This window comes from Hemibagrus wyckioides, linkage group LG26 (assembly GCF_019097595.1).
Source record: "Hemibagrus wyckioides isolate EC202008001 linkage group LG26, SWU_Hwy_1.0, whole genome shotgun sequence".
NCBI classification, from domain to species: Eukaryota; Metazoa; Chordata; class Actinopteri; order Siluriformes; family Bagridae; genus Hemibagrus; species Hemibagrus wyckioides.
Window position 1 is genome coordinate 8,422,732 of NC_080735.1, and position 72,089 is coordinate 8,494,820.

Here is a 72,089-nt window from a genome sequence, read left to right on the forward strand (position 1 = left end):
TTATGGACTCCTAAGGGATCTGTATGGTGGACATGAAGTTCTGTGTCAGGAGTCTGATGATTAGCCATCAGGACTGAGCTGATAAGATGCTCAACAGACAGTTATAGAGGTGGGTGGTGTCTTTGTGATGATTTTAGCAGCTCTGGTTCTGCATCATCTGTTGTAGTTGTCAGATGACAAACTGAGGAAAAATTTCATTGTATAACCCTTTCTAGGTCACAGATCACAGTGAAACCAGGCAAAGTGGAGAAAGTGAAAAGAATGAAATCTCAATCTCCAGTTACCATGACAACAACAACAACCAGTTCCAGCACAGTATGAATGTACACTATACTGCCAAAAGTTTCGGGACACCACTCGAAATCATTGAATTCAGATGTTGTTTTTCAGGGGTTGATCTCGGCCCCTTAGTTCCAGTGAAAGGAACTCTTAATGCTTCAGCACACCAAGACAATTTCATGCTCCCAACTTTGTGGGAACAGTTTGGCGAGTTTGTTGTTGGGGAACTTTACAGAGTCCTGACTTCAACCCGATAGAACACCTAAGGGATGAATTAGAGCGGAGACTGTGAGCCAGACCTTCTCGTCCAGCATCAGTGCCTGACCTCACAAATGCGCTTCTAGAGAAATGGTCAAAAATCCCCATAAACACACTCCTAAACCTTGTGGAAAGCCTTCCCAGAAGAGTTGAAGCTGTTATAGCTGAAAAGGGCAAAGTTGGGAGCATGAAATTGTCCAAAATGTCTTGGCATGCTGAAGCATTAAGCGTTCCTTTCACTGGAACTAAGGGGCCGAGCCCAACCCCTGAAAAACAACACCTGAATTCAATGATTTGGAGGGGCGTCCCAAAACTTTTGGCAATATAGTGTATATTGCTCAATATAATGTGCCTAGACTCATGATCGAAAGAACAGCATGAAGTTTGATCATCTATCAGAAAGCACTGGAATAACAACCTCACGGTCACAGTATGAAAGTGTTTAAAGCTTTTACACTACATTTTCTTTTACTCCCTATATAAAGTCTGCATTTGTTATAGCCAAATTGTTATACAGGAGCATTTTTACCTAAGAATTTAGCCTCCATACATTTTTAGAATGGTTTGTAGTGTTACAATCTGCACCAGAAATCACCATACCTAAACATTCAGTATCATGAAGACCAAGGATCTTTCAAAAACTATTCCAGGACAAAGTTGTGCAAAAATATCAACCAGGGTTTGGTTTAAATCATCCCAAATTTTGTACAACCTCCATGTAGAAACATGACTCCATGTAGAAGAAGCTCTCCACCAAAAGTCAGTTACTCAGAGAAGAAACTATGTATATATAGATTATATCAGATGGATTGTATAAAATCCATCCTTAGCTTCCACGGCTGGATTAACGTTATAGCCTCTAGCTTCATCAACACAGAGGCCTCACATCACTGGGTTCAGTTTGAATCTGAAACATTTTTGGCCATTTACCTCCCCCATATTCACGTCCTCCCACATGATGGAGGAGAGGGTGTAGATGAGAAAGGGTGTGCTATCGAACCTAACTTCATATTAAGCTATTTATTTGTATTATTTCTTCATATTATCTGATTTAATTTTTTTTTTTGCCTTTACTTCAGCAGCTTAAGCTAAAAAAAGCACAGACGTTGGCGATTTCAAAAGCTAGGTAATTTTTTATGCATTTTTTTATTGACAGATTGGTGGCATGGGTGGTCTGTTCTATTTTTAGTCCAAGCTTGGTGGCACGACTTCCTGTGAGGACCCTTGACATGGAATGCTTGGTTTGGGTCAGTTATTCATAAGCAGCTATACAGTTTACATACGCTTCATATTGGTAATATTGGTCATATTTTTGGGTGGCTGGAACGGATTATCTACATTTACGTTATTTTTTCTAGGAAAATTCTTTTTGCAATACAAGTTTTCGCCTTAAGAACACGCCTCCAGAACAAATTAAATTCGTGTGCCGAGGTTCCACTCTACAAATTTCAGTGTGGGAGTCCCTGGAGGTCTACTAGTTCAGTGCTCTCAGCATTGCTCACTACTGACTCTGGGGTTTGATTCCCTGCCAGGGAACCATAACACGGTTCACTCCCAGTGCCAGTCCCAAGCTTAGATAAATTCTGGACGGTTGCTTCAGGAAGGAGATTCGGTGTAAAATCTGTGCCAAATTAAATGTGCAGATGAATAAAAATAGCTGCTGTGGTGACCCTTAACAGGGGACGCCGAAAGAGGAAAAAAAAATTCAGAGAGGGTCAGCTAGTTTTCAGACACTACAACAGAAAAAGGGCTACGTTTACACTATATTGCTAAAAGTTTTGGGACACCCCTCCAAATTATTGAATTCAGGTGTTGTTTTTCAGGTGTTGATCTCGGCCCCTTAGTTCCAGTGAAAGGAACTCTTAATGCTTCATCAAACGAAGACATTTTGGACAATTTCATGCTCCCAACTTTGTGGGAACAGTTTGGGGATGACCCCTTCCTGTTCCAACATGACTGTGCACAAAGCAAGGTCCATAAAGACATGGATGAGTGAGTTTGACCTCAACCTGATAGAACACCTAGAGTGGAGACTGTGAGTCAGGCCTTCAGTGCCTGACCTCACAAAAGAGTTCCTAGAGGAATGGTCAAAAATTTACAAAAACACACTCCTTGTGGAAAGCCTTCCCAGAAGAGTTGAAGCTGTTATAGCTGCAAAAGGAGGAACAACACCACAATAAATTCATGTGCATGTAAAGGCAGACGTCCCAGTCCAGTCCTTTCACTGGAACTAAGAGGCCAAGCCCAATCCCCTGAATAACAATACCTGAATTTGATTTGGATGGGTGTCCCAAAACCTTTGGCAATATAGTGTCTCATGATTTAGTAAAATCAGTTATGCATTTCTTTCTTTTTTCCATTTCTGCATTTACTAGGCAATATACTGTATGTATATAATGCCATGTTAAGGTTACCTTTATAATAACTAATATAATACACAACTTTATAATATCCCTTATAATTTCAAGACCTTGTCTTGATGTTATCTTTTTCTTTAGCTGTTATCCCTTTCCCACTGTAACTATGCGAATTTCCACACTGTGAAATCTTTTATAGCGTCTTCATTTTTAAATAGCATATCTAAAGTCTTCATTTTAGAGTAGCTCATATTTTCTTCCATAGACTAGTGCCACAACATGGCTTAAACCAGCCTTACTTCTCAGGCTTCTCCTGCAGTGTTCCACTTAATCTTTTCTCTGTTCCCATCACATCTGATCCAACTCATCAGCTGATTCTGTATTAATAGTCTGTAGTAATAATAATATAACTCCACTGCTAGTCTAGCTACACAGTTTAAATATAGCACTGTGAGAAAAGTCATCATGACACAGCAGTGTCCGAAGCTTCCATATGGTTTGCTCATACACTGAGAGTACAAGCTGAGGAAATGGAGATTGTGTGTGACTTTGGAACGCTGCCAGTGTAAATTCTCAGGACATGTGTCACACAAATAAACAGTTCACACAAGGACAATTACGCCATGGAGACTTCCACGTGTCTTTCCTTGCAAAAGCACTAAAATCCCGTTGTATATATTTCAAATATAATTTTTTAGATTCAGATTTATTGCCCAGAAATCATTTTTCTTGTCTTAACTCACTTTCTCTTATAGGTATCATGAGTGCTTTGCCTGCTGAAAGTGACCTATCGCCATGCAGGCAGGTTTAAAATAGAGGCGCAAAAATCCTCACCTGTCACCTGGAACTTAAATTATTACGGTAATAACATTTGTGTGTTTGAAGGTGAACTCATTAGAAAAAGGGCAGCATAATAGAAATACAAATACAACCATCATGAAGATAGTTTTAGGACGACAAATACCACAAACACACTCAAATCTCCATCAGTGCCAATGCCATTGATAAATTCATCAAATTAGACGGCTTGTTAAAACTTGAATGAATATTACACACTTATAGAAGTGATTAATAATCACACTCTGTCCGGTGTCACCCAGATGAGGACGAGGTTCCCTTTTGAGTCTCTCAAGGTTCCTTCCTCATATCATCTCAGGGAATTTTTCCTCACCACCGTCACCTCCGGCTTGCTCATTTGGGATGAATGTAAAAATGTATATCCTGAATCTGTATATTTCTATAGATTTCTAGAAAGTCCATTTGTCCATTGTTAAAAGTGCTATACAAATAAAATTGAATTGAAGTAAAAGTAAACACCAAGAAGTAGTTCAAAAAATCTTTCAGTCATTTGCTGAGTCTAAGGACTAATGATCATTAAAAGTAATTCCTAAATGACCTTCGCATCTTGAGCTGTGCAGAAGGATGGACAAGGATAGGACTGAGGCAGCTAAGGTGTTGGGCTACTGGTCAGAAGGTTATGAGTTCAAATCTCATGTCCACTAATCTGCCATTGTTGGGTCCTTGAGCAAAGCCATCAGTTGTATTAAAGGAGATGAAAATGTAAGTTGCTCTGGATAAAGGGGTCTACCAAATGGTCAAGCTGTTGCAATAAAACGTTTTTTTTTTTACATGCTCTACAGTCATGACCAGTGCATTTGAGCTTGTGTGATGTCTAAAAAGAACATGTGGTAGAGATGAACCAAACTGTGATGCTTCATTCGGGGTCATTACATTAGATAGTAAGAATAAAACCAAATAAGAACAAATAACATGGCTTAAACAAATACAAATATAAACAGGAGGCACACTATTCAGTTTTTTTTTCTTTTAAATAGGAAGGTTTATAGGCAGCTAATTATAGGGATAAAATAAAATAGTTTAATAATTTAATTTAATAATTTATGCTTATTTCTAGGTATTTATTTTATTTAATTTAATTTTATTTATTTATTTATTAATTTTATTTTTTTTTATCACAACCCCCCCCCCCCCCCGTTTCTCTTCTTTTGTAAAGCTGCTTTGAGACAATGTTCATTGTAAAAGGCGCTATACAAAATAAATTGAATTGAATTGAATTGGTTGAGAAATTAGAAATTAGGCTGATAGATTGCTTGTATTTTGGGAAATAAGGAAAACAAATTCTTTAGCCAGGTTAAACAAACAAAATGAATAGCTCGAGTGATGTAGGCCAGCGGTTTAGGCCACGCTTACTTTGGGTTTCATTAGCAATAAACAGACACAGATTCAGATAAAGGCAGATTCAGACTCCTGTAGAAGGTAATAAAAAGTTTCTTTTCAGACCAGTACACTTAGTGGACACCTTTATACTGCAGAAATGTATCTATCCACAATCAAGTGATCCAACATCAACAAGACATCAGGTCTTGACTTAACTTGACTTGAAAATTGAGGTATCTGAAATCCAAACCTGATATTAAAACAAACATCAGTAGCATGTTACAGCACACCCTGTTCAAAGTGTACTGAAGAAGAGATCAGGATGGTCAGCTCCAAGCCTAGAGGCACAAACAGACACACACACACACACACACACACAATGTGAAGCCTCTTCTCTTTCACTTATTCAGCTTGAGTTGGACCAGAGAAAGCTTTTCCTTGGCCTGACTCTGCAAAATCCTCCAGTGTGTAGAGAGGTGTGGGAGAGGAGATTAGGTCTCTGTGAATCAGCACTGGGGTGATGAGAAATTTATTCTCTGTTCATCCTGAAAGGATTTAGTGTCTGTGTAGAAACACATCGGATGAAAATAATCACATGCAGAGCGCCAGAAGCTCAGTTTGCAGTTGCGTGCTTGAAGATCTTTTACTGTCCTGGTTTGGGTCTCATAACATCAGGAAATGAGTCTGCGGAAGATGATTAATCGGCAAGTGACCCATAAACGCAGCTGTGGGCAAGCTGACAAACAGTACAGGGAGTGATCTTTGTCTGCTAGGTGTACATGTACCCGCATGAGATGCTGTCTCGCTAATTCTCTAAAGCATGTACATACAGATGCTCTGTGATGAGGCCAGCATGTCTCACACAAACACACCCTGCTGAGAACCCAGGCTTTTATTTCTTATGCAGTAAAAAAAAAAGAAAGAAAAAAGAGAAGCATCAGCATGGAGCACGGTTTAGAGAATTCCACGGAGAGCCGCTGCAGGTCACACGTCAGCATCCAGAGAACATTTTATAACAGGGATTATTCTCTGTTTATTTTCACACACCCAAAGACAGAACAGTTTGATTTATAAGCTTACTGCTCACTCTTCTCTGGGATGTCATTTGTACGCACTTTCAATCTGTTGATTGTTAATAATTAGTTCATTATGGATATTACATACTAGGAGAAAATGCTGACTACAAAGTATTATGCTTCTGGCTTTAACTGAAGTAAATTATATACTATATTAATAATATATATAATATATAATATAATATATTAATATATTATATATCTGTATATAATTTACTTCAATAAAAGCAATCTAAAGCAATCTCACAGATCTACACTTTATTCAAAACAGTCCTGCTGTTCTGTATTCATATCTTATATTTTCTATATATTTTCCCATTTCCTACCTGTATGATTAAATTCTATATATATATTGTAATTCTATTCTGATTCTATTTTATCATACTGACAAGGATTCCATTGCTTATCGTATGTGACCAATCTTCTTCTTCTTCTTCTTCTTCTATTGGTTTTTCCCTTCAGGGGTCGCCACAGCGAATCATCTCTCTCCACCTGTCCCTATCTTTTGCACCCTCAACACTTACACCCACTAGCTTCATATCCTCATTTATTACATCCATATACCTCCTCTTTGGCCTTCCTCTTTGCCTCCTGCCTGGCAGCTCCATGTCCAACATTCTCCTACCAATATCCTCACTCTCCCTCTGAACATGTCCAAACCATCTTAATCTGTCCTCCCTAACTCTGTCCCCCAAACGTCCAACATGAGCTGTCCCTCTGATGTACTCGTTCCTAATCCTGTCCAACCGTGTCACTCCCAAAGAGAACCTCAACATCTTCAGCTCTGCTACCTCCAGCTCTGACTCCTGTCTCTTCCTCAGTGACACTGTCTCTAAACCATACAGCATGGCCGGTCTTGTACACCTTCCCCTTGATTCTCGCTGATATTTTTCCATCACACAGAACTCCCGACACCTTTCTCCACCCATTCCAACCTGTCTGCACTTCAAACTGGCTGTAAAACAGTTCTTGGGTTTTTGGGTTTAAGCATCAGCGTGTCTCCTATTCTTAAAATGACATTAAATAGTACAAGAAAAGCAGCTTGTCTGAAACCTTAACGTTTTTTAGATGGTGGTTAAAAACTCCTGGATGAGATTCATAATCTGGTAAACTTAATACATTTTTTTATTCCAGTTCTCTGGAACATAATAATATATAATATTGTAATAATTTGAACATGCATTATAATAATAACAGTATTTTTATATTGTAAAATGATCATGAATTGAAGACATATTAATTCAATGCATTAATTCAATTTTATTTGTGTAGCACTTTATAAAAATTCTGAATAATCCATCAAATTTAAAACTAAAATTTACATTTATACCTAATGAGCAAGCCAGTTGCAAGGAAAAAACTCTCTAAGACATTTTTATGAATATAAATTTTAGAATTTTATAAAAGTCAAAAGCTCACAGGGATGACAAATATGTCTTAAATTCCCATAATCACAAAATCATATTCTGTGCAGTGTTGGATACATCGTTCTAAGGGAAGCGTGCTTGGGTCGGTTTACCAGCAGTGTGAGTTGGAGGTTAATGAGGCCCCTAGTGGGAAAGGCACGTCCATGTCACGGTGCTCCTCCCGCACTGACGGGGTTTTCCCAGCTACTTGTACATTTCAAATAATGTTTTCACGTGTTATTTCCATTTGTGAACAGTGTAATATTTGTGTTCTTTTTCCAGATCAACAGACAGCTCTTTCCTCCGATTGTGTGCACAGGACTTCTGGTGGAGAACTGTGATGATGTTGACCTCTGTTTCCCACCCATTCATATACATGTGCGCACACCCTACTGCTACACACACACTTTAAGTAAAAAAACGTCAGATTTTTACCTTTGTTCTTTCTTTCGAATATCCTTTCGAGCATGCTGAATCTTGTCAAAATCTATTCATCGTAATTTCTAAGAAGATAATGTCTCATCTTTGGACTGGAATAAAATGCTTCTAATAATAAAAAGGCTTTTTCAGGTCTTTATATTATGGCGGTTGGACATTTTATGATGTTTTGATTGATGAAGACAGCAAAAGATATCTTTATTAGAGGTGATGTTATCCCTGGAACAGCATCCCTTCAGTGTGTAATACAGTGCAACTCTCTGTACTGCTTTAGTGCTGCAGATATCTGTATTCGTATTTGAACCGTATTTGAGCTGAGTGTTTTTAATAAAAATGAATTCGACCCCTATGCTTCTGGAAACACTGGGAAACACAGAGCTGCCGGAAAAAGAAGTCATATTTCAATGAAATGCAAATGTTTTCCCCCAACATCAGTGTACTATTGTTTATACACTGATCAGGCATAACATTATGAGCAGGTGAAGTGCAGGACCGTTTTGGCAGCAAAAGGAGGACCAACACAGTATTAGGCAGGTGGTCATTATGTTATGCCTGGTTGGTGTGGTTGCATAATAATATTCAAACAGATTTCCTCTTCACTTTTGGGGTGTGTCCCAGTCAAGAAAAATCTGAAAAGTTCAACGGACATGATCAGTGTCTACTACAAGGTCTAAATAAGGTTGTTGTAGCGGCATGTGGTTATAATTCCTGTCTCATTTTGCAGGAAGAGATTCATTTAATAGTAATAAAGCATGCTCTCTCCTGTGCACAGTGCATGGTCTGTATGAGATTTATGGAACTTAATTGACTTGTGATTTTTAAACTGGTTTGTATGGAAATACTGTATAAATATACAGTAGGTGTAACATCAGACTCCTCCACAACAGCAGAGGGCCCCTCACCCCGAGTACAAACCACCACTTCCTGTTCCATGAGCACTTTCTCATCAGAGTTCACTACAACATTGTGAATTCTTCCGCATTCATTTTGTATGGTCTTTGCCATTGCTTCCTCACTGAGATCTATATCTACATCTCTGTGCAGTGATCTTTGTTCTTTTGTTTTCATTAGTCTATGGATTTCCCCTTTATTGTATTGTAGAAATTCTGTATTCTGACCCTCTGCCTGTTTTTTTTTTTTTTTAGATATATATATTTGATCTTTGGATTGTGTGCAACGATTTTTTATTCCAGGACATGGAAATCATTTCCTGAGTCTGCCGTCTTATTTATTGGTGGGTTTATTTTATAGCTCAGTGAGGCAGGGTTTAGGTCAGGCTACTGGAACAAATTACTGGCAATGGACACAAGAAAAATAGGTTTCCCTGGTTCGTATCTGTGTTTGTCTCTTTAGCAAATACTTTGTTAAACATCACTAATGACTGTGTTCTCCGCATGTTATCCAGGTCATTCTCACTAAGCCTGCAGTGCAGCTTCCATTAAAATGGAGCTGAAGGGCCACAAACATGAATTTGTCACAGAATTCCCAGCTGTAAATGCTAATAAATGCTTACTAAAATTAAGGCTGGTACTTAATAATACATTAAGTAGATTTAATTTATGGTTTTGGCCTACTGTGGACCTTTTGTATTTCCTGAGAGGATGACATTTAGTAGCTTAGACTAAACTCCAGCACCAGATCACATATAAATTTATTTGGCTAAAGAAATTAAGATATTTTTTTAATTGAGATGATGTAGTTTGGGCAGCATTGGCTTAGTGGTTGCCACTGTTGCCTCACAGCAAGAAGGTCCTGGGTTAGGGTTGCCGAATCCCGGGTTCGAACAGGTAGGGGCCTTTCTGTGTGGAGTTTGCCCACATGTTCTCCCCATGCCTGTGTGGGTTTACTCCGTGTACTCCGGTTTCCTCCCACAGTCCAAAAACAATGTGAGTGGTTGTCTGTCTATATGTGGCCCTGCGATGGACTGGCGACCTGTCCAAGGTGTACCCCTGCCTTTCACCCAGCGTGTGCTGGGATACTATCCTGTACTATAACTATCTGGATGGTCAGGTGGTAAGTTTTCAATTTGTTCTCTGCAAGGTTTTGCATCTAAATGATTGATGATCTTCACATTTTAATACATTAAGACGCTGTGCTCTGTGATGTGCTGTTAGTTTCAATCCACTAATTTGACTGGATCAGCGATGTTCCGAAAAATGCTTATATTTAGTTTAATCACACTGGGATGTTTGGCTCTTTGTATATCTCCACTTATCTGTGTTTGTCATGTAACATTCCACTTCTAGCAACAGAAACGTTTACCACAGTATGGTTAGTGACAGCATCAGTGGACATGGCAAGCGATATATATTTTTCTTCTGACTTAAAATATGAAAGCCCGTCAGAGAAAGACCGGAGTTCAACCTCACTTTACGCAACGATATTTAATAGATGTAATGGGAGCTAGCTAGCTGACAGCCTGACAATGAGTATTGACATAATGGGATCTATTTCCATTCATGGAGCAAAAGCAAACACAATTTTTTGGCATGTCATGTCAGAAATTTATAAAAATGTTGTATAAAAGCAATATCATGCATGCATGCTGTGAATAATAGAGGATATTAACACTAAGAAGAAAGTAATTCCTTCTTCAAGCAGTAATCACTGCTTCATTAATGGCTTTAAATTTAATCCAAAAATAATTCAGCAGCTAATGCTAGAATCACTTCTGATCACCCTGTTAAGCAGCTCGGTAATCAATAACAATAATGTTTATGTGTCCTTAAAGTCGTGCATTTGGAAAAAAGGCAAATGGCTGTGCGGCATTTTGTATTTTCTCAATGGAAATGCAATATTATTTTAAAAACTGCTCAGCTACCACTACACTACTCCGTTATAGGATAGGATTTATACTGATAATACTGGTAAATTGTCCTGTTTGCACACATTTGTCACTTTCCATTACACCTTACACTTTACACTGATCTTGTTTACATGTAACTTTAATATTTGCACTCACTGTCAACACTATTCTTTTGCACAGAGTCGGTCTACATGTTGTTTGTCTGCACTGTCTTGTCTTGTCATCCTGTACACTTCTGTTGTATGTCTAATTTTACTAAAGATTTCACCTTAAGTATAGTTTAGCTTTATCTCTGTGTTTAGCTCTATGTTTGTCTGCGTCACCTGTACTTTGTCTTTGTTATGTGTAGCACCTCTGGTCTAGGAGGAACGTTGTTTCACTTCACTGTGTGCTGCATCAGCTATATATGATTGAAGTGGCAATAAAGCTTCTTTGACTTTGACTTTGACTGGTCTTATCTCTTGAATCCATTTATTTATTCTTTTTGTTAAACCTTTACCTTTAACCCGGCTTGTACCGTTATTTACCCTCCATTTAACCAGGTCAGTCTCACTGAGATACAGATCACAACAACTCATATTTATACTAGACATCTGAGCGGGAATGCTTGTTTTAGTCTAAAGTCTGAGACAAGAAAATCATCAATACATAAAAACAAATAATATTAGTGGCTCACTAAAATATAAAAGAAACAACGTCTAAGGCAGCAGACTGAAGTAAAAACAAAGTATGAGGAGGGACCTTAAGACTCCATAATACAGACAATCCATCAGGGAGACAATGAGATGAAATTAGATTCGATTTAATTCTGTTTATTGTGATGATTCAGGGATTTTTTTTTTTTACTCCCAGCTTTGTTTGACCTCACTTTAATATTAGTTCACAATTAAACACTAGGCTGCTAGCAGTTAAGAGAAGCATGTTACATACACTATATTGCCAAAAGTTTTGGGACGTCTGCCTTTACATGCACATGAATGTAATATGGAGTTGTCCCGCCCTTTGCAGCTATAACAGCTTCAACTCTTCTGGGAAGGCTTTCCACAAGGTTTAGGAGTGTGTTTATGGGAATTTTTTTGTCCATTCCAATAGAAGTGCATTTGTGAGGTCAGGCACTGATGTTGGATGAGAAGGCCTGGCTCTCAGTCTCCACTCTAGTTCATACCAAAGGTGTTCTATCAGGTTGAGGTCAGGACTCTGTGCAGGCCAGTCAAGTTCCTCCACACCAAACTCAGTCATCCATGTCTTTATGGACCTTGCTTTGTCCTCTGGTGCGCAGTCATGTAGGAACAGGAAGGGGTCATCCCCAAATTAAGAGTTCCTTTCACTGGAACTAAAGGGGCCAAAAGTGTCCCAAAACATTTAGCAATATAGTGTAGATTCTCACAGATAGAAAGTTTAAAGAGAGCAGTGTCTAGCTGAACACATCTCCGGGTCTGCTCTGCCCTCTCTGTATGACATAAACACCAGGTGATCCAGAGCTGCTGGACTTCACCCACCCAGGTAACGTTCAGTCTGATCAGCGTGTGTTTCTGTAGTCCGATGGCTAAAACTAAGAGTCTCAGGAGGAACTTCATCCATCTCTCAGGCCAACTCCACTATGCAGATCATTAAGACTCTATAAAGTCTCTCTGTCACTCTGCACTGCACTGACTCTTGCACTACTGAGACTTTTACTACATTTAACACACCTACACATTAATACATCACTGTTAAGCTGTCAAGTTGTGACCATGACCTCATGTGAACAACCTGTAAAAGGAGCACTGGGGCAAGTTCGTTCTCTGGCCATACAGATGTGAAGTGTTGACACATCCACACACACACACACACACACACACACACACACACACACACAGAAGCACATCCACATGCGCACACAAACAAATACACAAAAACATGCACACATGCACAAACAAACAATCACACACACACAACGTGCACAAACACACACACACACACACACACACAACGTGCACAAACACACACACACACACAGAAGCACATCCACATGCACACACAAACAAATACACGAAAACATGCACACATGCACAAACAAACAATCACACACACACACACAACGTGCACGAACACACACACACACACAGAAGCACATCCACATGCACACACAAACAAATACACGAAAACATGCACACATGCACAAACAAACAGAAACATCACACACACACACAACGTGCACAAACACACACACACACACAGAAGCACATCCACATGCACACACAAACAAATACATGAAAACATGCACACATGCACAAACAAACAGAAACATCACACACACACATACACACACAACGTGCACAAACACACACATTCACACACACACACACACACACACCTCCAGCTAAGCTTTGATTTGTAGGACATGGTAACGATCACAGAGGAGTATTAAAACCAGGAAACGAGTGTGTTGAACAGAAACAGCGGTTCAGCTTGGTGCCAAGCAATGGCTGAGGTCTTCAAGGACAAACCACACAATATTGCGTATGATGTCTCTCGTCAATGCCATTTAGAATCAGCTTCACAGAACTGAGGTTATTTAACAATGTCCAAACTTGCACAGTGCGTTAGGGCTGAAAACTAATTAACACGAGTGAAGTCATTAAGCTGAGCTCGGTCAGTTTAGTCCAAGTAAACAATCATGCTTTGTTAGCCTGTTTGACTTAAATCATTTCAAATATGTGTGGGATCCAACTTGTGGTTATGAACTGCTGACATGGAAAACATTCTGCTAAACCGGCTGCCACAAATCATTAACAATAGGCAAGGCGCTTTCTTTCTCCGCTTCCAGTAGAAATGCTTAAACAACAGGTCAGGAGTGAAACAGATCCGCTACAGCTTCAAACATTTAGAGGTTGAAGAAATGAAGGCTGTCATGCAGTTAGAGTAGTTTCAGTGCACTAGAAAAGATATTTGACAAGTTAACTGGATGACTAAGTGGATTTTTTGGTATAAAGGGACAACCACAATGTATCCAAATGTCTATAAAAACTAACTTGGTAGAATTTCCTTTTGTCTGGCTGAGTATTACAGAGGGAGACATTGTTTTAACTCGAGAAGCCCTTTATCTTCATCAAACCCAACAGAGTGTGTTTTGGATCCAAACAAAGTCTGTGGCTGCTTATTAATGGGAAGTGTGGCTCCAGCGTAGTTTAGTTAATGAACAAACAGAGTTTCTGCACATGAGAACACAGGATGTGAAACAGGATTTGAGGTTTCTAATAAAGTAGAAGAACAAGGAACATCAGGCTACATCTACAAATTTCTGTTAAGGTTAGTTCAGATAAAAGAACCATCAACTTCAGCATTGACACAAGATAATTAACATTAGCAAAGTAACTATCACTTGTATTACAAAAACGTCATTCGAACTTCATTCATCCTTTAAAATGACACCTGAAAAGGTTTGATGTCTCTGAGGGTTGAGGTGGCTTACGCATGCAAATCTGTCGCATCCAAGATGCAGCACTAAAGTGATATTACAGGATTGTCTGTGTCACTAATTTTCAGAATGGTGCAGGAATCCTTGAGAGGAACCAGGCTCAGAAGGGAACCTCATCCTTATTTGGGTGACACTGGACAGTAAATAATGTAAATGTTTATAATGTGCATTCTACAACAGCAACCAAGCACTCTTGAGGAACTAATAGGTCAGTGCAGTTCATTGTTCATATAGAACTAATTCCTTCCTGCTGAAAGCTGACAACAGTTCAAAGACAGCGTGATAGTCTCCAAGTGGTTCTATCCACAGCAGTCCCCTGGGTCACAGGCTGTCCACTCAGATCTATCGCCAGCAGCAGTGAGCACCACCAAGCTACAAGACTCCAACCAGGGGTAGAGCATCTGGATGGATCAGGCAGGTCCGGAAAGATGATGTGGTCACACTGTAAACTCAGAACACTGGGAGCTCAGGAGTGTGAGGTATAGCTTGACAGAATCTATTTACAATACATGATTTACAGTCATTCCCATAGATTTACAGTCAATTAACATAATTTAGTTTACTTATTTAGTATGTCATTAATATGTTGTCATCAAAATCTTACTAACCTTCTATTCTTTTGAATGTAAAACTTAGAGATTTTGTACTGACCTATCACATTTATATACCCCGATCAGGCATAACATTATGAGCAGTGACCGGTGAAGTGAATAAAACTGATTATCTCCTCATCATGGGACCTGTTAGTGGGTGGGATATATTAGGCAGCAAGTGAACATTTTGTCCTCAAAGTTAATGTTAGAAGCAGGAAAAATGGACAAGCGTGAGGATTTGAGTGACTTTGACCAAAAGGGCCAAATTGTGATGGCTAGACGACTGGATCAGAGCATCTCAAAAACTGCAGCTCTTGTGGGGTGTTCCCGGTCTGCAGTGGTCAGTATCTATCAAAAGTGGTCCAAGGAAGGAACAGTGGTGAACCGGCGACAGGGTCATGGGGGGTCAGGGCTCATTGATGCATGTGGGGAGAGAAGGCTGGCCCGTGTGATCCGATCCAACAGACGAGCTACTGTTGCTCAAATTGCTGAAGAAGTTAATGCTGGACACAGCAACCTACAGTATGTATCTCATGATTCAGAGAAAAATAAGCATTAATTAAATAATTAGCAGACAATCACTATTACCACACTTTACCTTGAAATATAAATCATCAAACATCTTCATGGTGGCTTAGTGGTTAGTGTGTTTGCCTCATAGCTCTGGGATTGAGGTTTCGGTTCCTGCCTCTGCTCCTGTGTGTGTGGAGTTCCTGTGCTCTGGGGGTTTCCTCCTGGTACTTGGGTTTCCTCTCCCAGTCCAGATGCATGTTGTAGACTGATTGGCACCTCTAAATCATCTGTAGTGTGTGTGAATGTGTGTGCCCTGTGATGTGTTGGCACCCTCTCCAGCCTGACCCCCCACCTTGTGCCTGGAGTATAATTGGTGCAGAAAATGGATGTATGGAAAATCCTTAAAACATCTTATTGTTCTTGCATTAACAGATGAATCCATTTAATCTCATGATTTTTCCTTTAGTCATCCTTTATATAAGTTTACATGTTTGTTTAGTGTCCCACAACATTCCTTCAGTTCTGCCACCTCATCACATTCACCCCTACGAAATATCCGGAATATTCCATGAGTTCACATTTCCAAACGGAAGCTGCATAAATCCTTATAACACGATGGATTACAAACGGATAAGTGCCTTTTGTGCAGCATACAACATTTTGGATGACTTTATTTATTTATGTTTTTTTTTTAATTAAATGTGAATCAAGGACTAATTATTTGAATATCGTAGTTTTATGGAACAGGGATGAACAGAAAGATTCATCGCATCACCCCTGACAGATGGCCCTGGAGGCATTTATGAGACAAAATACAAGACAGAAATACAAAACAGAACTAAATTCTTAAGTTAAGCTTTTTGGGAAGGGACCTAGAAAGGGTCCTTTGCGAGGCTTTGTATAAAACCATGATGCTGGTGAAAGAATACTGAAGGATGTGGTAAGAGTAATAGTAATAGTGTAATGTAATAGTGAACACTTACTTCATTTATCATGTACAAATCTCGACAGGGTTCAGTGCAGCAACAGATTAAAGGAGGAAACCATTCAAAATCCCATAATGGGGGGAAACTGAGTACAGATTTAAGGTATCTCTGGATTTTTTGAGTCATGTGACCTGATGGAATAGAAAAATGTAGTGGAAGAAACAGATGAATGATGATTACATTTAGGAAACACAAAACAGTTTATAATTCCTGGATATTCTTTATCTCTTCAACAACTTATCAGTCTACTAAAACAATTAGTTTTGACTAATATCTAATCCTTGCTTGATGGTGTCCTGTTTATTTTGTCCATCAGACTGAAAGAACATTTCATACTCAGGAACAGAGTATTTCTGTATTTCTTCCTCATGCCCAGTGTTATCAGGATAGACTTTGGATCCACTGCCAAGAATAAAGCAATTACTGAAGTGAATAAACGAATGGATGAACTGATTAATTGCAGTTTTTGGAAACAGGTCCATGGTTTGAAAACTTTAAATCTCAGCAGTGATGAGAGTATTTGTGGTTTTCATATTCATGGATTCATGGATCCATGATGAGTCATTGGGTCACAAGATTCTTTATGGCTTTTGTGTTCGGGGGCAGCTTACATAATGCCTTGGGGAATTGTCATTTTCCAGTTATTATTGTAAATGTTTCAGGACTGGATGCTAAGTCAGAGTCAGAAATGCTAGCATGCTTTCCTATGGTCTGAAACTCAATGGCAACATAATTCTGCTGTTATGACATACTGTATATTCAGTTTAGATATTCGAGATCAAGGCAGATGGTCCACAATAGCAATAATCTTAATGCTGAAGTAACCATGTAGCCAAGCATTATGAAATTTACAGTCCATCATAGCCCGTTACCCAAGACTCTAAAGTTTCACCACTCAAGTTTAGGAATTTTGTTTTTGCTATGGTGAGATTCCAAACAATCCTTCACTATAGTCACTACATGAGATTTCTAATCATAACATCTTAAAAAATGACTTCAAATCAAATTATCTTCAGGTAGAGGATGTTGCCCTGAGTTTGAAAGTAAAATTGGATTTATTTTGGATGGAAGGATTGTGGACAAGAACGTATGAGAAGATCAGATTTAGTTCACAAAACTACATTAGTAGTTCATTTTAATTTTCAGCTGAAATGTTTTGTTGTAAACAGAATGTACTCACATGTGAAAAGTAATCAGGTCTGTACTGTGAACAACAACCTAACCGACTTCACATGATGCTTCTAGGTTTTGCTCTAGTCATCTTATTTAGCATTTCATTTCTTCGACTGTATTTGGCACCGAGTTCCTTGGGCTGTCATCAGTGACCTGCTCCATGCTGAAGGAAAACAACTGTTAAGCAGAGAAATGAGTCAGATTTGGCATCTAGGCTGAATATGACTGAATGGTGCAAAGTGACCTTAAATATTGAATTATAAATAATGCATGAAAACCTATTAGGGTTTTTTTTAGCAGTTATTTTCACTGGCCGTTCTGTTACTTTGTTGATTTATTTCCTTGTAATGTGTGTATTTTGTGCCCAGCACTCCCTCCAACTCTCATGTTAACAGACATATCTCTCTCTCTCTCTCTCTCTCTCTCTCTCTCTCTCTCTGTCTGTCTGTCTGTCTTTTTGTGTGTTTAGTTATGGATCTTCATAAACTATCCTGAGATTTTGCTTAGGCTTTATCTCTAAAATAGAAATGTAAACATAAATCTCAGTTGTCAGGATGGTGTAAGACGAAGTGTGTTTGCAGTGCGGTTTTGTGGATACAGTTCTTGGTGCTTGGTTACAGGGAGAATGGACCGAGGCTCAGTGCCAGAACATCTGGACACAGGAACCGAATCCGGCCAAGTGTTACAGGCCAGTAAATGTGGGATTTCAATTTGATTTGGTGCCCTGGGAAAGTGGAACTCCCATTTATCTCCTCTGCTGTATCTAGCCCTTGATCAGTCTTTAAACATGTGTGTGTGTGTGTGTACACGTGTGTCATGTGTCTATGTTCTAGCAATGTTAATGAGTTTGAGTGTTTCCCCCCAACTCTTATTCCCTTGGTGTCTGTGAGTAGGAGTTACTTCAGGATATTTCTCAGACAGAGATTGCACGTGAATTTTCTCTGAAGACACGAATTTTATTGCCAAAGGCATATGGCCCTGTAAGAATGCACTAAACAGTGTAACTGTAATGTACTAAGAATACAGAAAATCTAGTTCATCCAGTATGATCCTTTACTAATAACAATCCCGTATCAACTGACCTCAAGTTAATGCAATACCTACACTTGCTGTATTCTGTATTTTTAATATTATTGTATGGTGTACTATAAAATGTTATTTTGGGTGAACCTTTGGTCTGTTTGGCAAATTGTACACATTTAGTACCTCAGACAAATAAAAAAAAATAAAAAAAATACATTGCCAAATCTTTTCTGGTTAAAGTAACTGGTCAGGATGAGAAATGGGAGTTCAGCGCCTTCTAGTCACAGCCACCATTCCTCCAAGGTAGGCTTTATGGATAGCAGCTCCTACATAATCATAATTTCTTTCTGTAGGAGGTTCGATTTTGTGAGTAAAAGGCACAACCTTGACATTATGAGAAAACAGCCATCCTTCATCTTTCAGATGCGTCAGCTGTGATTATGAATGGTAGCAAGACAAAGACAAAGTCTGAATGACAAAGAATAGGGAGCTGGTCAATTGTTCCAGTTCAGGTGGCTTCATTGAACCACATCATGGTTCTGGGTTTCCCTTTCAGAAGGGATTTTAGCAATGGAGCTTAAACCTTTTGAGGAAGTGACAATAGTAATTCATTGATTTAACCCTAATCCTATACTCTGCTATTGTAAGATGTAGCCTAAAACCTTGAAAGGAGGTTGGTGAAATTGTAAAGACGTTTTCCAGCTTGACAAACAATTTGTTTTCCAAGAGCATTTTGAGGATATGCTGTACATCCTGAATACGTTCTTTTACTTATGAAAAGATCAGTACACAATGTGCACCACAATGGAAATCTATTCAAGCACTCTCTCCGAATTTTTTTTTATGAACAAAACCTGAGAATTTCTAAGGCAAAATGACACCACAAGAAATGAGAGAGGTGGTGATGAACTACTTACATATGATATAAATGATGGTTATATCCATGGTAAAGTTCTAATTTGGTAATTTCTTTTTACCAAGAAAGGACAGAGTAGTTGTCAGCAAACGGCAATGAGGCCTTGGTAATCAACACAAGGTCTTAGCTTGCCATCTTTCTTTTCCACAAACAAGAATCCTACGTACCGCTGGCTGGCTGGCTGGCTGGATGGATGGATGGATGGTCTTATTTATTGCCTTGGCTCACGGCTTCCTTAAAGTACGGTAACAAAAAGCTTGCACACCTCTATCAAAATTGCAGCAATGAAAACAAAACAGAAGATAAGTCATGTCAGATCGTTTAATGTCATTATAGCAACCAATGACATTCAAGTGAAACCAATAGCAATGTTTAAGGAGAAAAAATAAATAAAATGGACATTGAATATGTATACATACCCTTTTATCATTCGGCATGGGACTGCTTAATCTAAAATAAGAGAAATCAAAAGACTAGGCAAGGCCATACATGGGACAGTTGTTAAAAACAAAAGGGTCAGAACTTACTCAAGAGTAAACTATCACTATTATGTCCATGTGGTTTAAATACTTAGGAAATTGAACGAACAAATGATGAAGAGTTATAGAACTTGGAGGAGATTTCCCTCTGGTGGCGTGGTGGAGAACTGCCTGTGACAGATGGGACAAAAATTCTTGTATTTATTTTTCTTTGTTTGTTTATTTATTTTAGATTCTTCTATAGACTGAGTACAGACCATTTTAATGATCGTGTGCAATGCGTATTTTATACATCTATACTTTTTCTATGAAGGGTGTCAATAATTATACAGAGCACAATGGAATAAAATTGAACATTCATAAAACATTCAATTAGATAACTTTTAATTACACATTTAATGATGGTGCAAGAAAGAATATAATAACTGCCCTTGTAGGGGCAACAATGGCATAATTTGAGTGGTACACATAAAGAACCATTTTCTGATTGCTAAATAATTAAATATGTAATTATATATATTGTCACTGTTCTATATAGAACTGTTGCCTTTAAGCTTAAAGAATCCTTAAAGAAGCATTTTTTTCCTAAGAGTTTAGATTTATGGAACCATTTAGCCGTTTTGGAGGTTAAGGTAGGTGTGCAGAGAGGGTTTTTGGGGGGAAGATTATGAGGTGTGGAGGGAGCTATGAAAAATGAGAAAATCGTGACATGTTCTGGGGTGTAACGCCATCTGGTCCTCATTTTTCCAGCGCCCCTATTCACTGTCCAGGAATCAGAAGGTACTTTTCATAAAGAGTTTACATTGGACCCAAATCTTCAATAAACTTTACTAATTATTTTGGATTTGTCAACAAAATATCCTTGTGAATGCGCTCAACCTTTAAAAAATGTTCTTTCCCAACTTCTAGCACCAAGTGAGACATTATATCCAGCATTATATCCAGTACTAGCTTTATTACTAATCACTGTAAAAGGGTGTTTAACACGCAATAAACAACAAATTGTCACTTTAGATTAGAACCGATCACATTAAAGTGAAATTTCTGTAAGAAGCGGGACAAGCAAAACTGCGACTACTTGCAAAAACATCAACAATCAACTGTTCATGCTTCTAACAAGTCGAAGAACACAGCAGTGATCTAAAATGTACAAAAGGCACTTTTGCATATAATTTTGGAGCATTATAAAAGCCCAATGCTAATGTACAACAGCACATAAGCTAACAACCTGGTCCAGTTCAGCAGAAACTGTGGTAGCTTTGTCAAGTTTTATTTAATGCCGAATACTAACTAAGACTAGACTAATACTGATCAGGGCCTCATTTCCTAAAACATTTTAAAGCTATGTTTTTATTAACTTATATAATTGTATATTATAACCAATATTGTATATTGTTTATGTTAACTTTTTAGCACTTTGTAGCACTCCTTTGGTTATTGAACCAAGTATTAAACTTTCACCTATTTTAAAACTGTAGCTGAGCTCCAATTCAATTCAATAACCTGGTCCATGGACATTATCTCAAAGCAGCCTTTATTTGTCACATATACATTACTGCACAGAGAAATTCTTTCTTCGCATATCCCATCCTTGGAGGTTGGGGTCAGAGCGCAGGATCAGCCGTGATACAGTGCCCCTGGAGCAGAGAGGGTTAAGGGCCTTACTCAAGGGCCCAACAGTGGCAATTTGGTGGTGCTGGGGCTTGAACCCCTGATCTTCCTGTCAACAGCCCAGAGCCTTAACCACTTGAGCCACCACCACCCCAGGAATATATCACACATTGCTCAAGAACAAATACAGGCTGTGAGGAGCCAAGTGCAGGAGTTTCTTCTTTATTAAACAAAACAAAATAAATACTATAAATGTTGCAAGAAGCAGATCAAGAACAGAACAGGCTCAGGAACTACAATAAACAATGTTTCAGGCATAATGAGAGGTATAAAATACTATACCAGGGAGGATCTGTGCTGAGGTGAAAAAGACACACTAAAAATGTAGCAAAGACACACTACACTTCACAATAAAGACGAGACACACAAGGGTTTAAACAAGGATATTAATAAGAGAACAAACTACAACTAAGGGAGTTTTTCCTTGCCAGAGTCACCTCAGGCTTCCTCATTAAGGATGAATACAAACAAATTAATATTATAAGTCTTGTTCTATATGTCTTATGTTCTGTAAAGCTGCTTCGTGACAGTGCACATGGTTAAAAGTGCTATACAAGTAAAATTGAATTGAATTGAACAACCAGGAGGGAACAATAAGGATATATGCAGATGCCAAGGAAACTGAAATGAACTGACATGACAGGAGCGGGGTAAGGCAGGAAACAAAACAAAGGCACGTGGCAGTGTAAATAAACTACGGACATGGTGGAACATAAATCAAACACAAGAGGAAGTGAACTCGGGTTAATGTTTTGCCGTGAGCTGCACACTCAGCACCGAAAAGCAGGGCAGAGATTCATGAAAAAAGTAATGTACATTACAAATTTATCAGTTTGTCCATAATGATCAAGCCAGAGGCGATGGTGGTCACATGAAACAATGAGAACTTTCCATTTTCTGACTCTTTTATCTGTCTTCACTGTCCAGAATGTAAACTGATTATTCCTGGTACATAATATATAGGAATATTTAATATTTACAGGGTTGTAGGTTTGGTAACACAAGCTGTCATTCCTTACGGATTTGCTCATGATGATTTCAGAGATGTTTAAACCATTACAAATTATTTACTATTTATTTTTTGCAGCAAGCCTGACCAACGGGTCAACACTGACCTCTGGAATGCACTGAGTGACAATATTTATTGTTCTCCCTGATGATGGACCTTCAGGACAGTTTGCTCAGGATAATCCACTTATATATAACTACACATATCATTCACACACTCTCTCTCATTAGGTTTTAACTCACTAGCACGCTCTTGCTGTCTCTGCCTCACACACACACACACACACTAAAATATAATGCAGGCAGACCTACAAACTGTATATCATCATGTTAAAATAAACATCCAGCAATGTTGTTGCTGTTAATCACTGATTAGAGGAGAAGAAACACATTCAGTACCCTCTCTTCTCTCCCAAGCATGCAGATAAAGCACAAGAATTTGCAAACACAAACACACACGATAAGGGCTTGTGCATTCCAGAACAATTTATGCCTGTGCTGTGTAAGCACCAAATAAACACTGCATGTGTGCATGTCCGTGCCAGTTCCTGCTTTCTGTCTGCCATCTCACATCTCCCAGACCGCCTCTCTCTTTTACACTGTATAATATGTCTTTCTATGCTGTAGCTTTACAATTTCCCTTCACTGGAACTAAGAGACTCATATAGACGCCATATTTGAGCATGGCGATGCCCCTGTGCACAAAGCAAGCTTCATAAAGACATACTTTGTCAAAGATATAGTGGAAGGACTTTAGTGTCCTGCACAGAACCCTGACCTCAACCCCACTGAATATCTTTAAGATGAACTGGAACCCTGACTGCACCCCAGACCAGTCAGTGCCTGATTGATCACCCCAACATCAGTGCTTGATCTCCCTATTGCTCTTTTATCTGAATGCACACTATAATCCAAACAGCCACGCTACAACATCTGGTGTAAAGCCTTTCCAGAAGTGTGGAAGGTATTATAACAGTAAAGGGGGAATCAAATTTTGAATAAAGAGTTTAAAAAATCACATACGGGTGTTCAGGTGTCCACATACCTTTGGCCATAGATAAGTATTCATATATTGCCAGAAGTTTTGGGATGTTTCAGATGTTGTTTTTCAGGGGTTGGGCTTGGCCAAGCAAGGTCCATAAAGACATGGTTAACCGTATTTGGTGTGGAGGAACTTGATTGGCCTGACCTCAACCTTTGGGATGAATTAGAGTGTGGGCCAGACCTTCTCGTCCAACATCAGTGCCTGACCTCACAAATGTGCTTCTAGAGGAATGGTCAAAGTATTCCCATAAACACACTCCTAAACCTTGTGGAAAGAAGCTGCTATAGCTGCAAAGGGAGGGCCAACTCCATATTACATTCATGTGCATGTAAAGGCAGATGTCCCTGTTTTAGCCTGGCTCGCAGTCTCCACTCTAATTCATCCCAAAGGTGTTCTGAACACACCTGAATTCAATGATTTGGAGGGGTGTCCCAAAACCTTTGGCAATATAGGGTAATAAAATATATGCCTTTGTCAGACAGAGGTTACAAAGAGTTGTATGGTAGAAAATAGGTGTGAAAATTGGCTTCCTATGATGCGCTGTGCTTCTGCTCAGGACCTTGGGCACAGCTCCAACCCCGGCCATACCAAGATTGAAACTCCGTCCAAGTCTCATCTACTGTCAACAAAGTCTGCCAGACGGACATTACTCCCACTGTTACTGATTCTACACAGGCCGTACAATCTCGCACCCAAACCTCGTAGTGTTAAACCCTTCATTGTTAAAAATGTAAATAGAGGTGACGAATAAATTAAGGTGGTGCCTGACAACCTAACCATGCTGTCCTCTGATTATTTTATACAAACACAAACAAGAATGCATTCAAAAACACTTTAAACACTCAAAAACACTTTAAACACTCTAAACCACTTTAAACACTCTAAACCACTTTAAACACTCTAAACCACTTTAAACACTCTAAACCACTTTAAACACTCTAAACCATTCAAAAATTAATCCCACAAAATGTCATTACATGATGCAGAAGAACTAGGGTATGATTTTGTTACCTCCAGGATGGACTTCTAATGCCTTGATGTCTGGATGTTCCACTAGGAGCATAAAGCTTTACTTAGTCCAGAATGCAACAGCTGGAGTCTGAGGTTTTGTTCATATCACTCCAAATCTTTTTGCATTCTAAGGGCTGTGGTAGATCATTGGTTAAGATGTTGGCTGTCTGCTGTGAAGCTCGTTCAAATCTAAGCATTGCTGAGCTGCTACTGCTGGGGCCTTGAGCAAGCCCTTAACTCTGAACTGCTCATTGGTATAAATCAGATAAATGCAAGTTGCTCTGGAGAATTGTGTCTGCCAAAAGGCATAAATGTGAAGCACTGAATGGTTCAAACCTCAATACCTGAACAAAGTGCACTTTATCAGCACCTAAAATATTACAGACTACAGGTAATTTAACTAATCCACACTTAAGGAACAGGTGTGGAACGTGTGTTTAAGGACATAGACACAGTTCAACATTAAAGTCTAGGTTGAAAAGCACTATGTTGAGTCTAACACCATGTTCGCGTCACATGTTTGTTGACAGTGGAGTGGTGGGCTGCTTTAAGTCCCTTCATGCCCGTGTTACCTTCACTTTTTCAGTCATAGCTAGGAGTCTTCCTGATGCTTTTCTTCTGCTGCATCTGAGAATCGTTCACTACTGGAAATGATGACCCTAGACTAAAGTTTGCTGTGAGATTGCGGTGGTCAGTAATGTTTGACTTTACAGCATACAATTGTGGAAGAGTATTGACTCATAACCTGGTGTCACTCGGATGAGGATGGGTTCCTTCTTCAGTCTGGTTCCTCTCAAGCTTTCTTCCTCATATCACTTCAGGAAGCTTTACACTGCCACTGTCATCTCTTGCTCATTAGGAAGCTAAATACACATCTGGATTTCTGTTAAGCTGAATCACATTAAAAGTGAAGAATAAAACCTGATATTGTACAAAATTTATAAACACCAGAGTGGTGTATGATCTGACCTGAAGTGGAGTTGCTGTTACCTTGAAGTAATTTATTCACCTTAAACTACAGCAATTTTCCAGGTTTAACTATATTTCATGTATGATACTGACTTTGTTAATTAACTATTAGTATTATTAACAGCTAGTCCTTAATGACTCAAAGGTATACGAAGTATAATATATAACATACTGTATTATGCGTCATTATTTCCTAATGCTCCAAAAATTAGCTCACGTATTAATTAAAGCTTGAATTGATTATTAATAAATGTTCATTTGTGGTACTTCTACTGCAAAATATTTCACAGGTTTTTCTTTGGGACTTTTTATTTTAGGCCATTAAAAGAATGACACATGTAGCCAGAAGGACATTTGTACCTTTATGACTTTTAGTGTAAAGAAATCACTCAGCAGAGGTTTCAGCATCCATGCCAGATACCAAACAGATATCAGTCTTTCCAGGAATTTTTCAATCACAGAAATTAACGCAAAATCAAAAGTAATTACGTGTGTCTTCACTGGTGGGAGAATCACAGAAGGAGAAGGATCCTGTGATGGCAATTTTACCAGTTGTTGTAGTTTTCTTCAAATAGATACCACCACATTCAATTGTACTAGAACTTCAAGTATTTGAGTTGATTCTAGAGTAGAGTAGAGTAGAGTAGAGTAGAGTAGAGTAGAGTAGAGTAGAGTAGAGTAGAGTAGAGTAGAGTAGAGGAGGCTACACCATCAGACGAGAGCCGGGGATGTAGTGTGACTCCTTCCAGATGTTGCTCTCACCACAGTTGGTGGTTTTTCTCTTGCACTGGAAACAGCGGCGGTACTGTTCACACTGATCCATCAGCAGCCTGCCACCAGACCTGCACATACAAACATAAGCAAATAAAACCATAATGACACAAGTGACACTGACTCCATGTGTACACTCAGAAGAGGCATTTGTTCAGAAGCAGCTTTTTGAGAAATGTACAATATAATCTTATATGAAATCATCTTACAGTATTTCTTTGTTGTCTCATACATTTGTAGTAAAAACAGAACACATTATAGCAACCATTAACTCCTGAAAGTCTCAGAATATTGCTCAGATATTTATATTACTATTAGTAACCCCAGCCTCTGGAATAGAAAATGATGTACTGTATGTTGTTACATAACTGAGTAAAGTCTTAGCCCGATAAATGATCCCTTGAGTTTAAGAAAATTCTTTAAAAAAATTCAACACCTCCTGACCAATCAAGTCTGAGAATTCAAGAGCTGTTGTATAAAGTTACAAAGAAGTAAAGTGCTCTTGTTCACAACAATAACTAATATTGTAATTTAAAAAATAAAACATAACAATTGAAGTAAATATACACCGATCAGGCATAACATTATGACCACCTGCCTAATAATGTGTTGGTATATTTATGCTGCCCTGGCATCTACTAGTTCCCTGAAGGTGTGTTGTGACAACTGGCACCAAGATGTTAGCAGCAGATGCTTTAAGTCCTGGAGGCCCAACCTCGCAACTTACAGAACTTAAAGGATACTTTTGATAGATACTGACCACTGCAGACCGGGAACACCCCACAAGAGCTGGAGTTTTGGAGACGCTCTGATCCAGTCGTCTAGCCATCACAATTTGGTCCTTGTCAAACTCGCTCAAATCCTTACTCTTGCCCATTTTTTCCTGCTTCTAACATCAACTTTGAGGGCAAAATGTTCACTTGCTGCCTAATATATCCCACCCACTAACAGGTGCCATGATGAGGAGATCATCAGTGTTATTCACTTCACCTCTCAGTGCTCATAATGTTGTGCCTGATCGGTGTAAAAACTATATAATGTCAAGCACTGCTACTTTATTTATGACTTTATGACTACTGTGCATTTATTTATACCCACACTAGCAGAATGCTCATGATACACATACAGTTTTGTGAGTATTTTGTGAACTTATTGTGCTGTTCTTGTGTTAAGTGCTAGTCTTCTCTGTTGTTCTTCTGTTGTGACACCAAATTTGGATTGGGGAATACAAAATACTCATTTATGGTTAGGTTAGGTTCATTTTTACTCTTCAGCTTTTAGTTTTGTGTTTTATTATGTAGCTCTGTGTCTTTATGTAGCACCATGGTCCTAGAAGAACGTTGTCTCATATCATTATGTACTATATCAGCTATATATAGTCGAAATGACAATAAAAGCTTCTTGAATTCACTCTACTGTAAAAAGGAATATAAAATAATCAATGTGGTTGCTTGTGAAAACCTATTTAATCCCATTCGTCCTTTTAATTACAACATTCAAGGTTCTTTGTCGTTCTTCGTTGCCGTCTTTTTGTCTCACCTAATGAAAGCTCTCTCCTCCAAGTCTCGGCAGTGTTTCAGGTCAGCGCTGCGAGACCATGCGTCTTCTAGCACAGTCTTCAGTTTCCTCAGCCTCTCATAACGGTTGATCCGATCTGCATTTAATCTGCCAAGCAGTGAAATGAGAGATCGACACAGTCTCATTAAAAAATTTGTAGAACACCGGGGGGAAGTCAGTTCTCATGAAAAAGTACAAATGGTTCTAGACTTTTTTCTTGCAAAATATTAACTCAAAAACGTCCTGCTGAATAATACCTCATTTTTAAGACTGCACAGAAAAAGCACAGTCCTCAGTAAGGAACAGTTTTGACATCTGGTTTAAAAAAATATCCAGAAACACTGCATTTCCTCTGACATCTGGAACTTTATATGCATGTCATATATTACACTGCCTGATGTATTGATCTCTGACATTAAACAGTGCATGTGCACTGGCAGCTCAACGATTTCTTATGTTTATAAGAAAGATCCCTTTCCAATAATATATCAACACTATCATTTAATATATTCACTGAGAATTCAATGAACTCGGTGTGAAGGAATCTTATTTTCACTGAGATCATATCTGAATCGATCTGGATATAATGGAAACTAAGCCATACATAATTTTAAAGGAATGACCTGATATACAGGTGTTGGACAAAATAATAAGAACACTTATTGTTATATTTAATTAATTTATTATTTAATTAATTAATTGGTTAATATTATGTGTGTAGGCTAAATGTTGTGATTATCATTTATTTATTTTCCGTTACTGTCTAGTGTATAGGTGGCATGCCAGTATAAAACAGGTTGTGTTCAACAGTGGTTAGTTTAAGACACTGTAGAAATAGGTGACTTGTCAGATTTCCAAAGGGGACAGATCGTGGGAGCCCTTTTAGCAGGATTATCTGTAACCTTCACAGCCCAACTCTTTAGTGTTTCAAAAGCAACAGCCTCCATGATTATGACTGCTTATACAAAGCATGGCAGGACTTTATCAGCGAAGAACAATAGTGGATGAAAATCCAAAGATAATGATAGGGACCGTCAACCACAAGGAAGGACTGTGTCCAAACACCACAGAGCTATTGCAGCAAAAGTGAAAGCAGAACTTAATATCCACCTTAAAGACCCTGTTTACACAAAAACAGTCCACAGAGAGCTTCACAAAGCCAACATCCACGAAAGAGCTGCAACTGCTAAACCATTAATCATAGAAAAAACGAAAAAAGATGGTGTCATAAAACCTGGACAGCTGAAGTGAGTGATATGGTCTGATGAATCACCATTTACATTATTCCCAACAGAAGGTTGAGTTTATGTTTGGAGAACATTGTCTGATTCCATTTGTCAAACATGGGTGTGGATCTGTGAAGATTTGGATGACCATATCTTAGTATTCTGCTGGTCTGCTACATGGTCATGTTACTGCCAGCAAGTATTTAGAAAATCTAAGTGAACATTGCATCCTATGGTCCATAGGTTGTTTTCAAACAGTGAAGCCCATACGCACAGCAAGGAGCACCTGTATGAAATTCAACATCTGCCCTGGCCAGACTTGAACATCATCAAACCAGTGAGGGAAATTTTGGAGAGAAGAGTGAGAAGTTCTCTGCTCCAACCTTTCTGAACCAACTAGCAGATATTCTGGTAGAGGAATGGTTAAAAATTCCATTAGAAGGTATTCAGAAATTGTATTAATCGAAATGCTGGTCCAACATCTTATTAATAAAGAGATATTACATATTTCATTGGTGTTCACATTATTTTGTCCAACCCCTTTATCAGTGCACTGGGTCTCCACTCCTGTCCTAGTAACATAATTCCCTGCAACCTTTTAGTCTTAACCCTTCTTAATATATATTTATTTAACCCTAGTTTGATCGTAAGAAAGTTACATGACTTATAACGTATGAATGTCAACTTTTCCACTTGTGCTCTCTGTAGCCCTTACACATGTGTGGATGTCATGTTTGCTTTAAATGCTCGAACTGAAGGATGTGGGATTCTTATTCTGGTGGGATAGAACTAAGGAGAACATGCTCTGGAGATGAGAAGGCTGAGGAAACTTCTCAGGATCTTTGAAAACACATCACACCCCCTGCATGCAACACAGCCGTCCTACCGGAGCACATTCAGCTGGCTGAGACCACTGATGACAACCACAGGAGGACTTTCTAGTGACCATCAAACTCTATAACCCTTCTCCTTTCACTACGGAGCAGAGCCGACTCAATGAACACTGAGTATCACTGTTATTATGTGCACTATCCAAATCACAATATTTACAATATTTACATTAATATCATACTATGTGCAATATCATGTTCAGTATGGTCTTAATCTTATCTTATCTGATCTCATCTTATGTGCTGTTCACTCACTCCTGGTGGTTGCGCTGCAGCATTTCTCTTTCCTTCCTCTGCTCACTCAGTCGGCTACACAGCGCATCCTTCCTCTTCATGCTCGCTGCATTTTGCTGCTCTTCACAAACTCTTTGTGCTCTCAGTTTTTGTTCAGCTAGCAAATCTGGAGCACCGTCCCACACCCCAAACACAGGGCCGTCCGAGTCAGGCTGACGTGCAGGGAGGCCTGGACTCCGGTGTTCCAGCTGAATGAGGAAAGACACGATCACAGAGATCTTATTGCACCGTTTCTGTATGAATAGCATCTTAATATTTTTTGCTTGTGATCCTGGACACTTGTTATTTCATCTTGCTGTGTATGGATTGAATGTCAATACAAATCACATGACGTGTGTACACTTGGCTTTTGACTGATATAGTAGACTGTAGATCAGGTCTAAAGATTATTAAGTAACTGCATTGAAGTCACAGCATGTACCCTTATATCAACACCTTCCCTTGAACTCTACTACTACTTACCTTCAATTTTTGCTAATCAAACATATTCAAAGCTTTACATGAATTTAAGAACATGATGCAAGAACTACATCTTTCTACCATTATGTTCATTCCCTTACTTGGGTATCCAGGGCCTTCTGGAGCCTCTTCATGTTCTCCTTTTTCTGGAGACGTTCCTGAGATTTCATTTTAGCAAACCTGAGAAACACAACACCTCAGTTACTAACCACATATCCTCTTACACGATCTTAGAGCTTTTTCAACAGTGTGGCACAGAATAGTACTTTTGCCAACCTCATCCCATAATAGTACCTTTGAAAGCATGAGTTCTCTGGAAGTTGTGAGATTATTTCCAAAATCACAACAATGCAATATGGTACGATGATACGATACTAAGAGTAAACACTAATCAGTAAACAGTGATGATAAAGGAGGAGACGAGAAGGTGCTGAGTGGCATGAAAACTGAGCAGCAAGAGCTGAGCTGTGTATGTGTATGTGTGTCTTGGTGTGAGACGTAAAAGTGAAATCTACAATAGCATTGAAAAATGTTTGGAAAAATAAAGAAAAGAATAAAAAAAAAACAATGAAGAGGTATTCCAAGTCTTCCTCCTCTTTACTCATACCCTTCCAGACCAATAAAAGTGTTACACTGGTGCTGAAACTCAGGGCATGAGGAAGTAAGAAGTGTCCTGGCTCTCTGCTTACAGTATTAAGACCACATTTAATGTACTCTATGGCTGAAGCCCATGTGGCCTCTTAGATATCATGCAGGAAAAATGAGAGGAAAGACCATCAGAGAACAAGAATGAAATGAAATAAATTCCTGACCGGAGTGTAAAACAAAACACAGTGAGGAAATGAACACAGGAGAATTTGCTCTAATGTTTAGAACTGCAATTCCGGCTGATTGGGGTGTTCACAATTATGTACGTTTTCCCAGGGAGATAAAGTGCTCGTATTATTACCCCATGTTAAGCTCTAAATTACTTCCAAACTGGCATGGGCCGTTTGAGGTCTCATGGCAAGAGGGAGATGAAGTAAGGCAGACAGAAAGCGGTAAGTCATCTCATAAAACTATAGCAGAAGTTGGTCACTTTGGTGGTGATAGTTCCTGAGAGAGAGAGAGAGGAGCTGGGACCAGAGGTGAATCTCAAAGGACAGAGATTGCTGAGTTGCAAAGTAAGTTTTCTGGTGTGTTTTTGCATCTACCTGGTTGCATTTATCTCATAGAACATCACACTGAGACTTTAGGGAAAATTCAGGAGTCCCACAGTGATGGGTCTAGTCACATCTTCCTGGTTCCTAAGGCCACTGATTTGGTCTAGATCTGTGTGGACTTTAGACACTGACTCCAAAGTCTGAAGATAGAACTGCCTTTAACACTCCATTTGTTTTACACCAATTTCTCTTTTCAGGGCTTCAGCCAAGTTTCAATAACTCATGTACAGAATCCTACAACACATGCTGCCAATGCCACATCTGAGGTTCTTAAGATGGGTGGGACACAGCAAGCCCAAAGAAGCTCTTTGGTATGCGGGCAGTTGCTAAGACAGAAGCAACTGAGGAGACCAAAAAGGGTGTGAGCTACTTTCTGGGGTTTGTTGGCTATTATTTTGTACCTAATAATTTGGATGTGGTAAAATAAAAATAATCTATGACTATGTGGAGCGATATTCTAAAATTGATTATATCTTCATATACCTTGCATATTCCACTAGCCTACATAAAAGTGACCCACCTATTTAGATTTCTGGAACAAGTCATTGTTTTGGTGTCATTGTCTGGTGTCTCTGTTTCTCTATTCAGGCCAGTCTATATAATGAACAGTGAATGAGTGAGAGAGGGAGTAATCTCAGACACAGCAACAGACATTTATCGTCTTACTCATCAGCTAGCTGGATTTGATGGAGCCGCTCAGTGAGCTCCTGGTCTTGGCATCTCTGTGTGTGGTTCAGCCTCCTGTGAGTCAGCTGCTCTGTCAATTCCTGCATGTAGCACCTCTGTTTCAGAAGCTTGGGAGGAGTGGCAGGCCGTCTACCAAAGATGTACGAGCCCTGGACAGTAACAAAAAGTACTAAACATGTTATTGGCAAAATGACACAAAGGCAAAGTCTTTAAATATTATAGAATGCTACAGAGAGAAGACCTTCTATACACTGTTGGATGAAGTTCCTGAAAGTGAAGCACAGAGTTAGGGTTATTGCGCTGTGGCTTCTTAGGATGTATGATAGATTGATAACACATTGCAATTGCAGGGGCAGCAGACTTTGTTCATTTGATTTCTCTTGTTTACTGCTGACTACACCTGCAAATGAGTATACCTGGCTACAGACAAAAAGCACAAAGTTAACAGAGAGTGGAGATTATTATGGAGACAAGAATACGCTTTTATCAAATGCCAGAGTAAATAGGTACACCCTGTATGTCAAGAGACTGTTCTGGTAATTGAAGGATTTAATATGATGAGACATTATGAAACTATTCATGGGCGAGGTTTAGTGGGAAGAGAAACTGAGGCAGCTGGAATCTTTTATCAGGCTGATCGCATTAAGCATGGAAATCTTTTTGTGAATTCCCGGAAACCTCCTTGAAATACTAGTGCACGTGCAGCCAAATTAATTTGTTAGTTAGTCCAATTATTTTTGGTCCCTTGAATAGTGAGACCACATACACTGATCAGGCATAACATTATGACCACTGACAGGTAAGGTGAATAAGACTGATGATCTCCTCATCATGGGACCTGTTAGTGGGTGGGATATATTAGGCAGCAGGTGAACATTTTGTCCTCAAAGTTGATGTTAGAAGCAGGAAAAATGGACAAGCGTAAGGATTTGAGCGAGTTTGACGAAGGGCCAAATTGTGATGGCTAGACCACTGGATCAGAGCATCTCCAAAACTGCAGCTCTTGTGGGGTGGTCAGTATCTTTCAAAAGAATCCTTTAAGTTCTGTAAGTCCTTTAAGTCCTGTAAGTTGTGAGGTGGGGCCCATGGGGCAATTCTTACATTGTTCACTTGACTTGCATGTAAACACTCTAAAGAAACCTAAAACTCTGCATCTGGACTTTTTTGTAGCTTCTGAAATACTCAAACCAGCCAATTCTGGTGCCAATATCAATGCCATGATCAAACCAGCAGAGTTCACACATTTGTTTCATCCTGAAAATATTAACTGAAGCTCTTGATCTGTTTCTGCATGATTTTATCCTTTGTGCTGCTGCCACACGAATGGCTCATCAGATAACTGCATGAATGTGCAGGTTAGAGGTGAACATGCATGTGTGTGATTTTGCATTTAGTCCGCTTTGAAGAATGCTTGGATAACCCTGCAACATGCATCACATTATTTACCTTCATGCTCAAAGCAATGGGAAAGCCCCTTAACGATAGCAATCTCAGTGTGAATGTGTTTACATTGCTAAAGACACACCTCAAACTTGGACGACCTTGCTGACTTCGTTGCCCGCAGTGTTTCAGCAACCCCGAGATTAAATGCTGCCATCTTCTTATTGTTCTGCCGTTTCTGCTCTTGCTTGGCCTTAAAGCATCACAAAAAAGGAACTGTATGGCTTGTTGTCTTTTTCCAATCATATAACTATTTACAGCGAAGTTAGGAATACTCTGTGTGTGTGTGTGTGTGGTGGGGTGTTGATGTGGCTAATCCTTACTTGTTCTCTCTGAAAGAATTGCTCATCTCTGTGTTTCTGAGCGAGCAGCAGCAGTTTCTCCTCTTCCTTGTCCTTTCTGCTTCTCTCCTCTGCTAGATACAGTGGCACATTACGCTGGGCTCGCTGCATACACAGGTAGCAGAGCTCCTACACACACACACACACACACACACGGATGTATGTGATCACATGCAGTGATTGCCTTAGAATATGAGCTTCACAAGAATAAGTTAAAACTCAGATATACACTGAAATCCACAACAGCTGTTGGTTTAGATAGACTTACATGATCTAAATCCATAGAAAATGGGGTGTGCAGGGAGCTTTAATCTTTAATCTTTATTAAAGTTATAATATTTATTTATTAACTTCCATATATCTTCTGTACCACTTAGCCTACACAGGGTGGTAGGGAGCCTGTATATCGGAAATCTATAGTAGGGTTGGGGGACACGCTGGACTGCCAACCCATCATGGGACATTTATTCATTTCTAGTAATTATTTATGTATATAATATATGTAGATAACAGTTTAATCAAAATCTCAACAACTCAACAATTAGGCATATAAATGGAGTTAATAATAATAAAAATAATATCCAACATTTGAAACAAAATTAAAAATAAAAATAATAAAAACTCTACTGTTTAGTAAATCCACTTAAGCAGTAAATGTAATAGTTGTAAAATTTTCTTAAAATAAGTCTGTACAAAGAGGACCCATGGAATTTTTTCCCCCAACTTAAAAACATTTGAGAACCTCTGCTCTATTCTGAGCTTTTAAGATCCCTCACATGGGTTTCATAGCTCAAGAAAATGAATAAATACGCTCTCTCACCTGTCCAGCTCGGGTGTGGTCCAGGCATGACAGACCGGGGCATTCAGCTTCTTGCTTCTCTTCTACTTTTTCAGCAGTGCCATCTGGTGGCTGTGGGGCTCTAGCCTGTCTAAAATGGAACAGGGTTTCTGTCTATTAAAAAGATAAATAAATTTCTCTGTCTTGAAGTCTTTCCCATGTCTGAAAATTTAATGACTGTTATAAAATGCTGGCACTGGAGACTCCTTCAATCTGCCTTCAAATGTCATCATGACGAATGATTGAATGAATGATTATTCAAGTATCACCTTGTGTTTTTTAATAAATGACAATTTTAAAAAAACAGCTCTTGATGCTGGCTCGATATCACAAACACAAACCTATGAATATTCCATGAGTTCCATGAAGCAGTGAATTAAAACTCGGTCTGTCAGCACGGCCCCCCACTGAGTGGTAATCTAAATCCGTTCAATCAGCACAGTCTGAGAGAACAGGTCACTAAAGGCCAGCGTGTAGACTGTTCTGCTTCCTACTGTGATATGGAACAGTGCTGACAGATGGCAGCGTCCTCCGCAAGGTCTTGGGTTTCAGGGCTTGTAGAGGTTGTGCTTTTGACACTGCTCTTGGTTCAGAGGTTCGGTTTCTGTTATATTGCTTTCTATTAGGATCTGGCAGTAGGTAAGCTGGTGCTTGGTCAGAATACGAGTAACTTTTACAGAGGGCTTCAGTTACACCGGACCTGCAGGACGCATGCAGAGGCTAGCCATCATGATATTTAGTAGTTAGTACTGACATCTCATTTAATGAAATCAGTTTTGATGTGCAATCTTTGTTTTTATATACAGAAGGGTAGAAATTAAAGTTAAAATGGCCGTGCCTGATCATCTTTATCCTATTATAAAATATTTCTATCCTGGAATTTGTCTCTTTCAGAATAACTTGAACGGAACAGCTCACTGAATGGAGTCTAAAAATTATGTAAAGCGTATGCTTTGGCTTTATAGTCACTGGATCTCCACCAAACTGGACAACTACACTGTTTGGAAAACTGTAGTTTAAGAGATGTGCAGAATCTATGGCAAGGTTCAGTAATGGACACAACAGTGCAGGGAGATGATCCTGGTGGCAGTTGTGTGTGTGCATGATGGGGGGGAGTGTACATGAGAGACACAGAACACAAGAGCACTGGGACCAGTCATATTTATCACTTTTAATTCACTCGAAGCTCAGTCTTACTGGTAAATAAATCCGCCGTAGTGTTTCATTTTATTTCATTTCTAGCAATGGATCATTTTGACCGAACAGCTGAACACCAAGCTCACACTCAGACTCAATATGACTTTTAATAAAAAAATCTTTAACTCATTCGAGGTTTAGCCTGTTTACATTGTGGACTTAGAAATAGAAGTATATGCTCAGAAGTATATGCTTTATACTGACTCGAATGATAACATATTCAATCTGACGTACCTTTCCATAGTTTCTAATGGAATTTCAGTCTCTTGGTTATCACTTGAGATGTTTCCATATACTTTGGCTGGGGGCGGCCTGGACTCTGTAACACACACACACACACACACGATTGATGTTTTTCATGCTTTGACTCCTAAATGTATAAATGAATAATTAATAATGATGATGATGATGATGATGGTCAATTTAATCCTAAGAATATAAAACTCCCCTGTATTAGTTTCTCACAGATGATTTATGAAAGTGAACATTTATGTAATAATTTAACATTATTTAACTGAATTCTACTGGAAATAACTCACCATTCCTATTCTCCTCTTGTCTATCATACAGCTCAGAGGCAGAACCTTCATCCTCCACTTCCTTCACCTCTCTCAGTGCATTTCCGGATGAGATTTTGGGGAAGGTCATGGCATTGCAGCTCCCAGGGCGCTGGAGGCTTGAGTGTTTCCCAGAGATTACGGAGATGCTTGTTCCAGGTCTCTAAAAAATAAGCTTGTGGCTTTACTCCAGGTTGCTTCAGAGCCCTGTGTCCATTATAATACACCAGTTTAGACTTGTTACATATTTGAATGGACCTGAAACCATACACACTGAAGTAAAGTATTGCAGCACATGAGCTCAAAAAGGTAAATAATTTTTTCGTTATTGTTTATCGGTTTGTTGTACTTTAAAATATTTACTTTTCTGTCATTTGGCAGACTCTTATCCAGAGTGACTTACAGTTATCTCATTTACACAACTGAGCAACTGAAGGTTAAGGGCCTTGCTCAGGGGCCCCAGGAGTGGTAGCTTGGTGTCCTGGGATTTGAACTCAAAATATGATAAAGTGTGGGCGGTGTGAAACGTGAAAGAAGATAACCCAGTATTCTGTTTCCCTGAAGTTTACAATGAGCCAGGGTTAAAGTCCTTAAAGCGCTCAGGCTAAATGACAGTGGGAAGATTTCAGAGATTCATAGGATGAGGATAATGTTAAATGACAAAAAAAAAAGTATACTAAGAACATGATTTTGTTAAAGAATCAAATTTCATGATGGTGTTCTGAATAATCAGGATATATATATAAATAATTTAGTTTCCACAGTAAATGGGAGGTAGCAGCATTCAGTAGGTCACCAGGGCAGGGTTCTCTATTATGTGAAGATGACCTTTTAACCTTCAGGACAAAAGTAACCAGGTATAAACACTACAATGCTCAGAGAAAACATGACAACCGTGGCAGCTGCAAGGTCGGCTACTGTTTAGTTTTGGGCAAAACAGCTTAAGAGCAGCTCGTAAAAATGAAAAAAAAAAAAAAAAAATAGACATCGTTTCAGAGAACACTGAGATAAAAGATAAAAATGCCATGCAATGGAAAATGTTCTGTGTAAATCGATGTGATGCAAATACAAGAATATATGTTGAGTTTACTTGCAGCTCTTCACTGCAAATTGTCTATATACTATATATCATTATTGCAGATTTATCGTAAAAATGGAAGCACTACTTAAAGAATACTACTTCTACTTCAACTACTAAGAAGAAGAAGAAGAAAAAGAAGAAGAAGAAGAAGAGGCTAGACCAGTGTCCACAAGACAATTTCTTCTGTATTTGTGGCAGAAGGTCAACATATTCTGAAGAAAATAACCTCAAGGCAGTGTCTGATTTTGTTTAGCTGTTTTATTGGCTGATCTCTTTCTGTTTAATTACATTTTGCGGTCTCATGAATGCCTGAGGCCTGTGCTTAAAACCACCTCTGCAGCTTGACCGCTGTTAGACTGCATGAGAAGTATCGTAACTAACCACTTTAACAAAGTCAGTTTAATAGCTTTGTGCTGATCTAGAGCCCTCATTAGATCCCTCACCATTTATAATCTCCACAAGAGATAACTGTATATTTTAAAGATTTAGTAAGAACCATCAGTTTAATCCCATTAACACAGCAAACTGATATATGTGACTCACGTTGGTCAGAGCCCAGAGGAGTGTGCCTGAGCCATCCATGCTCGAGATGAAGTCACGGTAGAACTTCATCTTGACGATGCTGTGCCGGAATGAGAGGACGCCAATGCCCCTGAAGATAAGGAAGATGCTGCGCTGGGCAGCCACAGCACGCAGCAACAGGAGGAGCATCTCCCTCACACAGCCCTCCACCACGTCGCGCTCGAACGGGCTGTCCACACTCAGGGCGCTGAAATTGAGCTGCACCACCGGAATGTCCCCTGCTGTGTGCCATTAATGTTAGAAAGTTCATTGAAAGCACCACTGGCTCCACTCAGTCTGTTTCTTAAACACTGTTGTCCTGTTCAGGTCAAAATGTTTACTAAAATATGTTTTTGCGCAGAAAACTTTGCAGAACTCTATAGTATTAACACAAAACATGTAGTACAGCAAGTAAAACACTAACACTGAGGAACAGGGAATGAACCATTGCCTTCGGCTTGCTCGTTAGGGCTAATTTTATCTTTAAAATATATAATTTAAATATAATGTATTATACTATTTATCCTAATTTTATATATTCCTGTAAAGTGTCTATACAAATTAAATTGAATTGAATTGAATCACCCCTTGATCCTAGATATGTTATTTCATTGCTGGAAATATTGAATTTGTATAGAGCTTTTAACCGCAGACAATGTCTCAAAGCATATTTACTCAAATCCAGATGTAGATGAGATCTCTATTGAAGAAAACAGATGTGCCAATGCCAAGCACAGTGGCTGATGAAGTGCCACCATATAAATGTGTGTAAGCTTTTAAAGAGCATTGTCTCATGATTGCACAATGTCGAGAAAACTTGGAGAGCAAATCGCTGAATAGTGTTTTCATCTCATCCAAAAGTATCGGAACACCAAACACAATTCTCTTGTTTCCGCTTGTCACTGAAGACATGTACGTGTCTTGAGTGAGATTAACAATGAGATTTAATGATGAGAAACGGACTAAATATGAGGACTATGAATACGATTTACATCTAGATGTGTTAGGACATGGCAACTTAGCTCTTCCTGTTTCATTTTTGCTTGATTTCACCATCAGTACATTTACGTACTCTGAATTTCTTTACATTATTGTTAACGCTCTACATTAAGGTTCCCTACACTAATATCATTTACCACAACAGTGGCACCACTATACACAACATACCACCAATGAGGAAAATAAACCCCAGTGAACAACATGTACAGCACCTTAATGAACGTGTTTGTGGTTGTTAATTGGCAAAATTTCCGAACTGAAGCTGAAATGAATTCCAGTGTTTACACCTGGAGACCACAGATCTGAAAGTTATTAACATTTATGATAACATACTGTAACTTAATTTATGGAAAGTTACCATTTAGTGTTAGCTTACTTGCATTGCTAACATAGTTGTTAGGTTTTTTACTGCTGAAGATAAATGAAAAAGGTTCATGAATGTTAACTAAAATGGTAAATAATACAGTAAATACTTGTGCAATAGCCTTGAGTCTAGGCCAGGGGTTTCCAACATGTTGCCTGCCACCTACCAGTAGCTCGTGAGTAGTAGCTCATCTAATTTCTGGAGTTGTACTGAGATCAGGTCTCTGTTTTCAGTCTTGCTGAGGACATCAGGGTATGTACCGGGGGGACTTGTAAGTAACAATTTGCTGATAAATAACAGACTCGGGGGCAGCATGGTGGTTTAGTGGTTAGCACTGTTGCATCGCAGCAAGAAGGTCCTGGGTTTGAACAGGCAGGGGCCTTTCTGTGTGGAGTGGGCATGTTCTCCCCGTACTTGCGTGGGTTTACTCCGGTTTCCTCCCACAGTCCAAAAACATGTACATTAGGTTGATTGGTATTTCTAAATTGCCCATAGAAGTGAGTGTGAGTGTGTGTGGTTGTCTGTCTATATGTGTGGCCCTGTGATGGACTGGTGACCTGTCCAGGGTGTACCCCTGCCTTTTGCCTAATGTGTACAGGGATACAAGTGTGTAAGTCACACAAAAATTGCTCATTCAGCTGGTTTGGTTTATGGCAATAAGCTATGTAAATAAATGTTACTAATAATATAACATGAGTAGCTCTTGGCCACATAAATTTTGTCAAAGAAGGTTGGAGCCCCCTGGTCTAGGCTGTTATGAGACAATAATATGTATGTATAACTTTCTATTGATTTTCTATGGATTATCTATGAACAGAAAAGAAAAGGTCTGATGAAGGTAGATTTAAATAAATTATTGAGGTAGCAGTTGGCCAGTGTGATGATGCATGTTCTCACCTGCAGCAAGAGGTTTGCTCTGTTTAAGGCCATGAGACTGGCAGAGTTTCTCAGTTAAGATGAAGACTGGCCTCTGATAAAGGACATACTTGCTGCCTACGTCCAGCTTCTGCTGCGAGAAGGTGAAGACTCCGAGGCCAGCGATGCACACTCCCTAAAGAATATCCATTTGACCACTTACATCCTGACACTTTGTGCACTGTACTCTGAAGAACATTAAGACACTCACAGAGATGATATTCAAAACTGACATTTTAAGTACACGGTTGTCTAGACCACAGCTTCCCTTCCCTTGGTCTTGATGTACCCCATGCCAGGCAGATTATAGTGTTTTTCCTACTATAACATACCCACACAAATCAACTGATTATTTGAATCAGATGTTTAAGAAAACATGATATGAAGAAGACTTGGGGTAATACAGAAGCCTGGTTGGGAACCAGTGGTGTCGAAGTTGTCAAATCTATGCATCTGTTCAGTGTAGAGGAAAGATCTAGATTATTCCAATTATGAAAAATGGACTACAGACAATGGACACTACATTTTCTAAATTGATCTAATTTGCAGGATAATACACACACAACACAAACACACACATTTTCTATACATACACAAGATTCAAGATGGTGCCAGTGATGTCAGGTGCCGATACGACTGCTCCAACCACTCTTTCTTTTTGTTTCTTTTTTCTAATTTCACTACATGTTGTATTGTCATGGTGATGAACATACTGCGCATCAGTGCACAAAGCTCTAATTCATCCCAAAGGTGTTCTATCAGGTTGAGGTCAGGAATCTGTCAAAACTCGCTTATCCATGACCTTACTTTGTGCACTGGTGTACAGTCATGTTGGAACAGGAAGGGGTCATAACCAAACTGTTCCCAGAAATTTGCGAGCATAAAATTGTCCAAATTGTCTGGTATGCTGAAGCATTAAGAGTTCCTTTCACTGGAATTAAGGGGCCGAGTCCAACCCCTGAATTCAATGGTTTGGAGGGGTGTCCCAAAACTTTTGGCAATATAGTGTATGTGACAAATAAAATTTGTATTTGATTGTGCTTTATTCTTTAGCTGGAGATTAGATATGTACTCTCACCTCATATGGATGGAATAAAGATAAATTTTTGACTATTTTAGTGATCCTTAATTCAATAAAATTACTTCCAGCAGAGCTTTAATTTTTTTTTTTAACACAGAGTATCATTTATTCCATTCAAGTTTGCTTATGCTAGCAGGCTCTTTTTACTTTACCTTGCGTCACTTACCTTTTGCATAGACATGTGCCGTTCGATGAAAGCTGACACATTTGCCCAAATATTGTCCACATCTATGCAGGAATAAAACACACGATGTATTTGTTTGGAATTATTTTCCTTCCTGATTCACATATCATCACCATCATAATTCACTTACATTCGACATTCAAGAAATGTCTTTATTGTAGCATTCATGTGTAAAAACATTGTAATTTGTCATAGTGCTAATAATACCAGTAAAGATGAGAACAATGGAAAATATTAGACTGGAGACCTTACAAAATATTTATTCATTGTTTAGTCAAACATCTGACGGTAAAGCATCTAGTTTCTCTAATCAATGTAATAATTGGCATCATAATGAAAGCATATTATACATACAGTATTATAAAATGTTTACACAACCCTGATAAATAGTAGATTGCTGTCATGTTATTTAAAAAAAAAAAATCCAGATAAATCAGTGCAGATCCACCTTTAATCTACTATATGAACCAACAAACACGTTCACTTCCTGTCCTTTCGGAGAGACGTCCTAATCTAAGCGATGTCCCTGTTGTGCCCCAATTTCTCCACTTGATGATAACCTTCACGGTGCTTCATGGTCCATCTAATGTTTTAAAAGCTCTTTTTCCCCCTCTCCTGATTGATACATTTGGACAATGAGATGCTGTACATACTTTATAAGCTGTTTGAGAAGAGTTGGATGAAAGCAAGTTGATGTCAAGAAAATCCTAACCAGAACAGGAACAACTAACCAGAATCTGGTTAATCAGAATCACTTCACTGATGACAGCTTGATGATAACTTTTAAACATGAGTTTGAATGTGATCGATTCATTCTGTGAACATTATACACTGACCAGGCATAACATTATGACCACCTGCCTAATACTGTGTTGGTCCCCCTTTTGCTACCCTGACCCGTCATGCACTGTGTATTCCGACACCTTTCTATCAGAACCAGAATTAACTTCTTCAGCAATTTGAGCAACAGTAGCTCGTCTGTTGGATCGGATCACACGGGCCAGCCTTCACTCCTCATGTACATCAGTGACACTTGTACGTCAATGACCCTGTCGCCGGTTCACCACTGTTCCTTCCTTGGACCACTGATAGATACTGACCACTGCAGACCAGGAACACCCCACAAGAGCTGCAGTTTTGGAGATGCTCTGATCCAGTCGTCTAGCCATCACAATTTGGCCCTTTGTCAAACTCGCTCAAATCCTTACACTTGTCCATTTTTCCTGCTTCTAACATCAACTTTGAGGACAAAATGTTTACTTGCTGCCTAATATATCCCACCCACTAACAGGTGCCATGATGAGGAGATAAATCAGTGTTATTCACTTCACCTCTCTATCTATCTATCTATCTATCTATCTATCTATCTATCTATCTATCTATCTATCTATCTATCTATCTATCTATCTATCCATCCAAACACCGAAAGACACACCCACCCACCCGTCAATTTATCTATCCAACACCCACCTACCCACCCAGCCATATCTCTCTCTCTCTCTCTCTCTCTCTCGGAATAAACTGCAAGCGAGACTCTGGATATTTACTTTGCTGTTCATTTCCCCTCTGTTGGAAATTTTATTTGCTGATCTTCCAGCTGAAACAGTACAGAACAGATTAAACCCATAATAAAGCAAACTGTCTCTACCTTTCACTTAAAGTCTAGTCTTTTACAGCTGAGAGGACATTACCGTTCTCGCTCAGCTGGGACAGAGTTGGGAAGCTGTTGCGTTCTGCCTCCGACACCACGGCAAGCAAGCCGTCTGTCATGGCGTTAAAACTGCTCCTGAAACCAACAAATCTGAACAATTTATAATAAAAATCCGTCTAAACAAGGAGCAGTCCGTGTCCGCTCCGCGCGAGCGCAGGAATCTTGGTGAGCTGAGTTCGTTGCCATGGAGAGATGACGCAACACACTGATGCGCGCTCCAACCTCCCGCATTGTGGTTTTAGACAATAGACAGGGACGGAATTGGCACATACACTACATTGCCAAAAGTTTTGGGACACCCCTTCAAATCATTGAATTCAGGTGTTCCAGTCAATGGCCTCAGGTGTATCAGGTCAAGAACCTAGGCATGGAGACTGCTTCTACAAACATTTGTGAAAGAATGGGTCTCTCTCAGGAGCTCAGTGAATTTAAGCGTGGTGCCCTGATAAGTTGCAACCAAGTCCATTCATGAAATTTCCTTACTACTAAACATTCTCTGTCCTGTGATGGACTGGCGACCTGTCCTGGGTGTACCCCTGCCTCTTGCCCAATGTGTGCTGGCATAGGTTCCAGGAGATCCCCGTGACCCTAATTAGGAATAAAGTGTGTATCAAAAATGGATGGATGGAAACATTCTCTGGTCAACTGTTAGTGGAATTATAACAAAGTGGAAGCAATTAGGAACAACAGCAGCTCGGCCACGAGGTCAGCGTATGTTGAGGCGCGCAGTGCGCAGAAGTCGCCAACTTTCTACAGAGTCAGTAGCTACACACCTCCAAACTCCTTCAGATTAGCACAAGAACAGTGAGCAAGCAGCTGCATCCCAGCCTTACATCACCAAGTGCAATGCAAAGTGACGGATGCACTGGTGTAAAACACACCGCCACTGGACTCTAGAGCAGTGGAAACGTGTTCTCTGGAGTGACCAATCACGCTTCTCTGTCTGGCAATCCGAGTCTGGGTTTGGTGGTTTCCAGGAGAATGGTACTTGCCTGACTGCATTGTGGCAAGTGTAAAGTTTGGTGGATGGGGGATTATGGTGTGGAGTTGTTTTTCAGGGGTTGGACTCGGCCCCAGTGAAAGGAACTCTTAATGCTTCAGCATACCAAGACATTTTGGACAATTTCATGCGACCAACTTTGTGGGAACAGTTTGGGGATGACCCCTTCCTGCTCCAACGTGACTGCACACCAGTGCGCAAGAGCCATAAAGACATGGATGAGTGAGTTTGGTGTGGAGGAACTTCACTGGCCTGCAGTCTCTTTAGGATGAATTAGAGCAGAGACTGCGAGTCAGAGTCTTGTCCAACATCAGTGCCTGACCTCGCAAATGAGCTTCTAGAGGAATGGTCAAAAATTCCCATAAACACACTCCTAAACCTTGTGGAAAGACTTCCCAGAAGAGTTGAAGCTGTTATAGCTGCAAGTTCATGTGCATGTAAAACCAGACATCCCAAAACTTACATAAACCACAAACCTCCTGTGCACGAATAGGCTTAGGGTCAAAAGTCTCATTTCTTTATGCACTTTTTAAGCAGGTAACTCCTAGTTCTAGTCAATCAAACTGCTTTACCTCCTCAGCACTCAGATTTTCTCCATCATCATAGTCTGTGGAAAAGTTACATAATCAACAGGGGATGGAGGAAAATTACTTTGTGGCTATTTTTAAAAACGCTGGGTTGACAACCATTCTTTTGAGAAATCTCGGTGTAATTGTTATTACACTGTAAATATTGAGCAATTCAGAAACCAATAGAATCAAAACACAAACCCTAATATAACGTAACCCTAATCCCAAATGATATATACACATGAATCATCAGAATGGGGAAACATGATCTCAGTTACTCTGAGTGGGAAATGGTCACTGGAGTCAGAAAGGGTCATTCGTGGTTCATCACAAAATGCACAATACAAGAGCTTCAACAGCAGTTGACGGGAAACACAAGGGCTCCTGTCAGAAAATGACGGGAATCACAGTGACTAAAACTTGACAACTGAATACAGAAAGAAGAGGTTTGTCTAATCTTCAGCTGTCTAGTTTGGTTGAAGCTCTTGCACCATATTATTCGTTGCAATGCTGCTACCTGATTGGATGATTCAATCATCACATTTATGAGATGAATAGTTCTTAAAATACTAATAAAGAATATACAGGATTTTCTCTTCCTTTAAGAAAGTCTTTACCAGTAAAATGCTCTATGGAGATCCAAAATTAAGTGGATGTGTTAGCTTAGTGGTTAAGGTGTTGGACTAGTGATTGAAAGGTTGTAAATTATAATCCTAGTTCCACCAAGCTGCCACTGCTGGGCCCTTGAGCAAGACCCTTAACCCCTTAATTGCTCACTTGTATAAAATGAAAGTCGCTCTGGATGAGGGCGTCTGCCAAATGCCTGAAACAAATTATTAAATTATTGTTATAAAAATGTCACATACACTATATTGCCACAAGTTATGGGACCCCCCAACAAATCCAAGCCAGTAACGTTCCTCCACACCAAACTCACTCATCCATGTCTTTATGGACCTTGCTTTGTGTGTAGTCATGTTGGAACAGGAAGGGGTCATCTCCAAACTGTTCCCACAAAGTTGGGAGCATGAAATTGTCCAAAATGTCTTAATATGCTGAAGCATTAAGAGTTCCTTTCACTGGAAATAAGGAACCCTGAATTCAATGATTTGGAGGGGTGTCCCAAAACTTTTGGCAATACAGTATAACTTATGTAGATCTTGTTGGTCAATATAAACAGATGAATAGACTACAATCAAGAAAAGAAAATTGTTCATTCACTTTTGTTACTTCACAATTAATGGTCATACATCAGATAAACAAAAGCTGTTATCAATTTTTTTCAACTACTTTTCTGATCTTTATCATAGACATGAAGCAATAAAAATAAAAACTTACAGAGGAGATAGACATATGAAGAGCTGCATTTTATAACTACATTATAAATGTCAGCCATTTTGTATGAAAAGTCTGTAAGTCGTCTTCAGCTGGCGAACCCGGAAGCAGCCGGTCGGCATCCACTGCATTAAAACTGCAAACATATTTCAGTAACACTGTATTTACTTTTCTGTTCCATAAAATTCATTCATGGGCTATACTGATATTCATCTTATTCTTAAGTAAGAGGTTTCAATCCAAATGATGATATGAATTCACAATTTTCTTCTACTCTCTTCATTTAAGAGCTTTGTTTAATAAAGCACGTCATGTCTTCCAGAAGTTCGGATTCTGCACCATTCGCCTCTGGAAGTTTTCATACCTGGACAAAGAGGACAAGGAGACAAAGAAGTAAGTCGAGGATACTGATGTTTAATAATCTACACACTAAACAACTGGAGAGGACACGCTTACTGAGCTAGTAACGTGGAGCTAAACAAAACACACTTACTCCTGTTCACACACCTGGGGTCGAGCTCAACCCCTGAATTCAATGATTTGGAGGAGTGTATAGTGTATTTATCTACTTCCACTTTAAATCCTGAAGTCAATTCTGTCAACAGATTAGCTCTGACCAGCAACAACTGTGGATCGTACCCATGACTGAGGTCGAGTTTCAGTAGTGACACCTGAGCTTTAATTCTTTTCAGTTGGAAAAACTTTGGGTGTGATGCTCAGTTTAACAGACACTCACCACTTGAGGATGGAGCTGGCCGGAACATAGGTTTCCGTGGGGTTTGGCATCATCTGAGCTTGTGTCAGAGCGAAGGAGGAGGTGAAGTTGTACAGGCTCTCCAACATCTTCTGGGTGAACTATCCAGAGACAAGCACAAGGTTAACATCACATCAAGAGATTAACCACAGCAAATAAACACACAGAAATATGTAACGGTCATTAGAGCTGTAGCTTGTGTTGGTCACCTGCGTGAAGGAATCCATGGTGGAGACGGTTGCATTGGAAACTGGAGTCTGTTGAGCGAGCTGGTCGAGAGGTTCAACTGAAACCCCGACCTGAGCCACTGAGGCGGCCTGCGGGGCAGCCATCATCCCGAACGGATGAGTTCCTCCCTCACCTTTAGAAGACAGGGATATACACTATGGATCAGGAGATTATTTTTAATCGTGATCTCATTTATTGGCTTTCACAGTTAGTTTAATAAAATTGTCAGTAAGTTAGCACACACACATGCACTCTCGCACTCACATGCACTACTCTCGTGCTCACGCTCACAGGCACTCTCACACTCACAGGCACTACTCTCGCACTCACACTCACAGGCACTACTCTCACAATCACAATCACTGGCACTACTCTCACACTCACCGGCACTCTCGCACTCACACTCACAGGCACTACTCTCACACTCACAGGCACTCTCGCACTCACACTCACATGCACTACTCTCGTGCTCACACTCACATGCACTACTCTCGTGCTCACACTCACATGCACTACTCTCGTGCTCACACTCACAGGCACTACTCTCGTGCTCACACTCACAGGCACTACTCTCGTGCTCACACTCACAGGCACTACTCTCACAATCACAATCACTGGCACTACTCTCGCTCTCACAGGCACTACTCTCGCACTCACACTCACAGGCGCACTGGCGCACATGCACTCTCACACTCGCAGGCACTCTCGCGCTCACATGCCCTACTCTCGCACTCGCAGGCACTCTAGCACTCACAGGGATTCTCCCACTCAAGCTCGCAGGCACTCTCGCACTCGTGTTCACAGGCACTCCTCTCGTGCTCACAGGCACTCTTGCGCATGTTCTAATTCGCATGCACCCCTACTTGCACACAGCCCCACTTTCACTCACTCCAAAAGTATATTCCCCACATGACCGTCACAGCCATGCTTTTGTCACAAAAGTAACGCTTTTGTGAAAGCGTTAGAGCATATGGTTCTGAGATGCTTGCAAAGATGCGCATGCAGATGTATTAATCAGCCTTGTCTGGTCAGGTGTCCAAGGTGTGTGTGTGTGTGTGTATGTGTACACTTTGGTAATGCCTTGATGTGTATTTTCTATATTTGTTTGAGATCGATTTTAATCTTTAAATAAAAGTGGATATTTATCATTATGTGATTTGTACCTTTATTATAATAATACACTGTGATGTGGGATTTCTTAACTTTAAACTTTATTATTTTTTTCCTTTATATTTCTATACTTCTGTAAAGCTGTATGAGACAATGTCCATCGTTAAAAGTGCTATACAAATAAATTGAATTGAATTTTTATAATAGTAGGTGTATCAATTCTATTAATTGCTTTGTAGGCATTTTGGAGAGTATTGAGATTCATTTAAGCCCTTACAGCTTTTAAAGCCCTTTCTTGGTATTCCCTGGCCCAAAAATGTCATTCAAAACATTCAGCTTTAAGATTTATTACTCATTTAGTCTGTAGGGTTTTAATAATATGTTAAAGAACACCTGAGTGATGCCTTTCGGAGGTTAAAAGTCGATCACAATGATCATAGTGATACTGTAGTAAACTCACCAGCTTTGAGGCCAGAGATTTTAAAGATGGCACTTGGCTTTTCGTTGGTGATGAAGCCCAGGAGCTGCCACACCTGCCCCACACTGGGGTCAGGGAAGGAGAAGTAAACAGCACCTCCCATGCCAGCAGGAAAAGGCACTGTGCCCAGCATGAAGACCACCACGTGGTTCACATTCTCATAGTCCGGCAGGTTGAAGACAAATTTATCACCAGCGACCTGCTGGGCGTCGGTCTGGACCTTCAGTGGACAAGTGACGTCATTGCAATGACGTGAGACCGCATAACAACACTGGGCTGAACTGAACAGTCCAGCTGTACTATTCACATACAGATAAATAATTATAAATAAAAATGATGCTCTGATCATCAATACTCACCAATCTGCCTGCAACTAGACACCCAAACATGACCAGCGGTCAGTCTGATGACCAGTGCAGCTCTAGTGTATTAAATTATTCTTTTCAAACTAAGAAACACATAAAAATATCTCCTGAAACCCTAAGCATGGCTCTATAAGCGCTCGTTCAGCTGCGAAGAGACCACCATTACAGCCGGTCCGGTGAGTCCAGAAACAGATCTCAGATCAGGGGGCAGATGTTTCTCCTGCTGCTAGAAACTTCCAAAAGTAGGCAGTCCTCAAGCAGGAGTTGCTAAGCTAAAACAACTGCTCCGACCTCTGACCACGGAAATAAAACACGGGAAGGGGCGTGACTGAGGATCACGTGGAGGTTTCGGTTAAAAACGAAACGGTAAGCTGCGATCCATCACTGAGAATAAAGACCTTTTAACTATAAAATAAACAGAATTCACCAGCAATAATAATAATAATAATAATAATAATAATAGTTTTTTTACATTTATGCTTGCATGTATATTAAATATAAATAATACATTAACATATAACATATCATAATATGCTTACATTTATATTAATTATTAATAATAAAACATTAACAGATAATACAACGATGATGATGATAATAATAATAATAGGTTTTCTATTTATTATATATATATATATATATATATATATATATATATTAATTAATATATTAATTAATATTATTAATATAATTAATAATATATTAACATATAGTACAATAATAATAATAATAATAATAATAATAATAATAATAATAATAATAATAAAAGCAACAATCACAATGTTTGTTAATTATACAAAATAATCAAACATTTTAATATTTGTACTCATTTACACATGCTATTCCCACTGAATTCACTTATTTCCTGATTTGTGAACACGAACGGCTGCTGAATATTTTTCTTTTTTTTTTTCAATTTAAATTTTATTTAGATTTTTTTTTTGCCATTTACAAGTGTAAAAATGTAGAATAAAAAAAAGCCCTAGAATATTTTTTATTAACGTTCTTTTTTTTTTTGGATGCATAAACAACAAAAAGCTGTTTTTTCCCCCAGTTAAAATTCTTTAGGAAAATATATAAGTAGACTTTTTTAAACAAAATATTTCAAGCTGTAACATCCTTCTTCACCACAGAATAACATCAGAATAACACACATCCCACAGTATAATTTATTGCAGCATATGGCTTTGCAGCAAGGTACAATAAATGTCCATCATGACTGATAGTCATAGGAATTCTCAGGCTATAAAAAGGTTCCGGTTCAATTAGCTCAATCATTTATCTGTAAATGTTTTCAACCAACCAAACAATTGGAACTGGTCCCAGCAGCAGAAGAAGGTGAGTGCAGAAGCTCCAAGTAAAAGCAGAGCATCGGTATAAATTAGGCAGGTCCAGAGGATGGAGAAGTCACAGCAGTAGAAGAAAGTCATGTCAGGATCTGGCCCTTGCATCACATCTTAATGGTCAAGACAAATCCATATGGCTTTTTCTTTATTCCAGGTTTCTGACTTGATTTTATTAAAATGTTTCTTTTGCTTTAAAGAGAGGTTTTAATTGTAAGCAGGACTGTGCACAGATCTCGGGTTTATTCTCTCCGAATTCTAAATGATCATCATAAACTCTAATGATCTAAACTCTCCATGTAAATTCATTACAAAAATGGTCCTCGGTTTATTCACTCGAACTTTGGTTGTTTTTTTGACTCTTGATGTGATTCTAATAGTATAATCACTGTATAAAATAACTATTAAGATAACACTGTAGATAAGAGCTCTTCAACGGTGTGATGCAAAGAAACTCGACACAACACTCAAGTTCAAAACCTCACACATTATAGGCAGTTTTAGAATCATTCAGACAGATATCCTTGTCCTAAAAAAGCAAGGTAAACAAGTAAAAACAGGTTTTTATTAAAAGACAGAAAAGGTAATAAAAGAAGAACAGAAAAAAAGCAGACACATCTGAGGTAAGCAACCTCCAAAGCTTAAGCTAATAAGCATCCATAGTCCAGGTTGCGCTGCCATTAAGAACGTGTCCTGCGACGAGCGCTCGGTTCTAGCGGTCCGGGAAAGAAAACATCAGGGTAAGAAGAGTCATCAGCGTAGCCTGTCCCAGCGCCAGATAGACGCGTCGTCACACACTGCTATAAGAATACTGCTGTCTCTGCTGAAGCTGGTCTGCCTGATGGCTGAAGTGCATTTAGGTAGCGTGAGCGTGGTGCACCTGCAGAATGAGCAAAATCACCATCATTTCTATAATCTTGTTATATTAAAAATAAGGCCTTGTGTAAAACTGAACAGTTATATAATGTGTGAAATAGGCAAAGGATTGATCTTACTTTGCTTTATGAGGATCTTCGACCTCCAGGTCCCACACATACAGTTTCCCCACCTGATTTCCCAGAGCCAGCATCTGTAGCGATAAACATCACAGCAAATAATCATTAACATGTTTCCTCACTGATCTAGTCTTTTCCTCTTTAAGTAAACAGAAAATATCTTCAGTCCTTAAGACTCTCTTGTGCTCCTGTAACAGATAACATACTGACTTTTACAAAGTGCTGACACTGGAGTCTCCTTCTAGAAATGTATAAATCATACGTCTTCCATAAATAAAATATTTGTTAAAAAATTTGCGTATTAGCCATAGATTATGCAGATCAGAAGTCTTGTAAATAAGTTGTTTCTATAGAAAAAATGTCATATTAAAATGTATATAAAGGTCTATTGAACTGTAGTCACAGCTGCTCTTATAGAGAATTAATCAACAACGCCTGACCCATCAGATTTAGACGACTTCATTAGTTTCCACAACACACATGTAGCATGAGTGGAAAGGGAATGATGTGGGACACAGAAGAGGTGAGATGCCTTACTGCTCCATATAATAGCACCAAAAAACAAAGCAACCAACCAAAACAAAACATGGTCGGTCATGTTAGTGATGACATGGATGCAGCGGGGTTTAATCGAATCAAGAGTATGGGCAACGTGAGAAATCACACCAAGTGTCCGCTGTGATAACCATCATTAAAAAAGGAGGAAAAAAAACAAAAAACAAAAACAACTCTAGCTCTGCGTTATAAAAACCTATAAGAAGATTTTTTCTTCCTGTTACATATTTAAATAAATGTTGATTAAACTCATACACAATGTTTATTCTGACTTAAACCTTCCTATACTACAGTAATAAGAATTTTCTGGAATTAAAAAAAAAAAAGGGCAGTGGTTTAGTTCAATCCCAGTTTACTCTATAGTGTTCTGCTCTACACCAATCAAGCATAACATTATGACCACCATGCACTGTGTATTCTGACACCTTTCTATCATTTAACTTCTCCAGCAATTTGAGCAACAGTAGCTCGTCTGTTGGATCGGATCACACGGGCCAGCCTTCACTCCCCACATACATCAATGAGTCTTGTCCGCCCATGACCCTGTTACCGGTTCACCACTGTTCCTTCCTTAGACCACATTTGACAGATACTGACCACTGCAGACCGGGAACACCCCACAAGAGCTGCAGTTTTGGAGATGCTCTGATCCAGTCTTCTAGCCATCACAATTTGGTCCTTGTCAAACTCACTCAAATCCTCACGCTTGTCCATTTTTCCTGCTTTTAACATCAACTTTGAGGACAAAATGTTCACTTGCTGCCTAATATATCCCACCCACTAACAGGTGCCATGATGAGGAGATAAATCAGTGTTATACACTTCACCTCTCACTGCTCATAATGTTATGGCTGATCGGTGTATATGTAGCCATTTTAGTGGTTATTTGCTTTTGCTTTTTTTGTAGTTAAATGTTGCTGGGTAATTTGTAATGTTCAAACATGGGTCATGATGTTTTTACAGAGCAAATTCAGTTTGGTGTCTTGGCTACCGCTGCCCTTTAAACCACTACACACTAGACAGATTAGTGAAACGAGAGATAATGCATAAGAGATAATGATGAGATAGTGAGGGTGATATCAGTTGCAGCACAGGTAAAACTGTGTGTTTTGTAGGCACCTTCTGCCAGAAGTCCATCGAGAAGCGCATGTACCAGATGTCACACTGACTGTAGTCGAAGCGGCCCAGAATAGTCACGTTGGACTCACTGGGCTTGATGTGGTCAATATCATCCTCCATCTTCCCGGGTTTCCAGCACACAATGGCATTTTCACATGACTGCAACACACAGAAAGATGCAGTATAAACCATTCATTGAGCAATTACAGCTAAAAATAAAACTGGCCTGAGGCTCAATATAAAAAAGAGGCTTTACAGTGATTCATTTTCTCACATTCAGTCCTGTGATTTGACCTCTGATGTAAACAATCAGATCTTTACCTTCGAAAGAATTAAATCCCCAAGCCAGCGCACACAATCTACATAGTTTCTGTGGATGTCCCGTGTGGAGAAATCTGGGAAGTGAATCTTCTGAGACACAAAAGGCCTGAAATATGAAACGACTATAAATGACAGTCCATATAACGATATGGGTTTACTTAATGCCTAGAACACCAAAAATCAGTGGTTGCTTCTTTGAATTAGGTTAAGGCTGGTTTTATAGCCACATAATATATACTCTGGCAAAATATCACATCTTTTCATACATAAATGTACCGTTCCTCATTGATTACATGGCTTTTACTGCTGAGCTGGTTCTGATGTAGCAGCCTTGGACTGCGTGATGTGAATCAACAAAGTTGTTTAAAAATATCCGTCTCATATTTCACATCATTTTTCATATATAACATTCACTTCAGGCATCATATAAACATTTTGTCCCACAATACACTACAGCCACAGTCTAACCGTTCTTACCTGTTGGTCTTGCTGGGGTTGTACTCGTAAGAGCCTCGTATTGCTTTCTGCATTCTCTCGGAGTTTATTCTCCACAGCTTCAAAGAGTGGTCCATTCCACAAGACATGATCTTCTCCCCAAGTAGGTCAAAATCCTATAATCCACAGGATCATAACGCAGGAGCTTCATTCAAATGGTAACACTTTTATAAATATGTTCATTGTCACTGATTTCTCTATTCCACTAGATTGTGTACACTTCAGTTCACAGGTTTCCACACACACCATCCATTGTTCCCATCTCCAAACTTACCGCACTCAAGACCTCATCTCGATGGCCTTCCACGCCTCCGAATATAGCTACGAGCGTATCCGTCTGGATGTTCCACAGCCGTAACGCGTGGTCTGACAGGCGACAGTGGAAATGTTAGCCACATATCTGAGCAAAAACCTTGTTAAGGTTTAGGATTAAATGTGCTCTTTACCTTTGCTCACAGACAGCAGCAGGTTGGGATCTCTCGGATGAAACTTGAGCTCGTTGATCGCGTTTCCGTGTCCCACATAATGCTGAAAGTAGAAATGATCAAAGATATTACAAGACCTTACTAGTAACCATATTGCTTGTTAGTTTTATTTGTAAAAGAATGTCTAGGACACAGTGGGGGAAAAGACAAGTTGGCTATAATGGGGCGGTGGTAGCTCTAGTGATTAAGGCTCTGGGTCATTGACCAGAAGATCGGCACTGCCAAGCTGCCACCGTTGGGCCCTTGAGCAAGGCCCAACCTACCCTGCATCATGGCTGACCCTGTGCTCTGACCCCAACCCCCAAGGATGGGATACGCGAAGTAAGAATTTCACTGTGCAGTAATGTGTATGTGACAAAGACTTAACATTTATTATATAAGCCTTAAACCTGATGAAGTATTCTACTATTGCACAGCGCTTTGTTCTGCTCACACTTCATACAAAAAGGTGTGTTCCACCTGTCCCAAAGGCATGACGTTTAATTATTACAGGACGGTATATAATAACACCCTAGTGGACACAGGGAGAGACACTTACTTTGACACATTGCATAGTAATGTGGTTGATGATGCGGATGATGCCGCGGGAACCAGCCACCGCTAACAGAGGGTGACTGGTGCTGGTGTCGTACGTCCAAGCGCAGGTGTAGAAGTTCTCATCTGCCTGTGCGGTCGTTAAGAACCAATACAACTTTTCAAAATAAACCGAGGACTGGACTATGGGTCTTTTGTGTTGGGCACAAGACCAGAGATGACTTGGATATTTAAATGACTTTACCGTGTAGTGCAATAGCAATAAGTTCAATAACCCCCTTCATATTAAAGATACACTCTGGTCATGATTACATTAAATCCATGAAACTCTGGATAAAAATAAACTGTCATTTTTAACCTAATCCATTTTGTTACTGTAAAGCTGTTTTGAGAAATTTAATTGAAACATAGTCTTCCTAAAGAGGTCTAAAACCTTGCTAACTGATTGTACCTCGTGCAAAAACACAGTAAGATTTCCACATTGTTTTTAGTGAAACATTTTGTTTCTTTTGGTTTAACTGTGATCACTAAAAGTATTTTATTTTCTTACCACAATGCTGCAATTTATCAACAATGTCTTCAACAAATGCATACAGAACATCTTAGTGGAGTGCACACTGTGACCTGTTAAAGTGCTGATATACTGTGCAGCCCTGAATATTTTACTGTTTTATATTTAACCAAACAACAAATTTAGAGATAATGGAGAAAAGGAACAAAGAGTGTGAGACAAGGATACATCTGCATCTACGTAAGACTGCAGGAGCCGGATCTCTCCTTGGGAATGACACTCGTATAATGTGACCTGTAGAGGTTAAAAAAGTAAGAAAAAATGTAGGATTAATGGTAAAGTTAATGATTTTTCTTTAGACTGAGAGATAATATAGTATGTTTCTTACAAGCTGTTCAACTGTAATGTAGTAGAGGTGAGCACCTCAGCTCTCTGTGCACTGCATTTACCCATAAAACCTGAACACGATATAGACTTCAACACAGAAAGCTAAACCATTTGTAGACTATAAACTGGCCATTTGCTTCCGTTTGACATAAAAATGTCAGAAAAGGAATGGCTAGTGGCTAAACAATGATATCATCATATACTCATTTACACTCCTGATCTTTTTATATCCGGCACACAGCTTGAGCCACTCACTCTGTTGCTTCCGACCGTCGCGAAGACGAGGGGGTCGCCCTCCTTACTGTGCCAATTGAACTGGACTCCAAACAAAGGCTGGCCATGGTCTTCCTAAAAATTGCATTAAACAAAATGAGCATAACCGACACAAGAAACACCACTTTTACTTTTATAAAACAAAGTTTCAGCAACATATCTGAGCTCTCGTTGAGGATATTTTTTTAATTATTATCGGGTACTGGGATGTCTGGAAAGAGTTTTATCCCGAAAGTGCCCTTGTGGGTGTAAGGGTTTCAACCAATTCCAACCAAGCAGAAGTCACTGAAAGCCACTGATTAAACAGGTGGAATCAGGTGTGGCTTCTGAAAATTTGCACCACACACACGCACGCGCACGCGCACACGCACGCGCACGCCTTTTACGGCTAAGATTGGACACGTCTGGTCTAGTATTAGTAAGTGACAATCATTAGACTCAGAAGAGGGGCTGATCAAGCCTGTGAGAAATGGAGTGAAGTGTCTCTTTCTTACCCTCAGACTGTTCACACACTTGAAGGAGTATTTGCACTTCTTCGACTTCCACTTGCCCTTGCCCCAGCTCTTCCTGCCCGGGGCGCTTGCCGTGTTGGTAGGGGTGTCGGGCCGCTCGGCGTTCGTTCCACTCTCAACGCTGACCGCATCGTCCTAGAAAACAGCGGCACGTTAATGATTAGAGGAGTCATCTAAAAAAAATCACTGATCAAATACTGACTTGATCTGCTGATTCATTTCCCTAGCAGAGCAGCACCAGTCCAATACGGGCCTCAAACACTGAATCATACACATTACTTGCACCAAAATATGCAGTGATTTTTGCTTCTGATATTTCATGCAACTTGTCTATTATATTATATACATGAGTTCAAGCTCTGGCTCGGTTTCTGGCTCACTACACAATGACTCAATTTCTGTTGATGTGACTACATTCTCACGTCATAAAACATCACCACTGACATCTATCAACAACAGGAAGGACCGATATCTTACTTCAATTGTTCTGTTAGGTATCTTTACAAGATTTCTAGCTAGTGGATTTTTCTGAAAAACATTAGACTCAATCGAACTGTTTATTGAACATTAAATAAAGTTAAAAATTGCTAACATAATAACAATGACTCGAGAGCTACAACAACACATAACAACCTACATACATATGTAGATGAAGTCGGCTGAGAGTCCATTCAGCATTTTTCAAGCTGTGAAACATCAGAAACTAAGACTTTCCAGTAAGGAACAGAGTGAGCACTGATGCGAGAGAGAGAGAGAGAGAGAGAGAGAGAGAGAGAGACAGAGACAGAGAGAAAGAGAGAGAGACAGACATCCCTTAAAATGGCCGACATCCTGATCAGTGCCCTGATTGCTGAACTATGGACCTGTTTGAGACGGAACATTTGGAAAAAAGACATGGCTTGCTTCTTCCCTAGATTACGGGTCATCAAGACTGCGGTCCAGCTGCAGAAAAACCAACCACTCGTACACGTGTACATATACACTGAAGCAGAACTGATCAGTGTGTAAAACAAACACTAAACTTCGCTCACAGATTTTTTTATTTTATTTAAACATAAACCATCACGGCTTCTGTAGCAGATTATCTGTTGCGCCTTGTCGTGTCCGATTACGCAGACTTATGCAAATTTTTCAGCTGAAGGGAGTGCACTGGGACGGGATCGTTTTCAGAGACTTTCACTAATCTGTGAAGAGCGAAGTGAGGACAAAAGAAACGCCTGGACAGAGACGTATCCAGGCTTCGAGTCCAAACCAAACGTCTCATGGAGTGAGAGTATCAGTATCAGTGCAAAAAAAAACAAACTTGTATCCACATGGTCTTATTTACAGATTTAAACTAAACATTAATGTTTAAGCAGCTTAACAATTTATCTCACCTTTTTATCATAATATAACGACACAAAAAGCTGTATGTAGATTAAGGTCATGATGATGGAAATCGTTTTGTTAGAGAGCAGTGTTACAGTGTCACTTTTAGTGGTGGCTCAAGTGGTTAAGGCTCTGGGTCACTGACCAGAAGATTGGAGGTTCAAGCCCCAGCACCGCCAAGTTGCCACTGTTGGGCCCTTGAGCAAGGCCCTTAACCCTCTCTGCTCCAGCCCTCTGACCCCAACCTCCAAGGATGGGATATGCGAAGAAAGAATTTCACTGTGCTGTAATGTATATATGTATTTCCATATTTAATCATTTTCTTTGCAGGTTGTTTTTAAAGCCAAGGCACTTGCTCTTCATAGTGTTTCAGAGTGTGTGTGTTTTCTTGGCAGAGATGCTAATCTTACTGAAACACTGCTCTGAGAAATCACACACACACACACACACACACACACACACATAGATAGAGATATATATATATATATAAAAGGCAAGGCACTGCAGGTAGTCCAACCCAAAGAAACATGAAACAGACCGAATTATTTACACGTCTTTTTGGCTAAGTAAAGTAGAAATAACGTGAAAACAACATCTACACCAGGAAACATCAAAACAAACTCAGACAATTGTCCACCATGCAGCCCAGTCTGCTAGCAAGCTATTAGCCAGTCCGAGTGAATAAGGCACACTGGGCTCTCACAGAGGAGACAAAAACAAAGGCAGAGGGGGGGGAAAGGAAAAACAAAAACAATTGTCCACCAGAATGAACACGTGGCCATGTTGGAAGTCGTGCTCTTACAGAAACAAGCCCAGTGAACTTTACTACAAGCGACAATGACAACTTCGCTCCAAGAAGAGAAAATACAGCGTTAGAAACCCCCCACCCTCATCAATTCTAGCTACAAAAATAATGTACATGAAAATTACACACTTCGCTTACATTTTCGTCCCCGGAGAGGTCAGGGTTGCTGTTTTCATCGCTGCTCAGTTTCTGCTTTTTTGCCGGCATGATGTCGTTTCCCGCCTCGGTGTGAGCCTCGGACATCTTCCCCCTCATCCTCCGCGGCCTCGCTGCCGGAAACAGGGTGCGCACTGTCGCAAAAACGCCACACCGGCTAACTCCCAAACGCCTACGCGCTCCACATATTTGAGCACTACGTAGGGGGCGATATAATGCTTCCTATGTGTACGGTAAGTGCGCTACACGCGAAAAAATCTGCTATTTGGGACTCGGACACGGTTAGAGGTCCTCGTACACTAGATGGGGCTCTTTGCACAGGCAACGTTTCGCATCTACTTTATATTGCCAAAAGTTTTGGGACACCCTTCCAAATCATTGAATTCAGGTGTTGTTTTTTCAAGGGTTGGGCTTGACCACTTAGTTCCAGTGAAAGGAGCTCTTAATGCTTCAGTATACCAAGACATTTTGGACAATTTCATGCTCCCAACTTTGTGGGAACAGTTTGGGGATGACCCCTTCCTGTTCCAACATGACTGCACACCAGTGCACAAAGCAAGGTCTATAAAGACATGGATGGTGTGGAGGAACTTGACTGGTCTGCACAGAGTCCTGACCTGATAGAACACCTTTGGGATGAATTAGAGCGGAGAACTACTCAAACTACCTCAAACTGTTCCCACAAAGTTAGGAGCATGAAATTGTCCAAAATGTCTTGGTATGCTGAAGCATTAAGCCTAACCCCTGAAAAACAACGCCTGAATTCAATGATTTGGAGGGGTGTCCCAAAACTTTTGGCAATATAGTGTTTTTCACGCTGAAAGCAATGTGTTCAGGAAAGCAGCAAAGTTTTTCAGATTTCTTTAATATAACAGCCCAAGGGTGAATTCTCGATTCTGATTGGTCAGAAGGTGTTGATTAGTTTTCTAAATGCTGAGAAACTGCAGCGTTTTAATGATAATGAATATGTTTAGAATGGATTAATGGAGGTGTACATTACAACATAATAAATAAGAGAACAAAATGAAATATACCCAAGTAATGGGTATTTTCAAGGCTTTGTATAAAATATTAAGCTTAAAGTTTTAATAGCTTTCTCGTTTCATATCGCATACTGTGTTTTAAAATAAACATTGATTTCCATCACTAATTCTTGCAATCTTTGTTTGGTTTTTTTTTACCCTGTTTACATTTATGGATATTGTTATTATATTATTATAGTTTATTATATTATGGAAGCTGGTGCAGGCAGGTTGGAATGGGTGGAGAAAGGTGTCAGGAGTTCTGTGTGATAGAAAAATATCAACGAGAATCAAGGGGAAGACAGTGGTGAGACCGGCCATGCTGTATGGTTTAGAGACAGGAGTCAGAGCTGGAGCTAGCAGAGCTGAAGATGTTGAGGTTCTCTTTGGGAGTGACACGGTTGGACAGGATTAGTAACGAGTACATCAGAGGGACAGCTCATGTTGGACGTTTGGGGGACATAGTTAGGGAGGCCAGATTAAGATGGTTTGGACATGTCCAGAGGAGGGAGAGTGAGTATATGGGTAGGAGAATGTTGGACATGGAGCTGCCAGGCAGGAGGCAAAGAGGAAGGCAAAAGAGGAGGTATATGGATGTAATAAATTATATGAAGCTAGGGATAGGTGGAAAGAGATGATTCGCTGTGGTGACCCCTGAAGGGAAAAGACGAAAGATGAAGAAGACATTTATGGATATTGTATTTTCCATATAAAAACATTCAAAACAAACTAATGATGATAATGATGATGATGATGATGATGATGATGATGATCATCATCATCATCACTTCCACATTAATGGAAAATAATATTCTTTCCACTTAATTGTACTTTAACCCTATACAAGATTATTATCATTCTTTTTTATATTTCAATATCTAGCCAAAATATTTAAACATACATTGAACATTAGCATCACTTAGTTTGTCAAGTAATTTACTTTTGTAAATTCTTTTGTAAATTTCTGTAAAGAAACATTTATTTTTTTCCTCAAGCTGCATTTGTTTATTGTTTTTGTTTAACATAAAAAAGGGCTTGTGAGCTATGAGGAAGTATAGCAACTGTAATGGAAAAATAACAGGAACTAACCTGTTATAATCTCATGATCACTCCAAAACATTCAATTTAACCATATAAGGTTTACAAAGTATGTCTTGCCATTCATTAATAAACTGGGATGTGGTGTTTCAAGCTGGACCACACACACCCAAATAAAACCAGTCAAACATAAAACATTTTTATTTACTATATATTAGAAAAAGGAACAATCCTATTAACAAACACTTCTACTGTTCTTTCCTAACTCTTGATGAACTTGTATTGAACTTCCACTTGTATTTCGGATTCGAAACGAAGTGCATGTATCCACACCTATTCGGTTAGAAACCCTCATTTGTGACTCATTTTGTATCAGCAGGAAATGGACAGTTATCATTTATCAAGCTGCGTAATCAATCTGTGTCATCATACCACAAAATTGATATTCCAGTGTTGCTGTGTTATGTGCTATACTTCCTTTTTTTTATTGTTTCATATTTAATATTTTACCCCAATTGTAGGATCCTCTCATAAAAAAAAAAAAATGAAGGTTTCTTTAACTCCACCCTCTGGAGAACCCTTAAAGGTTCCATGTGGAGCCCAAGATTCTGAAATGACTCTCTATTTGATCTATAGAACTTTATATATAAACAGTTTCCAGATTTAGTTAGCTAGGTAATGTTATTTATTCAAAGAAATCCTGAGGGACTCTACTTGCGCATATTTAGTGTGATTGTATCCTGTTTTGGACTTTGAAGTTCTACATTTCCATGTACTTCCTATATTTCCATATTTGGGCATAAGGAAGTGATCTGATTGATGTTGAAAAAAAAAAGGCTGATTATACAAAACATGGGCTTTATTAAAACTCATACCCTAATTAAACCTAATAACCTAGGTCAAACCCGTACATTAGACCTAAAATCCTGTTTCAAAGCATGTTGACAGCCTGACAGCTGCATCATATTATCGTATCATATTATCATCATGTCTCGGGTGTGTATCATATTCCACGATGTGGGTAATGAAGCAGGGTAATGTGAGTGCATTCCAATTTTGTGTCAAACCAGGTGCATGCCTGTGGAATATTACACAATCATATGAAGTGAAGCAAATCTTCTTCTACAGGTTACAACAGCTCCTGGCATCCAGTACTGAATTGTTGGTGGAAAACAAACTCTGGGAAAGTAAGCAGGAATGCTCCTGAAGTGTATATGGGTGGCTGCTGCAGAATTAATCATGTTTGGCTGGGCATCAGATTAAACCGAAATTGCCAAATGCTTGTGTGTGATGATTGTATAATCACAGCTAGGTTACAGGGGTGTAGTAGAGGAAAGTATTGCAAAAAAGGAAGTTCTATAGGCTGTTGAAACCTAGCCCTAACCTTTTCTACTTTCCCTGTTGATTTATTCCACAGGTGGGTTACGCTTCATATAAAAAACGAATTTTCCCACGAATCAAATTCAATAAAGTACAGAATACAGGTCGCTTTCAGTTGGCTACGATAAAGAAACAAAGAAAGAAAGAAATATGTGAATGTTTTGTCTATTTGGGCACTTTGTGAACATTGGAAAGATGTCAGATGAAGAAAACAAAACCTGAAATAACTTTACAATATTTTGAAACATTCTAGTTTTTCCTTTTCTCTTGAGTCAATTCCATTATATTGAAATTAATTGTGACCAGAGACATGTTGATGCTTATGATCTTTTGTCAAACTAACCAAAAATGTCCTTAACATTGTTTTTAACGTACAATTTGTTGTTATTGTCACACAGAACAGACAGCACAAGCCTGTAAAAGGAAAAGGGAGATGTTCACATTTGTTCTTGTATCCACAGGCAAACCCCTCTCACTTTCACAACTTTTGATGTTCCTAGTGAGCAGCGTTTGCCTTGAGCAATGCTCTCTGCCATGGAGTTTCCAGGCCTCAGTGGCCAAATGGTCAAAGTTAAGCTGCTGTTGTTGTTCTTTCAGCTCCTTCCTCTTTGGGGCCGCTACAGCAGATCATCTGGTCCACACACTTGATTTGGCACAGGTTTAATGCCAAATATTTTATCTAGGCTTGGGACCGGAGTTAACTCTTCAATGGCTGGGTTAGCTCCCTGCTTGGGAATCAAACCCAGGCCGCAGCAAAGAGAGCGAGGTGTCCTTCTGCTGGACCACCAGGGGAAAAAATGCTTTAAGTTAAGTAGCATACAGTCGGAACACAGGAGCACTGAGGACACTGTCTCCATAGCACTGCACACCATACTAACACACCTGAATTCTGTTTGTTGATTTGAGTTCAGCATTCAATACGGTCACCCCCTCCATGCTGATCACTAAACTTGGGGACCTTGGCATCAACACCAACAGCCTGCAGCATTTTGAGGTCACCTCCTCGACCATCACACTGAACAGCGGCATACCCCAAGGCTATGTACTGAGCCCCTATGTACTGAGCTCATTGTGGACTTTAGGAAGAAGAGTGGTTACACACACACCCCCATTCACATTAGTGGGATGATGGTTGATCATGTTAACAGCTTCAAGTTCCTGTGGATCCACAATTCTGAGGACTTGTATTGGTTCAGCAACACTTCCAGTCTGATCAAGAAAGTTCACCAGCGCCTCTTATTCCCGAAATTACTGAAGAATAGCCACCTTTCTGCAGCTATCTTAGAAAACTTCTATTTCTGTGCAGTTGAGAGCATCCTAACCAGCTGTATCTCAGTCTAGTATGGGAATTGCTCCCTTATGAAACAGAAAGCAATACAGAAGGTGGTAAAAACTCCCAGTGCATTATTATGACCCCACTTCCTGCCGGACATTGAGAGGAAGCGGTGTCTACCTAAAGCTTGCAACATCGTCAAGGACACCTCTCATCCAACCCATCTGTATATCTGCACATATTTCACTACTGCTTTGCACTTTTATATATCTGTACATATTTCGTTGCCTTGTATGCATTTATGACAATAAAGTTGAATCTAATCTAATCTGATTAATTTGATTTAAAACAATGACCTTTAATTGAGAGTGGGTTCAGGACTGTACATTTGTGCAGTGGCAGCTCAAATCAGGACTATTTAAACCCAAAACAAATATCAGCCTCTATAAAAAATCACCATCTGGAATCTTGTGTTCCTTCTTTTTATAAATAAGATTTTAACTGAAATGTTGACTTGCCTAAAAATAATCATATACCATGTCATCAAAAAATTGCCTTGCCTTAAAAAAATGTAGCCCAAAAACGCTGCTTCTTATATTCCACTTCCTCCTGGGGTCTTTGCATGGAAAAGCCAGAAATATATGTATATATATATATATATATATATATATATATATATATATATATATATATATATATATATATATATATATATATATATACACTATATTGCCAAAAGTATTCGCTCACCCATCCAAATATGAGCTGGGCTTGTCCCCTTAGTTCCAGTGAAAGGAACACTGAATGCTTCAGCATACCAAGACATTTTGGACAATTCCATGCTCCCAACTTTGTGGGAACAGTTTGGAGCTGGCCCCTTCCTCTTCCAACATGGCTGTGCACCAGTGCACAAAGCAAGGTCCTTAAAGATATGGATGACAGAGTCTGGTGTGGAGGAACTTGACTGGCCTGCACAGAGTCCTGACCTCAACCCGAAAGAACACCTTTGGGATGAATTAGAGCGGAGACTGAGAGCCAGGCCTTCTCGTCCAACATCAGTGTGTGACCTCACAAATGTGCTTCTGGAAGAATGGTCAAAAATTCCCATAAACACACTCCTAAACCTTGTGGACAGCCTTCCCAGAAGAGTTGAAGCTGTTATAGCTGCAAAGGGTGGACCGACATCATATTGAACCCTATGGATTAGGAATGGGATGTCACTTAAGTTGATATGCAAGTCAAGGCAGGTGAGCGAATACTTTTGGCAATATAGTGTATATGTAAAAAATTTAATGATATGAAGAACAAGATGAAGGGAGCAATGAGGAAGTTGGTAAAGGCCATAAAGGTGTGAGTATAAGATGATATGAGTCTGTTATAAAAGAGGATATTTTCACACACCCAGACAAACTTGTGAAGCAGAGATCAATCAGTCACTCAGCACATTAAGAGTGCGTGCCAAACCAGTACAGTTTCTGGGTGACGGTGCGACTTCTGAGTAATGTCATTTCATCTTTATCTAGGACTTAAAAAAAGACTCTTTCAGCGGATGTTACGTCATTGCTAGGAACCTCCACAGGGACAGGAAGTGCTCTTGCAAGAAGAAGTTGGAGTTCCCACACAGTGTAAGACTAACACTGACCCATGTTAACCAAAGAAACTATACACGCTGGTCACTTTCGGCAATAAACCCCTGTTTGAAAGTTGCTCCTCAGTTCTGGTTCATTTTTGGTTGGAGAATTAAGCAACACTGAATGGAAACTGGTCCGAGATCAGTTCTGCATAGTGCATAGAAGAAGGGGAAATACACACCTATCTACACAGTGGATTGCACATCACTTCTTTTTATTATCACTGCAATAAACTTCAGTCGCTCAGATTGATTAATATTTCTGCTTTGCCTGCTTTTTTGTAGTTATTGTGATTAATACATATTGTATAAATGAAGTATATAGTGTTTTACAGCGTAGCAAAAGGTAAACAAATAAGTAACTATAATCTCAAGGCAGACAGACTTCTGTGTCTAATGCAAAATGTTAGATTTCTGCTAGAGAAAGATTTGTGTTTGGAATCCAATTAAATAGATTTTAGCTCATTGAATGTAATGGAGATATGATAAAAAAGCGCTAAGCTGTGCAAGTGGGGAAAAAATATAATAGTATATTGTATTTAAATACAGAGCAAGCTATCCAATCATATGCAGCATATACTGAAACGGAAGCAAAAGTCACATAACATAACTTCACTTATTTGAATGAAAATAACAGCCTCCTATGGTGTCGAGTATCATTTTAACTTGAAACAGAACTAAAACCGAGTGCTTCATAAAATATCATTACAACTATTATAAGTCACTTCCCAAGCCCTGGATAAAATGCGAGGATTGCGTCAGAGAGGGTAAAACCTGCGATGAATCAAATATGTGGATCAGATCAAGTGTTGTTGTGACCCAGAACAGGCAGCAGCCATAGGGCAACCACAACAACAACAACTTTTGTATGTCACTGATTTTTTTATTTCAGGAATCATCGAAAGGACAATAAATATTTTTTTAATGATTATTAATAGATTTGCCGGGAAATAAAACATCATCTTGTTATTAAAAGTATGACTTTTCAGCCCACTAGAAACACACAGCACCCTTGGGACTGACTCATAAGCTATGGGTATAATCTCCTCAGCTATGATAATAGTTTTTGGTCCTTTGAAAAAAATCAGCTGAATAAATGTAAGCAATATTTTTATATGCATAATATGAATAGTATTCTAAATGTTATAAGTGTTTTAATAATGAATTATTATTATTTTTTTCAACCAAATTTATTTATTATTTATTAGGCATGATGACTAGCAATGGTCAAGAGTATTACTCGACGCATGTACACACGATTTTGGTAAGTGAGAGCTTTCATATACCGTTTTAGAGTAGTTTCATTGAAGATGTCACCCCCTTCGCTGTTCTTTCTGTTTCAGTTAAACCTTCAGAACTTCCTCATAATGCTCTGTGTGATATAGAAGATTCACTGAAAAAAAAAAGCTGTTGCTTTATGAAAGGGAAATTTTTCGTTGAGTCACCAGGGTATGTGTTTGTGTGTGTGTGTGTGTTTTCTATGCAAAAGCTATGGTTTGAACATGTTGTTTAGTTTAAGGGAATCACGCAACCAAAAAAAGGACCCTTTTTACTTCAGCTAGTGTGATTTACATACAGCGGTGCAGTCAAATTATATACAGCAGACATGTATGTATAAGTAATAGTTTTTCTGTGTGTAGGGGTAAAAATTTGTGTGCTACCCAACAAGAACCACGAAAGAAAAAAAGAGTCATTCAGTGAAATAGCTGATGGGTGCAGGAACACTGAAAACCTTTACTGTTTTGAAAAGGAAAATTTGACTGTGGTGTAACCATAACACGGCATGCCACTCTGTTATTTGTAAATTCTGCCCTGGAGGATATAATAAATAGATCATAATGAAAAAGAAACTATCCATCCATTGTCTATACCCGCTTTATTCCTAATTAGGGTCATGGGGATCTGCTGGAGCCTATCCCAGGGCACTTTGGGCAAATGGTAGGGGTTCACCCTGGACAGGTCACCAGTCCACATATAGACAGACAATCACACAATTTAGAATTAACAATCAAACTAATGTACATGTTTTTGGACTGTGGGAGGAAACCGGAGTACCTGGAGTAAACCCACGCAAGCACGGGGAGAACATGTGGGCAAACTCCACACAGAAAGGCGCCTACCTGTTCGAACCCGGGAATTAAAATCCAGGACCTTCTTTCTGTGCGGCAACAGTGCTATCCACTAAGCCACCATGCTGCCTGAAAAAGAAGCGAATCGAGTGTAAACATAAAATGCTATATAAAACTGCAAAATATTTCCAAACAATGCAATTACTAACATCTATATGGTTTATATGGTACAATGTCGTAGCAGCAATGTTAAAAATAGATCCTTTCTGTGTAGAGAGATACTAGTGTAATCAGTACATGTTTACAGTATGTACACTTGTGTGTACACTCTGTGTGTGGGTGTGTGAGTGTGAGACAGTGGAAGACCAGAAAGGTTTCCTCTGGAACTAGTCATTTGGACTTTCCATGTGCTTGTTTCATTACCAGATAATAAAAGTCGACACATCAAGAAATACAACATGGGTCACAGATAAAATATCCCCCCTACATCACCTTTGTCCTCGGGATATTTTTGCCAACAATTTGTCCTCCCCTTCAATAAGTAGTGGCACCATGAGTACACAACTATTTCTTTAATCTGCTTCCTTTCTCCCCTTAGAGCCACGTATCACAAATTGTGGGGATTTGTAACACCTTCCTGTTGTGATTGAGTCGACAACAAACAATACACATAAATCATGCATCATGTGTTATTAAATATGTGAATCATGTACAATTTTGTTAATGTACTCTATTTAGGATAAGAATCATTATTCACTAAACAGAGCACTGTTGTAACTAAACAACATTTATTCAGTAAACTCTGACAAAGATGTTAGATGTTGATCTCTTTGCATATGCAAGTGGCACTCCTTTTAACAGGAGGTAGCTGAATAACTGCACAATCACTTTCTTTAGTCAAAGACAAAGGCAGCGGTGGTTCAAGTGGTTAAGGCTTTGGTTGTTGATCAGAAGATTGGGGTTCAAGCCACAGCACTGCCAAGCTGCCACTGTTGGGCCCTTGAGCAAAGCCTTAACTCTCACTGGACACTGTATCATGGCTGACCCTGCGCCCTATTCCCGATATCCAAAGTTGAGATAAGTGATGAAAGAATTTCACTGTGCTGTGAAGTATATGTGACAAATGAAGGCTTCTAAACTTACCTTTATATAGTAAAGCCCTTTTATGCCGCTCCCCCAAGCACACAAACATCTGATCATTGACTGACCCTTTGGAGGTCACATACTTACACATAGTGCATTTGCGAGCCATGTGGGACACAGGCACATTTACATTTCTTACTTATTCAGAGCAACTTACAACTGAGCAATTGAGGGTTAAGGGCCTTGCTCAAGGGCCCAGCAGTGGCAGCTTGGTGGACCTGGGAGTCATACTCACAACCTTCTGATCAAGAGTACAACATCTTAACCACTAAGCTACCACACCCTGAAGGTACAAGCCACAACAGGGCTGGTCTGAGAGGTAATGGAGAAGTAATGCTCATCAGTATCGTTACATACATGTAGACCCATGGTTTGAGTGAGCAGAATGAGAACAACACTGGTGCAACACAAGTCTAATAGATGAGCTGAAGTGTCATTCTCAGCAGTGGCAGCATAAAGACGTTTATACCCAGATATCTTCTTTCCTTGGTAGATGATCTCACCTGATTACTTCTTCCTAAGAACTGCTGCTGTGATCAGATAATAATCATCCCAGGATCATCTCTTGGTCTAAATTGGTCTCTTGTTCTCTTGGTATAAATCTAAAGCTGTGATTTATGATCCCACTTCGAGTCTGGGGTCTCTTGAGGTTTCTTCCTTCATCATCTCAGGAAGATTTTTCTTGGGCTCTAAATTGCACTGAATCTTTGTTGATGCATATTTTTTTTCCCTAAATGCAAGCTAGCTCTCAAATTCCTCAGATGCACAGACATCAGATCAAAGCATTTCAGTTTTTATAATGTGAGCATGACATTTGCTGAAATGATATAATCAGTACAGTGGTAATCTACATATTAATCATAATTAAAACGAAACCCCCTTCAGCCGTTCAGTCTGCCATGCTCACTGTTCACTGTCTCCACAGCCCCATGTATTAACGGAGGAGCAATAAATGAAAAGTTAAAGATTAAACATCATCATCATTACTTTTATGTAGTACTGTAGTACTTTGAACCTGTTGAGGTCAGGGCACTGTTTTAAACCATTGATAATGTTATAGCGCTGTTGTAAAACCAGCTGAATCATTGCTAACCTCTTTCATTCTCCTCTATCATTGCTATCATTATCAAAACAAGCAGACTCAAGTGCACAGTCTGGTGCCTTCATTATAAAGATGAATTGTGTTTAACTCTAATGTAGTTTTGAGGCTTTTCATGGTTGAACTGTGTTGCAGAGATCAGTGTGACATTTGGCTGTTTCAAAGACAGCACTGTTTTTGTCCCTTGTGAGAAAGAACAGCTGTGCATGTGCATGATTTATATCCAGTTTAGTTGCTTTAGGAAGCAGTGGGAAGTAAGTATACAATATATTTAAAAAATCTTTTCTTTATTTTGTATGTTAGAGCTTTGGGCTAAAATAATCATATCATATCATATCATATCATATCATATCATATCATATCATATCATATCATATCATATCATATCATATCATATCATATCATATCATATCATATCATATCATATGTTCAATAGCCTCCTGGTGGTCCACTGCGCTCACATTGTTGCGGCCTGGGTTTGATTCCTGGACAGGGAGCTAACCCAGCTACTGAAGAGTTATCTCTCAGTCCAGTCCCAAGCCTGGATAAAATGTGACAAAACAACATATTTATTTGTTCAATGTACAATTTTGTGCACATGACAAATATCTGGCTTGGGATCGTCAGTGTCCCTGTGTATTTTTAGGTCTCTCTAGAGATCACTCAGGTTCATGCTCCACACAAGGACATCCACAGACTTGTTCCTGCACTTGCCTCTTGCCTGCACGTTTTAGCCCAAAATGCTTAGTTTTGTCAGGCCACATGTTTGAATCATGTTTTTCATGGCCTGAATGCTAAACTTGAAGCTAGCATTCATGGGCTTTTTTCATTGAGGAGTGGAGTGCTATAGAGGTCTGTAGTGGAGCACTGGAGAGATGGCTATCCTTTGGGAATGTTTTCCAGTCAAATCCTCAGTGACTTTTGGGTCGTTGGTCACCTCCATGACTTAAACACTCAAATTTCTAAGCAACGAGTTCATGGAAAAGTCTCAGGGGATGATATACAACTCCTTTGACCTCAGAGTTTTATTTTCTGTAAGGCTTTTTATAGACAGAGCTGTGCCTTTTCGAAATGTGTCGAGTCTGCATGTGAGCTTTAAGGGGAATGCAGTGTATCTGAGCTCAATTTCAGTGTCAGTGTATTGCTTCGAAGTATGTGTTTTATTGGGCTTATAAAACTTACTGGAGGCTTGTTTATGCTTTTCCTAGAACAAACTGTAGAAAAGTGGAGTGGATTTCTCAAGGTGTCATATAGTTGAAGAGTTTATATGAAATTCTCCTCTCAACAGTGCAGCTTTTCAGTAAACAGTAACGTTTAAAGAGTCATGGCTCTACTTCCATACGAGGAATAAGAAAGAAACACTGTCTCTTTAAAACCTCTTTATGAAGCATATGTGTTTCCATAGTAGCTCTGAAGTAAATTTACAGCAACCACCTGAGCCGTGGAGTCGTGTTTACAGTTCACACAGTTATCGCTACCTTATAATAAGTTAATCATTAAGTTTGGCTTATCCAAGTAACCATTAATCTACTCTTAATGGACAACCATTGTGTGAGTAAATGTTCTGCTGATAAGTTTGACATTAAAAGCTGGAAAATGTAGAATAGAGATTGGTACACTACGCCTTAACCTCAGATTGATAAACCAATTATGGCACATCATGAATTTAAAATATTTCCCATAATACAGCTGAGGATTTCTTGATGGAACTTTTAGAGTACATTATGATAGAAATGG

At 39.4% G+C, this 72,089-nt stretch overlaps 3 protein-coding genes and 1 long non-coding RNA gene across 8 annotated transcripts; all 4 read right to left on the reverse strand.

Moving 5' to 3' along the window:
* Nucleotides 1–13,085: 13,085 nt before the first annotated feature.
* LOC131346513 (uncharacterized) lies at nucleotides 13,086–25,103 on the reverse strand. 4 transcript variants are annotated; one of them, XR_009203620.1, is made up of 6 exons: nucleotides 24,677–25,103; nucleotides 19,990–20,112; nucleotides 19,882–19,912; nucleotides 19,630–19,729; nucleotides 17,531–17,700; nucleotides 13,086–16,481 (listed from the first exon to the last, which is right to left on the reverse strand). It is a non-coding gene; the product is annotated as an uncharacterized LOC131346513 (long non-coding RNA). The 4 variants fall into 4 exon arrangements; XR_009203621.1 differs by having other exon boundaries at nucleotides 13,086–15,723; nucleotides 16,348–17,700; XR_009203622.1 differs by having other exon boundaries at nucleotides 13,086–15,324; nucleotides 15,450–17,700.
* Nucleotides 25,104–25,226: 123 nt separating this feature from the next.
* On the reverse strand, nucleotides 25,227–46,617 carry LOC131347004 (coiled-coil domain-containing protein 81-like). Its single transcript, XM_058380834.1, has 14 exons — nucleotides 43,981–46,617; nucleotides 42,272–42,333; nucleotides 41,007–41,160; nucleotides 38,729–38,988; nucleotides 37,087–37,267; nucleotides 36,782–36,866; nucleotides 35,333–35,441; nucleotides 34,495–34,641; nucleotides 34,257–34,364; nucleotides 32,711–32,880; nucleotides 30,944–31,022; nucleotides 30,345–30,571; nucleotides 27,956–28,081; nucleotides 25,227–26,487 (listed from the first exon to the last, which is right to left on the reverse strand). The coding sequence occupies exons 1-14, from the start codon at nucleotides 44,057–44,059 to the stop codon at nucleotides 26,349–26,351; spliced, it is 1,926 nt and encodes a 641-aa protein (XP_058236817.1). The 5' UTR covers nucleotides 44,060–46,617; the 3' UTR covers nucleotides 25,227–26,348.
* Nucleotides 46,618–46,764: 147 nt separating this feature from the next.
* On the reverse strand, nucleotides 46,765–50,124 carry hikeshi (heat shock protein nuclear import factor hikeshi). The gene is made up of 5 exons (XM_058380835.1): nucleotides 49,834–50,124; nucleotides 49,457–49,694; nucleotides 47,868–48,019; nucleotides 47,641–47,759; nucleotides 46,765–47,268 (listed from the first exon to the last, which is right to left on the reverse strand). Exons 1-5 carry the CDS (start codon nucleotides 49,861–49,863, stop codon nucleotides 47,214–47,216), a joined length of 594 nt encoding a protein of 197 aa, XP_058236818.1. The 5' UTR covers nucleotides 49,864–50,124; the 3' UTR covers nucleotides 46,765–47,213.
* A 1,605-nt stretch (nucleotides 50,125–51,729) lies between these two features.
* eed (embryonic ectoderm development) lies at nucleotides 51,730–59,837 on the reverse strand. Of its 2 annotated transcripts, none has more exons than XM_058379897.1 (12): nucleotides 59,681–59,837; nucleotides 57,352–57,504; nucleotides 56,840–56,932; nucleotides 56,426–56,491; nucleotides 55,691–55,816; nucleotides 55,114–55,195; nucleotides 54,942–55,033; nucleotides 54,650–54,783; nucleotides 54,173–54,278; nucleotides 53,852–54,010; nucleotides 52,178–52,251; nucleotides 51,730–52,062 (listed from the first exon to the last, which is right to left on the reverse strand). In XM_058379897.1, the coding sequence occupies exons 1-12, from the start codon at nucleotides 59,795–59,797 to the stop codon at nucleotides 51,936–51,938; spliced, it is 1,329 nt and encodes a 442-aa protein (XP_058235880.1). In that variant the 5' UTR covers nucleotides 59,798–59,837; the 3' UTR covers nucleotides 51,730–51,935. The 2 variants fall into 2 exon arrangements, with proteins under 2 accessions (XP_058235880.1, XP_058235879.1); XM_058379896.1 differs by having other exon boundaries at nucleotides 59,672–59,829.
* Nucleotides 59,838–72,089: the final 12,252 nt, after the last annotated feature.

What these genes read in the sequence shown, in the direction of transcription:
- eed (XM_058379896.1), bottom strand. Translation starts at nt 59,797, where the DNA reads ATGAGGGGGAAGATGTCCGAGGCTCACACCGAGGCGGGAAACGACATC. An exon ending in AGTGTGTGAACAGTCTGAGG is followed by an intron (nt 56,933 to 57,351) that starts GTAAGAAAGAGA and finishes TGCAATTTTTAG; the next exon opens with GAAGACCATGGCCAGCCTTT. An exon ending in TTACTATGCAATGTGTCAAA is followed by an intron (nt 55,196 to 55,690) that starts GTAAGTGTCTCT and finishes TTCTACTTTCAG; the next exon opens with CATTATGTGGGACACGGAAA.
- LOC131347004 (XM_058380834.1), bottom strand. Translation starts at nt 44,059, where the DNA reads ATGACAGACGGCTTGCTTGCCGTGGTGTCGGAGGCAGAACGCAACAGC. An exon ending in ACAAGAGGAGAATAGGAATG is followed by an intron (nt 36,867 to 37,086) that starts GTGAGTTATTTC and finishes TGTGTGTTACAG; the next exon opens with AGTCCAGGCCGCCCCCAGCC. An exon ending in AGAAGGCCCTGGATACCCAA is followed by an intron (nt 30,572 to 30,943) that starts GTAAGGGAATGA and finishes TTCCTCATTCAG; the next exon opens with CTGGAACACCGGAGTCCAGG.
- hikeshi (XM_058380835.1), bottom strand. Translation starts at nt 49,863, where the DNA reads ATGTTTGGGTGTCTAGTTGCAGGCAGATTG. An exon ending in AATCTCTGGCCTCAAAGCTG is followed by an intron (nt 48,020 to 49,456) that starts GTGAGTTTACTA and finishes TGTCTTCTAAAG; the next exon opens with GTGAGGGAGGAACTCATCCG. An exon ending in CCATGGATTCCTTCACGCAG is followed by an intron (nt 47,760 to 47,867) that starts GTGACCAACACA and finishes GTCTCTGGATAG; the next exon opens with TTCACCCAGAAGATGTTGGA.